Source organism: Cibotium barometz, chromosome 14 (assembly GCF_041138505.1).
Source record: "Cibotium barometz isolate CiBa-2024 chromosome 14, ASM4113850v1, whole genome shotgun sequence".
Classification (NCBI taxonomy): Eukaryota; Viridiplantae; Streptophyta; class Polypodiopsida; order Cyatheales; family Cibotiaceae; genus Cibotium; species Cibotium barometz.
In genome coordinates, this window is record NC_141059.1 from 13,463,292 (window position 1) to 13,535,380 (window position 72,089).

Below are 72,089 nucleotides of genomic sequence, written 5' to 3' on the forward strand. Positions count from 1 at the left end.
GGTAAGGCATGCTGGCCACATTGGCATCACGGACGGTACTACTGAAACCTTTTATCCGCGCCATGGCTCCACTTTAGCGTGCAACTTTGCCTGCACGATAGGATTCAACATGAGCTTGGCAAGGATCCACTCTGTATGGATGGCCATGGTATCTCTCGAACAATAGCTCGCACACATCCTCGACATACCTGTACGCCGCACATGGAGGAGAAGGCACAGGAAGTGATGGAGGCAGTGAAGGGGGTGGAGGAAGGAGGTGGTGAGCAAATGAAATGAACCGTTAGAGTAAACAAAACATACAAAGGGTCAATCGAAATGATTTTTTCCTCTTATTTTTAAGAAATCCAAGATTTCTTTTTTCTCTCCTCTCCTTGTGCCTTGGTTAATATGTAATAATAGATTCCCAAAATGAAGGGCATATCAAGGGTTACACACCGTCCATCCGCTCGCTTTCGCGGACAAGGTCTGAAGCGAGCGGGGCTAAAGTTATTTACAGTGGAGAAGACCGAAGTCTTTTATGTCTTGGTTCCCAAGTCACCACCGAGAATTGAATCTGTGCTGTTAGCAAAGCCATCCTTCAAACATGAGCAGAGGAGGAGGGGCTGGTTACGATCGCCACATCACTATCTTTTCTCCTGAAGGCAGACTCTACCAAGTCGGTAAGTTTTCTTTTCAAGAGAGAGAGAGAGAGAGAGAGAGAGAGAGAGAGAGAGAGGAGTTTAGGGTTTGCAGAGAACGTATTTTTTTTTCCGAACATGGTTCTCTCTCTCTCTCTCTCTCTCTATCACACACACACACACACACACACACACACACACACGAGTCTGTTTTAAGAAAATACTGAAGGTGCAGTCCTTCATTTTTCCCACGATGCTATTCTTTCACTGTTTTGCAGAGTATGCTTTCAAAGCTGTCAAAGCTTCTGGGATCACATCGATCGGTGTTCGTGGAAAGGATTCAGTTTGTGTGGTAACTCAACGGAAAGTACCGGTAAGTTGTATTCTGATCTCGTAGACGTGGCAAAACCGATCTTCAAAAGCGAGAAGAAGATGGGGACAGTCATGCACTTAATAAGACAATCTCTGCAAAATAATTGTTAGTTAGAAAATGTAAAAAAAAAGAAAGAAAGTAAAAGGAAGCATGGGTATTTTTAGGTTGGGTTTTCTCATAAGTTTTAGTTAGACAGCCAAGGCCATGTATGAAGTGTGGGCGCTGTTGGAATATAGAGTGGGGGAGTGAAGGATATTGTGAAGTGAGAAGAGGACTCTTACGCTCTTGTAGATCTAACTATGATAAGATGATCTTCACGACCTTGTGCAAGACAACCATCGAAGTATACATACAAGCTAGTCCTCATCTTGGACCTAGTTCTACGCTTTAGCTATGGAACCATATCATTGGGTGCATCCTTAGAGATTGACTCATGGTAGTGTTGCACCCAACCATTCAATTATGGTGCTACTTATTTACAGTAAAAGCAACGAAAAGCGCTCCCCCTTCCCCCCCTTCTCTCCTCCCTCTTCCTTTCTTCCAAGGAACTCAGCTTTGAGTACGCGCGTTAGACTGTGCCAAGCTTTTTTATGAGTTGAAGCCTTGTCATTAATCTGTTAGTATATGTAAAGCCCACATGACATTGAATGTGTGATTTTACTTCCTATCAAACGAGAGTTACCTTGACTTATAGTACAAAAAAATAGCCTCTTTTTTGTGTACGAGGGGCAATGGTTGTATGTAAAGTGTTGAATCACTTATCCATTGTAGATCTACAGTTACTGCTTACAAGTTGCCATCATGATTTGAGAAAAAAATTACCACAATATTCAATCAAAAGTTAGAATCAATGTATGTTTAAAATTAATGATTTGCCTCACATTTTTGGTGAGAGTTAATCCCTTTAAAAAAAGAAATTGGGCGGTAGATCCTTCTAGTAGGTAATCCCCATCTCCCCCCCCCCCCCCCTCGCACACGCGTGCTGAGGCGCATCATGTGAGTCTTGCCCAAAGGTGATGTTTCTATGGGTGTTCAAGCCACGTGGGGTGAGCAGTAGCTGGGACTTGAACCCAGGACCTCTCAATCTTGAGTGAGTGCACCTAACCGCCCGCTGGGCCACAACTCCCTTGGTGGCTAGAGTTAAATCTTATGTTTGCAAGGTTCCCTTTAGAGGAGAACCTGCATCTGACATCTCAATTTGGACATTGTCAATTGACTCGAGATGTATTGGGACTCCTTGGAAAGAAGAGTTGTCCAAAATGACTTACATCTTTTATGGAATGGGTGAGAAAGGGTTCTTTATATTGACTTGTATATGTGACGAGTCAATGTGTCAACAGAGTTCAGTGGAGTGGACACTACATCTCTATGTTACCTCAAAAGGTTCTTTGTACCCCTTTCAGAACCTTCTTTGTGTGCGAAGTGGAAAGTCTATTTGTCTTATGCTAAGCTGTCACTACTTTCTACTTCTTTTGCGTGCCATTGGTGTTGTGTTTGACTTGCCTGTCCATTTTTGGCCTACTGACACTACTCGCTTCTACATCCTTGTGTGAAGCACTTGATTTTGGGGATGCTTGTGAACTGTATACTTGCAAGTTGTCTGATCTAAATTATCTGATGGGGATTGCTTGTCAGTGCTAGGGGATCAAATGCCTGCAAATTGCTTGATCTGAGCTGTGTGAGGTGTGTACCACATTTTCCCTACTAAGATAGCACTCGGCTGCATAGCTTCTAGAGTAACACTCAGCAAAAGAAATGATAAAAAATACTCACCCAAGGCACTTGATGCCTTGAGAATTGTTGAGATTTGTTGACTTCTTAGATTATTCTCTTGTCTTTGTTACATGTGCTACATAAGATTTTTGATTAAGGCGGCGAGGTTAACTTTATGCTTTGGCGCAATTTACCTTAAATGAAGAGATGAGAGAATGATACATGGACAACCGATTGGGTACTAACCAACCTACTTACCTTGCAGTGTGTTTGTGTTATATTGATATTGAAAAGCTTACAATGGAGATTCGATCATGTCTTAGGAATACCTTCATTCTTACTCAGCTGAGTGATAGCTTGTGATTATGATGCTTGTTTTGCAAGGCTGAAGCAAAACGTTGCTTGTGTGTGCTCCCTTGCTGCTGAACATTTGTGATTTATCCTGAGTGGCCTTGGATGATTGCTTACATAGGACAATTTTGGGCTGGTCAACCAGCCCTTATGCAAGTTGTGGGCTGAAATTGGCCTCCAGTAGGCATTTATTAACGTTATTTGCAAAAATGTGTGGGTGCCCATACTTGGCTAGTCGAAATAAGGTTGCTTGGTCCCAAAAACATGGTGCCCAAACATGCAAACTGTTGACTCCTTGCATGGTGATCACGAAGGGTTAGAATCTCAAACGATAGCTGAGGGCGCTTCACTTGCCCACTTTTTGCAACCTTTGCTTCATTATCTTTAGATATACCTAGTTCCCTTGTGATAACTTGAAGTTTCATGTGTGCTCGTTGGCTTGTGTGTGGTAGAGGCCTATTGCGCTTTTGTGAATTTGGTCTTTATCGATTCACCCTAATAGCCTTTGGCATATGTGAAATTGCACATGTCATTAAAGGTTGAAACAGTCTTTGAAAAGCTGCTCATATGGTGTCTTGGCAATGGAAGAGAATTGTTAAGTATTGCTTGAACTAAAGGCAATAACGACTTGTTGGTCATTGACATAGTACTCTAGGATGTCGAATGCAATTTGGTTCCATGTCTGTCTGTGGGTGAAAGTAGCAAGTTATTAAACATGGCGCACCAAAAATGACTGGTGAACTTTGTATTTCTATGTCCTCGGCAAGTCACACACAAGGTACCATTATCTAATGAATAACCCGGCAACGTCTTCAACTGACACGTTTTATGCACAAGAGATGAGCATTACAAACCATTAAATTTATCTACAATAGTCAAGTGAGTTGTGTTTCTAGTTTTTGCACTTGGAGGTAGACAGACTGTTACTATTTTAGGCATCTTCAGAATTCATGTGTGAGGATGGGCTTTGGATGCCCAAAAGATCAAGAATGTAGGCCAGGCAGCCGATTGGCCCACTAGCCTAGCCAGGCGGCCACTTTCGGGTGCCACCCAACACCTTGTCGACCAGGCCCAAGCGTTGCCCAACAACATGCGTAGGGTGGCCAAGGCATTTCAGTGTGAAATCGATGACTTAAGTGTCGTTTTCTAGCATTTATGGCCAAGACCAGGTTGTGGAGGAAAACATGAGCAAGTCGACCCAGCAGGTTTTAGGGGTATATATCCTAGCCTAGAATTCCGTCATAGCATCTCTTTATTCGCAACGGTTGCTACGTTCCAAGGGCCATGACAACCAAGGGGAAGGTGCTTAACCACGGTGAAGAAGTGTAGGTCAAGAACCAGTCTTTATTTCATATTTACATCATTCTAATCAAGCAAAAACACCATTCGTGGAGGGGCCCCTACAAAGGCCTACAAAGGGTATTCAGGACCCAATAGTGTCCTCTTCTCTCTCTCTCTCTCTCTCTCTCTCTATATATATATATATATATATATATATATATATATATATATATATCTATATATATATATATATATATATTTGCACATCTTCTTCTATGTTGTGCATTATATATATATATATATATATATATTTGCACATCTTCTTTTATGTTGTGCATTATCTTCGTCGCGAATCATTGTTACTGAATTCTGAGCATTGAAGTTACCGATCATAAGGCAACCCATAAGGGGCTTTTGCCTTGGTTGATGCTTAAGACATCATAACCCCACATAAACAGCTAGTCGGCCAACATATAACAGTTGGCCAATATTGGATGTCAATCGGCCAACATAAAATGTCAATCGGCCAGCAATCATAACATTAAATTCTTAAAATAACAAGTCATGGGTTGTAAGAATTGGCCGACAACAACATGTTTGCATTGACCAACATCAGATCATTCATATATAAGCAACCCATCGTCAATTGCATAAATCACTTCATTCATCAAAAGTCAGCAAAGCAATTTCAAGAGAACATGTGTGCTTGATATCCCTTGGGTTCTCGGAGCATACAAACAATCTCAAGCACTCCGTGCTTCAGCCCAAGGCAACATAGAAGATCCTCTCATCTTCAGCCAGCATATGTGCATATCATCAACAGTTATGAATTTGCATAAGTGGCTAAGCCCTTTTGGACTGGTTGACAACCTGCCCAGCCCCTCCTGGGGCTGGTGGGCAAGTCTTGGGGCTTGCCTGGCCCCTCTTGGGTGGCCTAAGGCCTACCCAAGGGTCCAATCTAGAGATGACTCTCCTTTGTGGGGTAGCCCTAAGGGCTGGTCCCTTCTACATGCAACCTACATGCTTCTAGACAGATGCCTGGCATTTGGTTGCAAACCAAATACACAGGACGCTTGACATCATTCCAAAGAGAGACTCACAGTACGGATTGGCAGTGCTTGATGTGCAGGATAACGCACACCTGACCTCGAATGTGTAGAGTGGAACCTTGGTTGACTCGACATGGACGAGGCTCACAAGGGATCAATTTCCACTCCCAAGTCTTGCACCACCTTGTTCAGATATGTCTATGTGGCATCCAAATGCGAGATGCATGTGACAGGCCCATAAGCTATATGCTTATGCTAAAGTGCTTCTGATGCGAGACCTAATGCTAGGCTGACTTCTAAATGCTCGTACATGATGAATTCTCCAAGTGGGTTAGAGGACTGACATATGCCGACTCTCTAAGGTTTGGAAGATAGACCTATGTAGGTCGTGTTTGACCTGTCCTAGACAGAGGCTAACAATGGGGCCATATTATATGACAAATAATCCTATAAATTGTGTCACATAGCACCACAATGCAGGGTGCACGTGACACCTCTAAAGAAGTAATGATTCCGTGTAAGCATAGTTGTCACGGTACGAAAATATGATACCGTATAGGAATTTTTGGTACGATATAAAATTTTGGGATCCTGTATGATAAAATACGGTTTATTTAAATTTAATGCATACAGACTATGGAGCTTCAAGCTTGAATGTGAGAGAAGGGGAGGAGTTTACAATGCTTGAGGAACCAAAACATGGAGATGTGTCTCTCTCAGTTAGATCTCCCAATTGTCTCCAAAAAAGAGCTTACATGGATAATGCGATGCCCGTCCTTGCACAGATACGGGTAGTGCATCTAGAGTGATAGGTTGAGGGACTCCTCCGCAGATCAAAATGGCCTCGTCCAAATCTTCTCCCTCGTACATAACTTGAGGATCTAACTGTCTAGCCTACCTATACCAGGGATCTCCAAGTGATGTAGCAAGATTCTCTCCTCATCCTATCAATCAAGTGTACACTACCAGTCTACCTTGCCAGATTTTTTGGGTCTCTCAGCAACGCCATATGGAATGCCGAGTGGAGACGAAAGTTGCGAAGTATTGCGGGCATTTTGGCATCTTTAGTCTTTAATTGTTGAGCATTTGGGATCTATTTTTCAGAGGGGGGGGGGGGGGGGGCTCGTACCGTACGGTATTGTATTGTATGAACCATACGGTATGAATTGGTTCATAGCGGTATGAGAAACAACCATGCCTCTAAGGTAGGATTAGGATGTTCTTCAAGGTGATCACCAGGTGGTTGTACTCCTCAGGCATGCTTTTGAGAAGCATTGCCATGGCATCACTTCAGTTACTAAAGATTGAACTATAGCTAGTTGAGTCATGAGACTCCTCATTTTATTGACATGTGCAGTCTTTAGTTGCAACTCAAAGAAAGTGGTTTTCAAGGATAGCTTTGAGTTTTTAGCATTGGCATTGAAAAGCTTTGCCCAAGCTTCTACGGGTGATGCAAATAGTCATCAGCCAAGCGAAGAGCAATGATGGCATATGTCCTTGTTAGAAGTCATCTCCTGTCTAGTTTTATACACCAGGGCCTTTGTTGTGGGTGTGCCTGCCCTTATGAGGTGTTTTATCATTTTTCCCCACTCTTCGTATTTTTTCCCTATTTTTCCTATTTTTTCTGTGGCTTGGGAGGCAGCCCATTTGCTGGCCGACTGTCGAACTGGTCCACGACCCCATGTCTGAGGTGGCCGACTGCTGATGATCTGGCCGAGTGGATGGTGTGTTGGTCGTGGAGTTTTCAAGGCCAGTCGGCTGCCCTACAGCAGGCCGACTGCTGATGTGGGGGCATATAAATGATGGGGAGAAAACAGCAATTAGGGTTAGAGTTCACATACACAGAGAAGCAAGGGAGAGAGAGAGAGAGAGAGTTGTGGGGATAAGTCAACTCATGAGGCATGAGTGTGTGACTCCCCTATCACACATGTATATTGCACTAGTACACATGGTGCACTTGGTACATTAAAAGTACTAAGTGTACTATGTACTATAACTTATGGGCTTGTACACACTATAAGGGTGGGCATAATGCCTTTATCCCAACAACCTCCCACTTAAAGGCAAAGTGCCCTTAAGTAAAGGAAAAGAAAAAATCAGCATGTACATGATAATATACAAGGCCATATCAAGGCTGAAACTGGCCTCATCCAATGCCCATCAAGTGTCTGCAATGAGCAAACCGCTCCGGAGGCAAACTCTTTGTCAACAGATCAGCCGGGTTGTCATCCGTGTGAATCTTAACAAGCTGAATTTGCTTGTTCTCTATCACCTCTCTGATGAAGTGATACTTCACATCCACATGCTTCGTCTTTGCATGAAAGACAGGGTTCTTTGCCAACTGGATGGCACTCTGACTGTCACAATGCAACAATGGAATATCCCCTGTATAACCCAAATCAACCACTAACCGAGATAGCCATAATGCCTCCTTGCAAGCCTCTGTGGCTGCAATATACTCGGCCTCTGTAGTAGATAAGGCTGTGCACTTCTGCATCCTGGATATCCATGACACAGCACCTCCTGTGAATGTAAACACATAACCGGTAGTAGACTTCCGGTTATCTGGATGACCGGCATAATCAGAATCCGTGTAACCATGCACTAATGCATCCTGTTTGCCAAAGCAAATGCACAAATCCTGTGTGCCCTTCAGGTATCTCATGACACCTTTCACTGCTTCCCAATGCTTCTTGCCAGGGTTGGCCATGTATCTAGAAACCACTCCCACTGCAAATGCAATGTCCGGCCTAGTAGCAACCATGGCATACATGAGACTGCCACAAGCTGAAGCATACGGAATCTTGGCCATATCAGCCCTGTCTCTATCTGACTGTGGGCTGTCCATAGCACTGAGTTTCACATATGGAGGCAAAGGAGTACTAGCCTTCTTCCCCCCGTCCATATTGAACCTCTGCAAGACTTTGCCAATGTATTCCTTCTGAGACAAATACAACACATGCTGATTTCTGTCCCGAAGTATCCGCATACCCAAGATGTGATTTGCATCACCCAAATCCTTCATATCAAAGGTTTGATACTTCGGGACAGAAATCAGCATGTGTTGTATTTGTCTCAGAAGGAATACATTGGCAAAGTCTTGCAGAGGTTCAATATGGACGGGGGGAAGAAGGCTAGTACTCCTTTGCCTCCATATGTGAAACTCAGTGCCATATCAGCCCTGTCTCTATCTGACTGTGGGCTGTCCATAGCACTGAGTTTCACATATGGAGGCAAAGGAGTACTAGCCTTCTTCCCCCCGTCCATATTGAACCTCTGCAAGACTTTGCCAATGTATTCCTTCTGAGACAAATACAACACATGCTGATTTCTGTCCCGAAGTATCCGCATACCCAAGATGTGATTTGCATCACCCAAATCCTTCATATCAAAGGTTTGATGCAGCCTCTGCTTCAAGGCATCCATCTCTTTACGAAATTTCCCGGCAATCAACATATCATCAACATACAAAATGAGAATCAAGAGACTGCCATCCAAAGCTTTCTTGGTGTACAAGCAGTGATCTATGTCACTTCTCCTGAATTTCTGAGATTTCATGAATGTATCAAATTTATGATACCATTCTCTTGGTGCCTGTTTGAGCCCATAAAGACTCTTTTTCAGCTTGCATACAAGCTTCTCCTTTCCACTCACTGCATAACCCTCTGGCTGCTGCATATATATCTCCTCATGGAGATCACCGTGAAGAAAAGCAGTCTTCACATCCATCTGAATCAAGTCCAGATCATCATGCGCAACCAAAGCCAACACAGCTCTAAGTGTGGTCATTTACATAATCAGCATCATCAAGCTGTCCAGTAGAAAGCAGATTCTTCTTGATCTCAGGCACATGCCTGACATCATGGAGCATAAGCTGTGAGCCATCTGAAAACACAAGCCTCACATCACCTCTGCCAAGAATCTTGCATGCATGGTTATCACCCAAATAAACCACTCCTTCATTGCCAGCAGTATACCTGACAAACAAGTCTCTGCAACCTGTGACATGAAAGGAGGCACCTGAATCAATGATCCATGAGTGCATACCATGACCACCTGTAAGAAGTGAATGGGCATCAAGTGAAGACGTAAAGAGGACCTCATCCTCACTGCCACCTGCATGTGACACATTGATTTCTTCAATCTTGACTCCACTTTTGCCCTTTGGCTTTACATCTTTGGCTTCATCCTTCTCTTTGTCTTTGCCTTTTCCCTTTTCCTTTTGATCATTTTTCCATTTGTAGCATTGCTTTTTAATGTGTCCCTTTTTGCCACAATAATGGCATTCCAAATCCTTTTTGGAGCGAGACTTGCTCCTTCCCCTTTCTTGGCTTTTCCCCCTTTGTTGGGATCTCCCACGTGCATTCATTGCATTGGACTTTCCAACAGAGTTGTTTTTCGTGTTCATCTCTTCTTGAAGAAGAGCACCCTCAACATCTGCATATGATAGCATAGCATTCGAATTGCTAGTGGCTGTCCTAAATGTGTCCCAACTCTCTGGCAAAGTGCATAACAAAAAAGTGGCTTTGAACTCATCGTCCATTGCCAGCTTTTGATTGATAACTTGGCTGACAATACCATTAAACTCATTGAGATGGGCTGTCATAGATGCCCCTTCCTTCATCTGAAGACCTATGAGTTTCTTCAACCAATACACTTTGCTTGAGGCACTTTGTTGGGCATACAAGTCCTGCAATCTCTGCCACATTCCCCAAGCTGTCTTCTCTTCACGAATGCTGAAAAGTAATGAGTCTGACACAGACAACATGATAGTAGATCTTGCCAGCTCATCCATATCTTCCCACTCTTCAGCTGTAAGAGAAGCGGGCATCACACCCCTTTCTTTGATAGGCTTGTGCTGCATTTTCTGGAGCAACACACTGTAGCACTGGGTTTGCCAAATATCATAATTCTGCGAGCCTTCAAGCTTCTTGATGTGAAGCAATGAAGAGCTCTCACCTGTGGTTGCCATAGCAATATGCAACCTTTAATGCCCGACTCCCTGCAAATGTGCAAACACTGCACCCAAAAGCACACAAAGTGCTCACAGTTTTTCTCCCAAAGTTTATCTCCCACCGAGGAAGCAAGAATGCAACTTTTCTCCCACTTTTTGTGATGAAATCACCAAAATTTGGTTGCTGCAGATTTTGGACAGCACCTTAAATGTGCTCTTTTGCCCTTCCAAAGTACTGTACAACAGTACCAAGTGCTTACAAATGATGTACCAAACCTGTACCGGCAATTTCAGCAGCTGAAATTGAATCTTTTGGTCACTCAAAACAGTGTACAGCCATGCCAAAACATGCACAAAGCTGTGCCAAATCTGTACCAGCAGGTACAATAGCAATAAATGCTCTCCTGGCTGTCCAAATGAGTGAAAATCAGATTTTTACAGTCACGAACACTGCATAAAACAGTCCCGAACAGAAATTGGGCAAAAGCCCCTTGATTGCAAGCTGATTTCTGAGGATTCAAGGCATAAATGTCTTGCCTGCTGCTTTGCCAAGCTCAACAAGCATACAAACTTGAAAAGCCCCTTGATTTGAGATCAATTTCTGATCATGCATGGTACATTGACGCACATGAAGGCATCCAGAGTGTTCACGATGCTTCCCCCTGGCCACATATACATCAAATACATGAAAGCCCCTTGATTTACAGGCACATTGAGTGCTTGTAAGGCATCAGCACATTAACCACAGCATCAAATGCGATTGCCTGCATGCAAATCAACTCAATCGGCACAAAAGCCCCTTGATTTGCACTGCAATTTGCTGCAATTTGTTGCAATTTTGCCCAAATGTGCGATTTTTCACATCATACAGCATGTATGAGTGCTTAATTGCACAATTACATCAAAAGCCCCAAATTTCGACATCCAATTTCCTGCAAATTGATCCTGATTTGACCAATTTCCTGCAAATTTATTCTGATTGTGACCAATGTCACCCAATTTTGCCAATTTTGCTCAAAAAATTGAGCAATTGGGCACCTGTACCTGCTCAATTGTTGATTGTACTTGCTCAATTGCAAATCCCAAAAAAAAAAATTGAGGCAAATACCTTGTAATTTCTGATTTTCCTTCAATTTGCAGGCTGTTTTGCAGGAAGAGGGGGTGTCGATTTTTGCTGTTGATGAGGTGCTGCACACACTGACTGTGTGGATGTTGAAGGTACTGCTGATGCGAGGACGACGTGCTGCTGGTGACTAACTCCTGGTTTTCCCTCTTCTGAAGAGCCTCAAGAGATTCCAAAACCCCAGCTTCGCTACTTCTTCTCCTTGCGATCAGCCATCCATTCGAAAACACGGTCTAGCGAGGAAACGGCGAAGTAAGCAACCCCGACCATGGCAGCAAAAGTGTAGGTTCGCACCATCCTTGGAGCGCAGTGGAGAAACGTTGCCTCCTGATTTACGCCTTCGCTGTCTCCTTCGCCTAGCGCACACGTTCACACGCTGCTTTCGCCTAGCGCTGTGCGCTGGAACTCCACGTTCGCCAGCTTCACGCTGGTCGCTTGGGTTCGCTACGATGCGCCTTCGCTCGTGTTTGCCTGCGCCGTGTATTCGCCTAGCGCCTTCTATGCCCAGTTGGCCAGGCGTCTAGCGTTCAACGCTCAGCCAGACAGCACACGCCTCACCACGTTTAATTTCTCCACGTAACCAGTGATTACGTTGTGCTCGCTTTGTAGAGCTACCCGCTTAGCGCCAGTGGGCAGCCCGCCTGGCTGCTGGGCAGCCCTCGCTTGGCTGCTGGGCAGCTGGGGCAGTCCACACTGCTGGCTGCTCTCTCAACCCACCTGCCTGCGACTGGTCACACAGTCGACCAGTAGCCAGTGCTGCACAAAGGCGACTCACAGAATGAGCAAACGATTCTTGATGAGAGGGAGGGGAACCTGGTGACCAAGGCTCTGATACCAGTTGATGGGGAGAAAACAGCAATTAGGGTTAGAGTTCATTCATGGGAGACATACACAGAGAAGCAAGGGAGAGAGAGAGAGAGAGAGTTGTGGGGATAAGTCAACTCATGAGGCATGAGTGTGTGACTCCCCTATCACACATGTATATTGCACTAGTACACATAGTGCACTTAGTACATTAAAAGTACTAAGTGTACACATAGTGCACTTAGTACATTAAAAGTACTAAGTGTACTATGTACTATAACTTATGGGCTTGTACACACTATAAGGGTGGGCATAATGCCTTTACCCCAACAATAAATAGGCCCCCAGTCCCCTTGCCACTTGTGTATCACACTCCGGGATCTTCTTGTGTATATAGAGCAGAGTTACACGCCTATATCTCTCTCTCTCTTGTGCTGTATTTTTTCTGCATGCGTTTTTGCTCTCGTGTTCCCAGATCTGGTTATCATCTCCGCTGCGTATTTTGACATGGTATCAGAGCCCTAGGCTCTAGATAGGTCTTGGGATTTGTGTGAGCAAGAGGGGGACTGTTGTGTTGCTGATTGGTGGACTGTTTTGGGCTGATTGGGAAGAGAAGGTGCAAGAGGAAGGCGGGCTGATTTGCTGGACAGCCACTTGTAGGTTTTAGTTCTTCTTTGTTCCCACCCACCCACCCTATTCAGAGTACATCCCCGCAATGGCAGATCTGTTTGAGATGGCCGAGAGACACGTGAAGATCCTGACACTCCCCACGTTCCCAGTGGACCGTCAGTTGGACGGGAGCAACTACGGCATATGGAAGGTTATGATGGAATCTGTTCTGGAGTCTTACGACCTCGCTGATTTCATCGTTGTTGGTGTTCCACGGCCGGAAGTAGAGGAAGGGGAGTTACCGTCGACCCGAAAGGATCGGGAGGCTCAGACACAGATGTGGGATCGTGTCAACGCCAGGGTTCGTTCGTTTATCTTTCTCAACTGCACACCAAAGGTAATCAATCATGTAAAGCATATGACGCTGGCCAGAGGTATATGGCAGCATTTGGCTTCTCTTTACAACAGGGCATCGCCCATGAAGAGGATTTTCTTGGAAGTACAGATGCGGGTTATGAACCTTGCAAAGTCGTCGACGATGCGGGAGCATATTAAGAAGCTGCTTGCTCTTCAGCAAGAAGTTCTTCAGGCTGGGAAGGAGATACGTCAGAGGACATGGCCATAACGTTGCTGTCACATTTGCCCTCTTCGCACTCAGCATTTTACTCGTCTTTGATTACCAGTGGCAGGCTCAGCACCATCACGTGGGAGGAGCTTGTGCCCATGGTCTTGGACCAAGAGGAACGATTCACGAACCCTCCTCAGGGTGGAGATTCGGAGGCCTTAACTGGCCAACGGTCAAAAGGTCGTAACACGGGCAAAGGGAAGGCTTCGTCGGAGAAGTCTTCTGAGAAGAAGTCCGTTACTGACCGTGAGAAACTAAAGGCAGAGGGCCTGTAATGATTGTGGCGAGAAAGGCCACTATTGGAGACAGTGTCCCAAGCGGAAGACCGAGAAGGGTGAAGATTCTTTAGCAGTAATCATGAAGACTCCGGCTTTTGTGCACCTGGAGGTGGTGAACACCGATGTTGTAATATGCGGAAGCTTCGGAGAAGGATCGGTACTTCAAAACTCAGAAAACAGCACTCTTTTCGCGACGGAATTAACGCACAAAACTGAAAGACGATGTGCAGAAAATAGAGAGAGAAGGGGGAGATGGAGAGGACACAGTATTGGGTCCCAATTACCCTCTGTAGGGTCCCCACCACGGATGGTGTATTTGCTTTATTAGAATGATGTAAATCTGAAACAAATACAAAAGTACTTGACCTTTTCTTGGCTGGAAAACCTGCCCTTGACCTTCAGTCCTTCACCCCTTAGCTTTAGCAAACCCTTGGCTGTCCTGGCCCTTGAATGCTTGATGCTCTTGGTGAATTATGAGATAAATGATGGGATTATGGGCTGGGGTATTTATACCCCTCCCTTCATGCAGTCGGCTGGCTTCAGGACAGCCCACGACTGAGTATTTTTATTAAAATACCCACACACTTAATAAAGTGTTTTCACACTTGTTTGATGGCTGTCCAGCCTGCGCATGACTCTGGGCAGCACCCTGGCTGCTGGACATGCTGCGCAGAGGTGTGGGACTGCCCCCCACACCTGGCCGCCTGCTGTTCTAGGGTTTTACACTCTGTCGGCTGCCTGTCCAGAGGCTCTGGAGCTGGCCGACTGCCCCTCCAGCCCTTGCCTTGGCTGGTGGGCAATATCTTGGGCCCTCATGGCCCCTTGGGGGTGGTTCTATACCTCCCCCGTGCCCGTACTAAGTATGCAGATGCAAAACCTTGCCCTGGGGTAGCCCTATGGGCTGGCCCCATCCCTACATGCAAACTACATGCCTACAGAGGCCTGGCATCCAGTTGCAAACCAGATACTCACACATCTGACATCATTCCAGAGGGAGACTCACAGCGCGGACTGGCACTGCTTCATGTGCAGGACAATGCACACCTGACCTTGGACGACTGAGATGGATCCCTGGCTGACTCGTCCCGGACTGGGCTCACATGGGACCAGTTCACCATCCCAGGTCTTGCACCTTCTGTACAGAATGTCTACGTGGCATCCAAGTGCGGGATGTACGTGACATCCCCTTCTGCTTAACTTGACGGAAGCTGCATAGCCTCCAAATAATCCGTCAATAATGCCGGATAGTCTTCGAAAAATTCTTTGTCGAGCCATACCGCTTCATGAGTTCCTCGGTCCTGAAACTTCGTGAGGAACTGTCGTAGTCTTCGGCCTGAGCCATGCTTGAAACGGTGCAGAAGGATCTGTTCTGGAATCATTACTTCTGCTTCATCAATGATGTCTGGTTCCGCTTCGTCTTTGACCTCTGAAGGGGGTGGACCTGCATATGGCTTCAACCAACTGACATGAAATACATCGTGCATAGTCCAACTTGGAGGTAGCTTTAGCTGCATAGACACCTCATTAATCTTTTTCCGGATGGGGAATGGTCCGAAGCTCCTGAAAGACAACTTTGGGCATCGCTTGCCCACCTGCTTTAATCTTTGCTTCATAATCCGAAGATATACCCAATCTCCTTCCGAAAACTTCATGTCCCTTCGGTCTTTATTGGCCTGTCGAGTGTAGTCCTCTTGTTCTTTAGCCAATCTGTCTTTAACGGACTCTAGGATCTCCTGGTAAGACTCCGTCACTCTGTTCGCCTCCGGTACTGAAGACGACGTCCTGGTTAACAACGACTGGAAAGGCCTTCCAAACGCTGCCTCATATGGAGTCCTGCCAATAGCTGAAGAAAAAGAGTCATTCAAAACAGCTTGAACTAAAGGCAAAAACGATTCCCACTTACCTTGCTGATCGTGGACATAACACTTCAGCACATCAAAAGCCAACTGGTTGTATATCTCTGTCTGGCCACCTATCTGTGGGTGGAATGCACTGGAAAAATTCAACTTAGTACCAAAATTATCAAACAATGCCCTCCAAAAATGACTGGTAAACTTGGCATCTCGGTCTGACACTATGGTCCTAGGAATCCCACCAATCGGGTACCAATGCCGAATAAATAGCTGGGCAACATCCTCGGCGGTCACATTGGCCCTGCAAGGAATAAGCATCACAAATTTGCTGAACCTGTCAACAATAGTCAAACACTGTGTATTACGCTTACTCGGACTGGGAGGCAGATTTGTGACAAAGTCCATTGAAATGTCTTGGAAAGGACCCTCTGGAATTGGCAAAGGCTGTAACAACCCTATCTTCTTTCCACGAGGAGCTTTCACCTTTTGACAAATGTCACAGCGTTGTACATAAGTAAACACATCACGCCTCATCTTTGGCCAATAGTATTGCCGTTCTAACTTCTCCAGAGTCGAATTCATGCCCCTATGACCACCTGTAATGGCGTCATGGGCATCATGGAGAAGAGCTGCCCGGAATGATTTCATGACACACAGTCGGCCTTTGTAGTAAAGCCAACCATCGCGTATCAGAAAATGGCATGGTCCTGTGGCATCCAATGCCTGTTCCCACTGTGTACCGAATTCCTCGGAATCCGCGTACGTGTGCTTCATGTTTTCTAGTCCAGTACCAACGAGGTCCAGTCTAGTGGTCTGAATCGCAGATACTTGTCCCTTCCTGCTCAAAGCATCGGCCACTGGGTTGGCCTTTCCTGGAAGGTACTCAATCATGCCACCAAACTGCTGGAATATCTGACTCCAGCGGTGTTGTCGATCACTCCACTGTGCACTTGGCATCGTCTGAATCCAGCGCAATGCCTGATGGTCAGTGCGAACCTCAAAGTCACGGCCATACAGGAAATGTTTCCAATGTTTCAAGGCCTGTATAACTGCTAGGAGTTCACGATCATAGACTGAATAGTTCTTTTCGGCGGGCAGTAACTTACGAGACATGTAAGCTACTGGATGACCATTCTGTTGCAATACACCTCCAATTGCGATGTTACTCGCATCGGTGATCACCTGAAATGGTTCGTCCCACGAGGCAAGGGCTAAACAAGGCGCTTCAGACAAAGCCACCTTGAGGTTCTGGAATGCCTCCAACGTCATTCGAATCTTTTGCCTCCTTGTTTTCACTCCCTTTAGCAGATCGGTGAGGTCTGCCGAGAGATCAGAAAACTTGTCAATGTGGGTGGAATATGCCTGGCATATACCCACAAATGATCTAATGTCATAAGCAGTCTGAGGTACTTCCCAGTTAACAATCTCGGCCACTTTAGCCGGATCAAGTCGAATGCCTTCGGCACTGATTATATATCCCAAGTAATGTACCTGGAACAGATAAAATTCTGACTTCTTTTCATTGATATAGAGCTCGTTGCTTTCCAGCAACTTAAGGACTTTCTCCACATCAATGTCATGCTGCTCAACTGTAGCTGAAAATATGAGTATGTCGTCCAGAAATATGAACACACACACTCCAATCAACTCCCGGAAAATACGCATCATCATGCGGTTAAATGTAGCTGGGGCGTTCGTCAATCCAAATGGCATAACCACAAATTCATAGTGGGCCCGTTCTGTACGGAAAGCTGTCTTGGGGATGTCCCCCTCAACAATCCGAACCTGGTGGTACCCACTCTTTAAATCTAATTTAGAGAACACCTTAGCTCCATTCAGCCTCTCGAGAATATAGTCAATTCGAGGCATCGGGAATCTGCTCTTGATAGTCAGTTTGTTGAGTGCACGATAATCGACACACAACCGAGAAGACCCATCTTTCTTCTTGACAAATAAGATCGGTGCTGCAAATGGCGACACGCTGGGGCGGATGAAGCCAGCTTGCAACAATTCTTGGAGTTGGCGGTCCAACTCCGATTCCATTGCCTTAGAAAGGCGATACGGAAACTTGCTCGGGGGTTCCGAGCCTGGGAGGAGGTCAATCTTGTGATCCTCTGGTCTGGACGGGGGAAGCTGGGGAGGGAGACTGTCCCGAAGAAAAATCTTCTGGAACTTTTCATGGAGAACCGAGTACTTCTCGGAAGCACTGGCCACCGTCTGGGCTGTCTGGATGTAAATCATCGCACACTGTGCGCCTTTCCTGACTGCTCGCTTAGCCTGCAAGTGGCTTATGAGCGGAAAGTTTGGAATACCTGGCTCACACTTAATGGTCACCGGGGTGTTTGACACATTCCGATCAATCTGGAACGTGTGCTTGTCCCACTTGACATCAGGAAGGAACTTGTGAAACCACTGGATACCCAAAATTATGTCTGCTCCTACAAGAGGGGCAACCATAAAGTCACGCACAAACTCTTTGCCCTGAATCACTAATTTAGCACCTAGAGCTTCATACTTGACGCTCGTTGTCATACCTGTGCTAAATCCCTCAACTTGTTTGTCCACCGGAGTTAGCTCGAAGCGGGCACGCCTAGCGGCCTCTTCCGTGATCACATCCTCCGTGCTGCCGCTGTCAAACAAGACAACGACTCTCTGGCCACCTATGTAGCCAAAGGACTTGAGCAATTCGTTGCGCTCATACTCCTGGTCATGGGCGCCCTTCTGCTTATCTTCGAGCTCCCGGCTGATAATTGCTCCAACTGAAGCACCGGGGGTTGAAGAACTAGGGGTAGCCACTGGGGTCTGTGTGGGAGCTGTGCTCACCACGGAAGCTGTGGAGGCGGCGGCGGGCTTTGGAGGCTTCTTCGGACAATCCCGAGAAGTATGTCCTTTTGTGTGACAAAAGTAACATCTACCCTCCTTCCTGTACTGAGCAAGCTCCTCAGCACTCAACTTGCCACCTGTCTTGCCTGCCTCCGCTTTCTGGTCTGGAGTAAGCTTAGACGCATTGTTCGAGTTCTTGGAGCCAGAGGCTCCCGGGCTCTGTCCTGGGGAAGACCCCGTCTGGTTCTGGCTTTTGCCCCTCGAGGTGTTAGCCTTGGGAGAAGCCGGCTGGGAAGTCTTGGGCTTGCCACCATTGTGTTTCATTTCTGCACTCTGCGCAAGCGAGAGTGCGTCCTCAAAGGTGGCTGGTCTAAACATACGCACCTCCCATTGGATGTGCGTGTCCAGGCCATACAAAAACTGCCCTTTCTTGTCCGCATCAGATAAGCCTAATTGTAGACACAAGGTCGAAATTCTATTGGCAAACTGAAGGACTGGTTGCGCATTCTGACGCGCACCCCTGAACTCGTCTTCGAGTCGCTCAAGGTAGTGGGGCGGTAAAAACCGCTGCTTAAGGTCACGGACGAACTCGTCCCACCCATAAGCTGCCATACCTGATCTGGTGTGGGCATGAGCCCACTGAGTCCACCAAGGAATGGCCTCACCTTCCAAATACCAACTGGCTAAGATCACTTTGTCAATATCTGATTTCCTAACTGCGGCAAAGTAAGCTTCAAATTGATGTAACCATGAATACAGAGTAGTAGGATCGAGTTTACCATTATACTTACTGAAGTTCATTTTCTCGGGAAAATGATTCGAGGGCGCCGCCGGTGTCAATCTGGCGTCCAAAGCTCGGAGGTAATGCTCGTGTTCCACTCGTCGCATGGCTTCGTCTTCTCGTTGTCGAATCTCCAATGCGCGCAACTGCATCTCAAGCACGGAGCTTGGCTGCGGTTGTGACCCCTCGAGAGGGTCCCTGTGACGAGGATCTGGTATCTGGGGTACGGAAGGAGAGGGAGGAGGAGATGGAAAACGCGACGCTGGAGAGCGAGAACGCTCCTCCAGAGCCAAAATCCGCGCCTTCTGCTCATCCAACTTGGTTGTCTGGTCTGCGATTGCTCGCATCATCTGTTGGAACATGTCTTGTACACTCAAGCCGGGTGCCCTAGCTGGGCTGCCTGGTGCACTCTGGTCCCATGGTTCTGGTTCTCTCTCGTCGCCAAAGCTCGCCATAGCGGGAAAATGCAGTTCCTTTCCGGAACGCAATCTGACCATCCACTATCTGTGTGGGAGACTTCTGGAGGCTTCCGGAGGCTAAAAACCAACCGTCCTTCGAGGGACAGGAGTCACTCCGAAAAGGGTAGTCCACCGGCGTCTAAAAACCAACCACACGAGCGAAAAAATTTTCTGGTTTTCTTGCTGAATCTTTGTCCTTAAAGTAGGCTCTGATACCACTGTAATATGTGGAAGCTTCGGAGAAGGATCGGTACTTCAAAACTCAGAAAACAGCACTCTTTTCGCGACGGAATTAACGCACAAAACTGAAAGACGATGTGCAGAAAATAGAGAGAGAAGGGGGAGATGGAGAGGACACAGTATTGGGTCCCAATTACCCTCTGTAGGGCCCCCACCACGGATGGTGTATTTGCTTTATTAGAATGATGTAAATCTGAAACAAATACAAAAGTACTTGACCTTTTCTTGGCTGGAAAACCTGCCCTTGACCTTCAGTCCTTCACCCCTTAGCTTTAGCAAACCCTTGGCTGTCCTGGCCCTTGAATGCTTGATGCTCTTGGTGAATTATGAGATAAATGATGGGATTATGGGCTGGGGTATTTATACCCCTCCCTTCATGCAGTCGGCTGGCTTCAGGACAGCCCACGACTGAGTATTTTTATTAAAATACCCACACACTTAATAAAGTGTTTTCACACTTGTTTGATGGCTGTCCAGCCTGCGCATGACTCTGGGCAGCACCCTGGCTGCTGGACATGCTGCGCAGAGGTGTGGGACTGCCCCCCACACCTGGCCGCCTGCTGTTCTAGGGTTTTACACTCTGTCGGCTGCCTGTCCAGAGGCTCTGGAGCTGGCCGACTGCCCCTCCAGCCCTTGCCTTGGCTGGTGGGCAATATCTTGGGCCCTCATGGCCCCTTGGGGGTGGTTCTATACCTCCCCCATGCCCGTACTAAGTATGCAGATGCAAAACCTTGCCCTGGGGTAGCCCTATGGGCTGGCCCCATCCCTACATGCAAACTACATGCCTACAGAGGCCTGGCATCCAGTTGCAAACCAGATACTCAGCACATCTGACATCATTCCAGAGGGAGACTCACAGCGCGGACTGGCACTGCTTCTTGTGCAGGACAATGCACACCTGACCTTGGACGACTGAGATGGATCCCTGGCTGACTCGTCCCGGACTGGGCTCACATAGGACCAGTTCACCATCCCAGGTCTTGCACCTTCTGTACAGAATGTCTACGTGGCATCCAAGTGCGGGATGCACGTGACAGATGTTTCATTTTCTTCAGGCAGGGAGGAGATTGGAGGACTCTCCGCAACGGATACTCGGGAGTGGATTCTCGATAGTGGTGCTTCCAGGCACATGACTCCTTCCCGTTCCGGTTTATAGGATCTCTGCAGGTATTCTGGTCACATTCTTACTGGGGATACATCCACTATCCCAGTTCACAGTGAGGGCAAGATGGAGATAGTTCCCGATGGCATAGGAGGGAAGCATTCCTCCCAGGTGTTGTATGTTCTGGCACTTGGTTTTCATCTACTGTCAGTGCATCAGGTTTGCAAGACTGGCGTACGGGTGGAGTTTGATGAGCATGTTGCTCTCCGGGACAAAGCAACAGGCCAGGTGGTTTGGGAAGGCGGAGTGGAGAATGGAGTTTACAAGCTTTCAGCACTCTCTCTCCCAGGTCCTCAGGTTTGTGATGAGTGGCAGTCTGGTGATGGCCACTTAAGTGTGGATACGCTGCAGGTACAGGCTTTCCGGGACCAGATGGTGGATAGCTTACCAGTAGATGGCAGGAACTCTCTAGTACTGATGTTGGTGGTTCTTGTGTTCGTCAGTCAAAGGAAACTGAATAGGTAACTTATGCTCTGATGTCTCGTCGTATTCGGGACAAAGGACCTCCTGTAGATGAGGATGTTCTTTCCACGGGGACCTTTCGGAAAGCCAGGCAGGTGGCAGTTGATTACTTGCAGAAGGAGGTGGTTTCTCCAAGCTTTGTGGTTCCGGATTCAGAGGGGGTGGTTGACAGGTTTCAGAAGGCCTTGCGTGGTCTTCATAAGGTGTCCAGGACTTGTTTATGCACCGTCACAGGTGTTGATCCTTGTGAGCAGTGTGATGCCTTTTTGAATCAGAAGCAGTATGGTTCATTGATCTGGTTGATGGACACCAGATTGGACGGGAGCTTCCTGATGAGGTAGTTGAGCTCATGGTTGTGGATGACTCTTTGGGAGGCAGGATTGCGTTTCCTGTGGTTTCTGCGGCATGCAAAGGATCATGGACTCTTGTACACAGGAGGGGGATTGTTGGATGGAGTCCGACTCCACGGTTGGAGTGACTCGGTTTGGGGAGGAGATCCGGACACGAGGAGATCTACTTTAGGCCCAGGTGCAGTTTTCCGGAGCAGTAAGAGGCAGTCATCTTTTGCCTTGTCGCGGACAGAGGCAGAGTATCGGGCTGCTTGTGATGCTGCTTGTGAGGTGGTGAGGATGCAGAGGTTGCATTGCAGGTTTGGGCTTCCACTGGAGGAACCCATGGTCATCCAGAGGCACTTTGTTCGTGAACAGATTGTTGCTGATGACATCTTGCTAGAGTTCTGTTCGACGGAGGACAGTACGGTGGACCTCTTCACGAAGTCACTCTCTCAGGATTTGCTCAGGCGGCACCCCAGCTCCCAGTGGTTGGTTTCACAGCCAGGAGCTGAGAGGGGGTGTTAGAAGTCATCTCCTGTCTAGTTTTATACACCAGGGCCTTTATTGTGGGTGTGCCTGCCCTTATGAGGTGTTTTATCATTTTTCCCCACTCCGCATTTTTCCCCTATTTTTCCTATTTTTTATGTGGCTTGGGAGGCAGCCCATTTGCTGGCCGACTGCCGAACTGGTCCACGACCCCATGTCTGAGGTGGCCGACTGCTGATGATCTGGCCGATTGGATGGTGTGCTGGTCGTGGAGTTTTCAGGGCCAGTCGGCTGCCCTACAGCAGGCCGACTGCTGATGTGGGGGCATATAAATAGGCCCCCAGCCCCCTTGCCACTTGTGTATCACACTCCGGGATCTTCTTGTGTATATAGAGCAGAGTTACACGCCTATATCTCTCTCTCTCGTGTGCTGCATTTTTTTTGCATGCGTTTTTGCTCTCTTGTTCCCAGATCTCGTCATCATCTCCGCTGCGTATTCTGACAGCCCTCGTTGCTCTAAATAGATCATGTTGTGTTGGGGGCTCTTCATTGGTTGTATCAGCACCAGAGGAAGAGGTTGCATTGGTAACCCCATAGATTTTCTTTCATCAAGTAAAACTTTGTCTTCATTTGCCAGATGTGGAAACCTTGGCTATTAAACTTGTCTATGAACATGTGAGAGCTCATAGTTGCAGAAAGACTTTCACTAAAATTAGTGTTTTTTTGAAGTTAGGTTTTTTCAAAAATTAGGCAAAGAGGCAGGGTTATTTATGGCATGCCAGATTTGGGCATGTGAATAATCATGGCAATTTGTTGTTGCTCCAAAGCATTATCACCATGAAACTCGTTTCGGTGGCCTTGAAACTTGTTTCGTGTTTTGGTGTTGAAACGTTTCATGCGCATCATTGAAACCATTTTGTTTCATGCGGAACAAAAAATTGTGATTTTTCTATGCTTTAACCTCTCTCTATATTTTTAAGTCTTTCACTTCCCTTCTTTTCTGTTTGTCTCTTTTGTTCTCCTCTTTTATGTTTGAACCATCCTCCTTTCTTCAATGGTGACATTATGGCAATATCTTCTCAATTTTTATGCATATGATTGTTTCGATTGACCGTTTCATTGTGCGCCTATCCACAATTGAAATGTTTCATTCCAAAATAGATCTTTTGGACATTGAAACATTTCAGCAATTAAACGTTTCGTGGTGACCATGCTCCAAATGCATCAAATGGTGCAAGATATGCCCCGTATGGAGCTGCCACCTAGACATGTATGTAAAGGATGCATTTTAGGCAAAATGCACAGGACTGCCTTGATTTGTAAGGGTTGTCCTAAAATTACAGCTCATACATGGTGATGTGTCACGTGCATCCCGCACTTGGATGCCACGTAGACATTTTTGTACAGAAGGTGCAGGACTTGAGATGGTGAACTGGTCCCATGTGAGCCCAGTCCGGGGCGAGTCAGCTAGGGATCCATCTCAGTCGTCCGTCAGGTGTGCACTGTCTTGCACATGAAACAGGGCCAGTCCGCGCTGTGAGTCTCCCTCTGGAATGATGTCAGTGATTCTATGTATCTGGTATGGCACCGGATGCCAAATCACTGAGTAGTTAGCGTTTAGAACAAGGGGCCAGCCCATAGGGCTACCCTGAGACTTAGTGTGGGCATGGGGATAGTGTGGAACCACCCCCATGAGGGCTAGGAAGGTCCTCATGGGGAATAGACTCCGTTGGACACCCACGCGCGTAATAGCACAACTTAATATCACAATTTGAAATGGACAACTTAATAACAACTGGAATTTGAAATGGAATGAAATGAAATAGATGGACACCAGCACTGGGGCCAGAACGGGCCGACCCACCCCTCAATATATGATATATTTATTGGGAGTATTTAACAAATACAATGCTCCATGGGTTCAAAGAACCAAATGATGTCCATGTACAAATGAATACAGTACCAAATAAGAAGCACGAAGTAGATGTTCGAAGTAGAGTGACCACTTGAGTGGTCGAGTCTCTACGGTCCTGTGCCTTCACTGGACTCCGCGGAGAGCGCCCCACTGGTGTTCCAGGACCACGCACAAACAGGCGCTCCCGTACTAACGCCTGGCTCTCCCGATCTCAGCACCTTTGGACGGTGGTTCTCCAAGAGCTTGGACTACCCGGCACCGAACGGGTGTTGCCGTAGAGAGAATCCCTTATCAGATTTACCACAAAGTTCTTTACTTAAATCTGAAATTCACTTACTTGTAGATTGCAGATGGAAGACCAATACTCATGGTGTCTGTGTGCAGTTACTTGAGAGGGACACCAAAGTGCAGCAGCATGTCGAGAGGAGTAGCTGCCTGGGGAAAAGTATAGCCTCCTGAAGAAAGGAGATGCCGCCTATGTAAAGGAGGCACAACCACCTACCAAGGAGAACAGCCACCCGTTGTGCAGGACACTGCCACCCTTTGTGGAGGTGGAGGCGTAGTTGTCTGGCAGCAGCCGCCTAGTGATGTAGCCGCCTGGTGAAGAACACAAAAGCTTGTATGGGTGGAGAGGCATGTGCAGTCGCCAGCTGTGGACAGGCGCAGCCGCCTATGGCTGCAAGTGGATGAGTGATGAAGTCGCCTGAAAGAGATGGAGCAGGAGCTGCCTGTATGCAGGGCACAGCTGCCACCAGTATGCAGGGCACAGTTGCCTTGTTGGTGATGGAGCGCACAGCCGCTTTGCTGAGTAGGCAGCCGCCGGTAAGAGTGGGCAGCAGGCTGGTAAACAGGCGCAGACACCTGTTGAGAGCACAACCGCCTGAGAGGATGGGGAAACAGCCGCCTGATGGATAGGAGGCACCTGGCTGTAGCCTGCGCCGCGTGTAGTGCAGAGAGAACAGCCGCCAGCTGAAGGACTAGCGCAGCCACCTGCAGCAAGTACAGCCGCCAGCAGAGATGGTGGAGATGGCGCTGCTTGAGAGCATGCACAGTAGATGGTCACCGACTGTATGCAGAGTAGAAAGAAGCAGGTGGTTGCCATCTTTTTTTAAGGTGTTGGAGGGGAAGTTGCACGACTACAACTAGCCGGCTCCCCAAGGTTGCATGGAGGCGGCCAGTTCCATGGTGTGGTGTGGGTACGTGGCCATGCACCCACCCCCACACACACAAGAGTCAAGTGTGGCTCCCCACCTTGGCCCCTAAGTGGGTGCCCACTTTTAAGTGAATGTGAACATACAAGCTTATAAAATGAAAGGTTAGAAAATAAACTATTAAACCAACATGTGCAGTACACTTACCACCTGTTCACACGCAACAAAACTCGTCAGAAGACAGAGCAAACTTCACCACTCACTGGCAGGCATCCCCGCTCAGTGAGTGACACGTCAAACAAGCAAACACAAAAATACAAGTCATGCGAAAATAGTTTCAAACATGCAAAACATGAGTGCATGTGCAAATAGTATCATGGACATATCTCTCGTTCATGGAACAAGTACAAAATATCTGTCGGGCACAAAAATGGCACGACGTACCTATGGAGTGACAGTCCCATAGGTAAGACATAGTTCCAGGCACGAGCCTCCCTATGGAGTGACAGTCCCATAGGCAAGACACGGCATGAATACTGGCTTTTCCATGGCGTGACAATCCCATGGATAGAACACAGTCCAGGTCATACACGGGTGGCACCAGTGTGGCTCCCGTCCATACGACACCTTCCTGCTAACACACGGGTGGCACCCGTCTGGCTCTCGTCCATGTCAAGCAAAAATACTGGCCTCTTCACATGAGACACCGGCCTGGCCTCAAGTGAACGAGACACAAAAAACTGGAGATGGACCAAATGGTCGGCCAATTGGTGACATCCCCTCGGGCTTCTAAAGAGTTGTCCTCAACTGAAAAGTCTCAAGATATGCTTGCAACAATTGTGGGTGGTCAACAAAATAGTCCTCATTTACCCATTTTGCATCAATACGCAAATAATTTTTAAACTTCACAAGGTATCTCCTGGAAAGCTTCCCTGCAGGTAGCTTTCGCTCCTTGTGAAAAACAATCTGTTTTGGCTGGAGGATCTCCTCAAGCTCATCAATCTTTGGCGGATCTTCTGTGACAAGCTCGTCAGGATCTGGCCCCACATATTTTCAAATAGACTCACATGAAATGCATTGTGAATCTTCCAGTGACTAGGTAAAGCAAAGCCTGTATGACACTTCATTGATCTTCTGAATCACCTTGAAGGGTCCATAATAGCGAGGGAAAGCTCCTAGATATGGAGTATAGATTTGTGGAGGATCTTGAGGAGGTGCACATGTCATATTCAACCGCGCAAACATATGTACCAGCATTTGTCTCCAAGGACCTGTCACATGTACTGGATACCAAAATTGGTGGCAGCATTGGCAGGTACCAGAGTGAGTCATCAGTAGGGGTTTTGATTTAGCCCAAGACTGGGCGCACTCTTACATAGAAGAGCTTTCAAGGGTGGAGGTGCTTTTTAAGGGTTCTCTCATAGACGGTGATGCGGTCACCCAAGCCCAAACCAGTTTCCAAGATGTTGCTGTTTGAGCGGGAGCTCGATGATGACGTGCTAAGTTTCGAGGATACTCTCATGAGTCTCTCCATGTCTAGTGCATAGGAGGATGAGACTATGAGTGATGCAATGGTTCTCATGATAGTCACCTTAGTAGTGGTTTTATTGGTGATTTAGTGCATTGGGAGCCTATCATTGGATTGGACCCGAAGACGAGCAAAGGAGCACTGAGCATAGGTGCATCACGTATCCCAACGCTCCAAGTGTAGGAGGAGGGGATGTTAGGTGCATACCCCAAGCCGTATGCTCATGGACATGATTCTCTACTACAAAAGGCAAAATGAGAGAGAGAGAGAGAGAGAGAGAGAGAGAGAGAGAGAGAGAGATGGTACATGGTGAGATGTAGTGAATGATTCCCAACAGGTTCGAGTGGTGGCTTCATCTCTCCTTTCTCATTTGATGATCTCATGGAAGGAGGTGTTGGCACACACTAAATGGAATCCTTCAGATCAACAGTTGCAGTTAAATTCTATGGCAAGTGAGGTGTTAGCTACTTCACGACTTCTGGAGTGGCTTGACAAACTTGTTGAGCGGCCAAAATTCAATAGAATGGCTCAATTGGGACTAGTAGCTTTGTTGCTACACAGAGACCGCTTATTGTCTTTTCGGACAATTTGTCAATATTTTCGGGTTCCACGTGGATATGTACAATTATGGGAGAAGGTGAGGGCAGGCCTTACACTTAGTGATATTCCTCAGTTGGAGGATCATCAACCCTGGTTAGATTGGGTATTTAGAAAGCCTCAGGACATTGTCCAGCGTACAACAAATCAAGTGTACCATATGTTGGTGGAAGATAAGCGTTGGATCATTGAGAAGGCTATAATAGGGTATGGAACATTAGGAAAAGTAGGGCTTGGTGGAAGGAAGTAATCTTACAGGGCGGAAGATAAGCGTTGGATCATTGAGAAGGCTATAATAGGGTATGGAACATCAGGAAAAGTAGGGCTTGGTGGAAGGAAGTAATCTTACAGGGCTGGTGGTCTAACATTCCATATCAAGGGAAGGTGTTCCTATGGCGCATGCTAGTTGGAGGCCTACCATTGGGGGACTAGTTGCAAAAGCAGAGGATTGCTTTTGGTAATCTTGGAAACATGCCCGCATCTTTTCATTTCATGTGTGGTGGCAAAGAAGGTGTGGGATATCCTTTCTCGCGTATGGATTCCGTTGACAGATAGGCCCGTAAAGGTTAAAGGTTGGATTTTGGCTAGATTCCGAATGGGCCCGATAACCCAGAACATTCAGTTTTCTTTCATTTTTTTAGGTGGACAGGTTTGTGGCATATTCGGTTAACTAGGAATGCCTTCATATTTGATACAAAAGTGGGTATTATAGCTCACATAGGTCGTATAAAAGGGCTACTATTATGGCAAGTCTCTTCTTGCGGTTAGATCAATTGGTGGAGAATGACACGGCTATATATTGGATGAGGGTACTCCGAGCTACACCTTTAGTTCGGAGTAATTAGTGATCACATGGCGGCCATTTGTAAAGTAATTTTGGTAATATATCTTCCAGTACGGAAAGAGAGAGAGAGAGAGAGAGAGAGAGATGACATGAAGTTTTGTTTGGATTTGAAATGCAGTTAAATGCTTTGATTCAAAAAACATTTAAAAGTAGCCAAGATGCATCTACTTATTTGTACACGTATTAAAGGATGCCTTGTATTGGTGATGCTTGGTTGTAGGACAAACTATTGGATCAGACAAGTGTAAGCCACTTGTTTCCAATAACGAAATATATCGGTTTACTTGCAACAGGCATGACAGGTAAAGAATAAGCAGACACATGCCATGATTTAGTGTTCCATAAGCACGAGGTTGATGTGCTTTGCATGATGGCACATGTGGGTGCAATTTGAAGAATTCGAGCTGCATGGGATATTGTTTAATAGTTCCAATGCATGTGGATTGTACAGCTGATTCCAGATCTCTCGTACAACATGCCCGCAATGAAGCTGCAGAGTTCCGGTTCAAAATGGGTTATGAGATTCCTGTTGATTATCTAGCAAAGAGGTATGCATTTGTTGTACTTATGCATGGGGTGTATGGGATTAAAATACGCATGCTTCTGCATTCGTTCTATCAATTCTTATATGTGCCTTTTATCATGCGGTGACGTTTCAGGCTTGCAGACAAGTCTCAAGTATACACTCAGCATGCCTACATGAGACCTTTGGGAGTAGGTATAGCTTCAACTACTGTTTACTCATCGATGCCACCCCTATTTTACTCACCCTGTCCTACTGATTCCTTTTTGTTTGCATTGCAGCTGCGATGCTTCTTGGTATTGATGAGGAGTTGGGACCACAACTGTTTAAGTGTGACCCTGCAGGTCACTATGTTGGTTACAAGGTACACAAACTAGAGCATGACTGACAGTTTTATTTAAATTTTCCGCCTGCTCTTGTCAACCTGTATGATCTCTTGACTTAGGCTTAATGTTTCATCCTCTAAATGTTAGCTATATAAAAATGCCTCCCTTTGGATATGTAGGGCCTGGATTTAACTGTGACTATGCATGAACATACAACTAGGGATCACACAAACATGTTGAAATGGAGTGTGTTTGATTCTTTGTTCATAGACCAGCAGAAGTTTGATGTGGCTTGGGATCCTTCACTCTTTCGGCAACGCTCAATGTGAACTGTTTTGGCAAACTTAACCTTCTTCTTTGATCATTTTCCAGCCATCAAATAGGCTTCTTTATTTTTGGGTTTGACTATCCCATTTTGTTGAGTAAGAGCTGTGGAAGGCTGTTGCTTGATTTCCTTCATTGTGCATTTGGTGCTGCTGTTGAGTCTGACTTTCCTTCTGACTTGAGAGAGGAGTATCAGTCTATGACTTGCCCTATCCAAATGATGGCGCTGAAACCTCAATATAGATTGCTGGAGTATCAACAATGTCTTTATCAACCTCCTACAGATATTTCAGTGTGTAGAGTTTGGCTTCAAATAGAGCGATGGAAGTATGATTTTGGGGGAAGAAAGCATAACTACAGGTGCTCCACAGGCATGCACACACAACTGTGTGCAACTGTGTTTAAGCGTTACATGAGACATACTGGAAACTCTTTAATGATGATAAAGGTGTCAGAATGCACAGCGGAAATGAAGACTAACTGCTGTAGAGAGCAATACACACATGAAAGAGAGAGAGAGAAGCTGTGTAACTCTGCTATATACACCAATAAATATACAAGTGGGAGTGTGGGGGCAAGGGGCCATTTTATATGGCCCCTGGCTGCTGGTCAGCCAGCTCATAATCAGCCGACAGCTGCCCTGGCTGCCAACGACCAGCAAACTGACAGTCGGCCAGTGTAAACCCAGTCGGCCAGCACTCAGGAATGGGTCGGGCAGCAAGAAAATACAGTCGGCCAGCATCTGGGGGCAGCTGACAGCGCATACACACACACCTCCAGATAAATAGGAAAAAATATACGGAGAGTGAGGAAAAATGGGAAGACACGCACACCCACAACAGATGCCCTGACAGTGTGTACAGACAGGAGATGACTGCTAACAAAAGGCATGCATTTAATTACTGATTTGGAAGAGATCGAGAGAAAGGAAGATAGGCAGCTTTGCACATGGTACTTGTTTCCAATTACCCACTGAAGGGCCATGTATTTGCTTATGTTGCTGCAAGTGAAACGAGTACAAACTGATCATAAATCATCCCAAAAAGGATAGACGTGAATGTGCAGTAATCTCCAAGAGATCTCCACCTCGCTGTCCAGGGCTGCAGATCTGGCCGCCCCTTGTCTGGAAAGCATTGTTGACTTGCATTAATCTTCAGCACCAGTGAAGATGTGTGCTTTGGCTTGGACTGACCTGGCCGCCTTGTCTGCAGCAATTCAGCCCCGTGTTGACCTCTTGGATGCCTTGGGTTTTTCTTTACTCTGCCGCCGTTGGCCTAAGAGATGGGGTCTAAGGCGCCCCTATGGCCTCTTTTATAGGCAGCCTATGCTGGCCAATCCTTGATTTTTTGGCTAGGGTTGGCAAACTGGGTGCCCTTTTCAGCCTATCCCTTTCCCTCTTTGAGGCACTTGAGGTGGACCTTTTGAATAGGTTTCACACTCTTATTTTGGTCTCAATGTCCATTGCCGCCTTTATAATGGTTATTGCTAGTTGCAGTGGACTAACCGGGTTCAGACGTAACCGATTCTAGACCCTAGACCCACTATTGACTGGCTAGCTGTCTGGGCGCCCAATCATGGGTCTAATAAGTGTCCGGCAGGGCCTCTTTTTTTAGGAGCCTAAGCTGGCCAACTAGGGCAAGGGATTTTTTTTGACTGTAGGCTAGGCTAGGTTTGGCAAACTGGTTGTGCAAACTGGGTGCCCTTTTCAGCCTATCCCTTTCCCACTTTGGGGCACTTGAGGTGGACCTTTTGAATAGGTTTCACACACTTATTTTGGTCTCAATGTCCATTGCCCCCTTTAATGATGGTTATTGCTAGTTGCATTGGACTAACTGTCACACATAACCGATTCTAATCCCTAGACATATTATTGACTGGCTGGGTGTCCAGGCACCCAACCATGGGTCTAATAAGTGTCCAGCAGCCGTATCCATCATTTACAACTTGGAAATGGGTTACATCTTAGTGTGCAGGACTTGCACATGGACTCGACATTGAGTTGACTCTATGACCCAGATGGCGCTTGGCGACATGTCCTTGGACAAGGGCTCACAACATGTACAATGCTCATCAGAATAGGTGTCCTGAGTGTAGGAACACTTGTGCCTATGTGCTAGTTTTTAGAGATAGGAAGAAGAGTGTGGTAGAATCACACACCACCCACACGAGTCCTAAACTACTGTCTGTATTATGTACAAGCAAGAAGTAATATAACTGAATCTCTAGTACAATGGATATGGCTGAGTGAGTGCAGCCTTGTGACCTCTCGTCCTTGGAATCATCAAGCCCTTGTTGAGAAGCATGAGCATTGATGCCAAATCTGTAACGATAGGTGCTTGGGGTGCCGACTCTATCTGATCGAGACGGTTAGACATGGCTTCCATGCTTGCTTTGAGACCCTGAAATAAATCTGCAAGGATCCATAACAAGTCACCTGAAACCAAGGATAAAGAATGATGGCGAAGGATGAAAGCCTTTCACATTGAGAAAGGGTGGGTGGGATACTAGAAAGAACTCAAATAATTACTTGCTACCCTATTCAAGTAGTCAATGCACACGGTTGCCAGAAAGGAAAAAAAATGTAGGTTGACTAGGCTTGGATACCAACTGTAAAACACTAGCACTTTACCTACACACAAACATTATGTGAAGTCCAATGTTGAGGAAAGAAGATGATTATGACGATTACCTTGGTTTTACCAAGGTTACCAGGAAGGTCCCCTTGAGTGTGAAAATCATGTAAGGCATGCAAATGTCTATGCAGCCCCTCAGCTGAATCTGAAAGGAGGACGATGTTATCTGCAAAAAGTAGTAGGGGGATCAATATGCTTGCTAGTGTGGGACCAGACCCACCTGATCTGTCGATCTCATCAATAAGAGGCGGAAAAGAGTGGGTGATAGAGAGCAGCCCTGTTACACCCCAATTTTGCCATGTACAGCTTGGGGCTCACTCGTTCGATGATAGACTCATAGAGGGTGATGATGCTCCAAACGATGTCATATGGGACTCGCTCGGGGTTTAGTATCAAAGGCCTTGTGGAAGAAATCAACAAAACTACTAGCAGTAAATCCTTTGATGTTGTGCTCTACCCTCCTCGATGATGGCATGGAGGGTGAAGATATGGTCAAGGGTAGAGTAGTTCCTTAAAAAGCTTGCTTGTCCTGAGGCTATGCATCCATGTCTCTCTCTCTCTGCAAATGAACCGAGCTCTGCCTCTAGCACTGATCCACAGAGTTTGACCAATCATGATCATCTTGTAATTATTAGGATCAAGTAGAGCTTTTAGGATGGGGGTGACCCAATGATGGTGTTAGCAGACCAAGAGGGTGGAAATCCTTCACAAAGTGGTCCATTGAACATGTAGGCCGGATGTGTCTGTGTAGAAGGTGTAGCCACCTAGGAGGTGTAAAGTCCTCTTGTAGCTGCCAATGGAAAAGAAGTGCAACCTCTTGCAAAAAGGAGATGGAGCAGCCGCCTTAGGAGAAGTAACGCCTCGCTGCAGGAACACAGCCACCAGATGTATAGGAGAAGGTGGCTCAGCCTAAGGCGTGGAAGAGCAACCAATATAGTCGCCTGGCTGCAGTGGAGAAAAGGCAGCCTGGTGGAGGAGATGGAGGCGCACGGTCACTTGCAGCCTGCTGGACAGAAGGAGCAGCCACCTGTTGAGGTGGCAGTCATCTGTTGTGCAGCCGTCGGCTGTAGAGGTAGATGAGGCGCAGCCTGAAAAGGAGTAACCGCCTGGCTGCAACCTGCGCTGCTTGTAGTGCAAAGAGCAGCCCGCTGGAGAGTCAGCACAGCCACTTACATAGGCCTCAGCCGCCTGATTGTGTGCAGCCGTAAGCTGTAAAGGTAAAGTGGGCGCAGCCTGAGAGAAGCAGAAACGCAGCTGATGTGCAGTCGTCTGCTGGAGGAGGAATATGCGCAGCAAAACTGATGGGGAATAGTCGCCTGATGGGTAGGAAGAAGCACCCGCTTGCAAGGGGGGGAAGACGCGTGGCTGCAGCCTGAAGAGGTGTGGAGGAACTGAGTCGCCGGCCACTAAGATGGTGAAGATGGCGTCGCTTGAAAAATAAAACCAAGGAGATGATCGCCAAGGTTGCTACGATGGAGGTGGTGGCTCTATTATTATGACGGTTGGAGAGGGAGTTGCACGACTAGAGTTGGCTGGCTCCCCATGTTTGCATGTGGGCGGCCAGCTCTATGGTGGTGTGGGTAGGTGACCATGCACCCACCCCCACACGCACACAAGTCAAGTGTGGCTCCCCACCTTGGCCCCTAAGTGGGTGCCCACTTTTAAGTGTATGTGAACATACAACCTTATAAAACTAAAGGTTAGAAATAAGATATCAAACCAACATGTGCAATATACTTACCACCTGTGCACATGCACCAAAACTCGTCAGAAGACAGAGCAAACTTCACGACTCACTGGCAGGCGTCCCCACTCAGTAAGTAACACGTCAAGCAGTCAAACACAAAAATACAAGTCATGCGAAAACAGTTTCAAACATGCAAAACATGAGTGCATGTGCAAATAGTATCATGGACATATCTCCCGTTTGTGGAACAAGTACAAAATATCTGTCGGCACAAAAATGGCACGACATAAAACATAAATCCTGGTCTTCCTATGGGTGACAGTTCCATAGGTAAGACACAATTTCAGGCACGAGCCTCCCTATGGAGTGACAGTCCCATAGGCAAGACACGGCACGAATACTGGCTCTTCCATGGCGTGACAATCCCATGGATAGAACATACACGGGTGGCACCAGTGTGGCTCTCGTCCATACGACACCATCGTGCTAACACACGGGTGGCACCAGTCTGGCTCCCGTCCATGTCAACAAAATACTGGCCTCTTCACATGAGACACCGGCCTGGCCTCAAGTGAACGAGACACAAAAACTCGAGATGGACCAAATGGTCGGCCAATTGGTGACATCCCCTCGGGTTTCTAAAGAGTTGTCCTCAACTGAAAAGCCTCAAGATATGCTTGCAACAAGTGTGGGTAATCAATAAAATAATCCTCATTTACCCAATTTGCATCAATAGGCAAATAATTTTTAAACTTCACAAGGTATCTCCTGGAAAGCTTCCCTGTTGGTAGCTTTCGCTCCTTGTGAAAAACAATCTGTTCTGGCTGGAGGATCTCCTCAAGCTCATCAATCTCTGGCGGATCTTCTGTGAAAGGCTCGTCAGGATTTGGCCCCACATATTTCCGAAAAAGACTCACATGAAAGGCATTGTGAATCTTTCAATGACTAGGTAAAGCAAGCTTGTATGACACTTCTTTGATCTTTTAAATCACCTTGAAGGGTCCATATTAGCGAGGAGAAAGCTTAGGATATGATCCTTCTCGTCCTAGCCTCTTCCGAAGCCTAGCCATCTCAAATTTCAGCAAAACCCAATCACCTTCTTTAACTTGCATGTCCCTTCTATGTTTGTCACTAGCCATTTTATGCTTATCTTGAGATCTTGCAATGGCTGTCCGCACCTGACCAAAGGCTACATCCAAGTCACGAACATATTCATCAGCTGCAAAAATCTCATTCTTTGTACGAAGGATGGGTGGCAATATCACTCTGCTATAGATAATCTCAAACGGAGCCTTTCCCGTGGAGGCATGGATTGTATTGTTGTAGGCAAACTCAACAAGTGGAAGATACCTTTCCCATGCAGTCTTTTGATCTGCCACATAATACTTCTGTAAATCCAACACGGCTGAATTTGCAGCTTCACTTTGGCCATCCATTTGGGGATGATAAGCTGATGAAAACTCAAGTTTAGTACCCATATTATCAAATAAAGCCCTCCAAAAGAGGCTTGTAGTCCTGGGATCTCTATCCCCAACAATGGATTTATGCATACCATGATGCTTAAAGATATTAGCAAGAAAAAGCTTTACCATATGATCAGCTTTAATGGTTTTCTTGACGGGCAAGAAATGAGCTTGCTTGCTAAACCTGTCCACAATGGTCCAAATAGCATCATTCCCATGCTGGGATCTAGGCAAGTCCATAATAAAATCCAGAGTAATACTTTCCCAAGGTTGCGAGGGAATAGGCAATGGCTGAAGCAAACCTGGAGGTTTTTGCTGTCAAATTTCACCTTTTGGCAAGTAATACATGCATGCACATAAGCCTCAATGTCTTTACGCATGCTTGGCCAAAAGAAATATCTCTGAATCATGCGTGTAGTAGGCATAATACCTCTATGACCAGCATATGGTGGAGCGTGAAATTCGTCCATAACCTTTGGACGCAAATCCTTCACCACACAAAGGCAATTATCCTTCATAAGATAACCTTTGTTGATAGCATAAGAGGCATGTGAATGACCAGCCATCAAATCAGTCCATATATGGCAAAAATCAGTATCCAAATGATACAAATCTCGCATAGCAGATAAGTCTCCATGAGAGGTCACTGAGATTGCAACTACATAAGGCCTCCTGGATAATGCATCGGCCACCACATTTTTCTTTCCTGGAGTATGCACAATCTGAAAATGAAACATGGAAAGAAAGTTTGCCATTCTCATCTTCTTCTCTGAAAACTTTGTTTGAGATAGAAAATATCTCAAGCTTTGATGATCTGTCTTGACTACAAATTCAGCTCCAAGAAGATAATGTTTCCATATCTTTAAGGCATGAATTACAGCCAAGAGCTCTTTCTCATGAATATCCATATGAAGCTCAGCATCATGCAAACGACGGCTCTCGTATGCAACTGCATGCCCTTCTTGATTTAGGACAGCTCCTATACAATCACCACAAGCATCACATTCAACTACGAATGATTTGTGCAAGTCAGGAACAATCAATACTGGACCACATATGATAGCATGCTTGAGCTGCAAGAAAGCATCCTGTTCTTTTTAAGTCCATTTGAAAGTGGTTTTCTTCTTTGTGAGATCATGTAGAGGGGTGGCAATCATAGCAAAATGCCTTATGAAACGCCTATAATACGAACATAATCCCAGAAAACTACGTACTTGATGTACGTTTTGCAATTCAGGCCAATTCCGAATGGTCTCTATCTTCGGAGGATCCATTGTTACTCCATCTTTGGATACAATATGACCCAGATAATGTATCTCTGAAAGGAAGAACTCACTTTTCTTGGCATTAATGAAAAGTTTATGCTTCTGCAAGTCTTCGAACACTGCGACCAAATGAGTTCTGTGTTCCTGCTCATTCTTGGAGAAAACCAAGATATCATCAAAGAATACTCCTGTGAATTTGCGATGGGCCAATGCATGTGGATTCATGTTGGGATTGTGAGAGGACAATTCAATGAACACTCCACCATATGTCACCAATTGGCCGACCATTTGGTCCATCTCCAGTTTTTGTGTCTCGTTCACTTGAGGCCAGGCCAGTGTCTCATGTGAAGAGGCCAGAATTTTGTTGACATGGACGGGAGCCAGACAGGTGCCACCCGTGTGTTAGCAAGATGGTGTCGTATGGACGGGAGCCCGACTGGTGCCACCCATGTATGTTCTATCCATGGGATTGTCACGCCATGGAAGAGCCAGTATTCGTGCCGTGTCTTGTCTATGGGTCTGTCACTCCATAGGGAGGCTCGTGCTTGGAATTGTGTCTTACCTATGGGACTGTCACTCCATAGGAAGACCAGGATTTATGTTTTACGTCGTGCCATTTTTGTGCCGACAGATATTTTGTACTTGTTCCATGGGTATGTTGTGCTCGACACTACCCTCTGAAGTGCCCATGTTCCCTTCCATCTGCTCTCTATTGTTCCACCCACACATGGTAGAAACAATCTTCAAGAGAGCACGTAGGACAAGAGAACACTACACACGGTATGTTGTGCTCCACACTACTCTTTGAAGTGCCCATGTTCCCTTCCATCTGCTCTCTATTGTTTCTACCATGTGTTGGTAGAAACAATAGAGAGCAGATGGAAGGGAACATGGGCACTTCAAAGAGTAGTGTGGAGCACAACATACCGTGTGTAGTGTTCTCTTGTCCTACGTGCTCTCTTGAAGATTGTTTCTACCATGTGTGGGTGGAACAATAGAGAGCAGATGGAAGGGAACATGGGCACTTCAGAGGGTAGTGTCGAGCACAACATACCCTGTGTAGTGTTCTCTTGTCCTACGTGCTCTCTTGAAGATTGTTTCTACCATGTGTGGGTGGAACAATAGAGAGCAGATGGAAGGGAACATGGGCACTTGAGAGGGTAGTGTGAGCTGGTGGCCGAAATGCCTATAGACTGTGTGTAGCAGAAATGCTTATGGAACACCAGGTTATTAATGCCTGCGAGTGATTGTTTTATCTTGTTACTTGAGCCCACCTCTCAACCAAGGTGTGTGGTCAGAGTACCAACACGGAGTGCAAGTGGTAAAGTGGACATGATACCTGGTTGGCAAGGGACTTGTGTACGCCAAGGGTCATGTGGATTGGCACATGTTTGTGTGCTTTGAGCTTGGATTATGATATCTCGACTTATGGGACTGTTTTGTCTTGCCCATTTATTTGGGACATGGATTTATTTCTCTTTATGCCATATTAGAATCACTATCTCCCCATACAGAGGCCAAGAGGCTCATTGTTCATCTCACCTTGCATGTGGATTCATGTTGGGATTGTGAGAGGGCAATTCAATGAACACTCCACCATACACGTGGATTCGTGTTGCGATTGTGGAGTGTCACCAATTGGCCGACCATTTGGTCCATTCCTAGTTTTTGCGTCTGGTTCAGTTGAGGCCAGGCCGGTGTCTCATGTGAAGAGGCCAGTATTTTGCTGACATGGACGGGAGCCAGACTGGTGCCACCCGTGTGTTAGCAGGATGGTGTCGTATGGACGGGAGCCAGACCAGTGCCACCCGTGTATGACCTGGACTGTGTTCGATCCATGGGATTGTCACGCCATGGAAGAGCCAATATTCGTGCCGTGTTTTGCCTATGGGACTGTCACACCATAGGGAGACTCGTGCCTGGAACTGTGTCTTACCTATGGGACTGTCACTCCATAGGAAGACCAGGTTTTTATGTTTTTATGTCGTGCCAGTTTTGTGCCGACAGATATTTTGTACTTGTTCCATGAACGGGAGATATGTCCATGTTACTATTTGCACATGCACACATGATTTGTATGCTTGAAACTGTTTTCGCATGACATGTATTTGTGTGTTTGCCTACCTGACGTGTTACTTACTGAGCGGGGACGCCTGCCAGTGAGTCGTGAAGTCTGCTCTGTATTCTGACGAGTTTTAGTGCATGTGAACAGGTGGTAAGTATGTTACACATGTTGTTTTAATATTCTATTCTAACCCCTTTGTTTTATAAGGTTAAGTGTTCACACTAATTTAAAAGTGGGCACCCCCTTTGGGCACCCACTTAGGGGCCAAGGTGGGGAGCCCCACTTTTAAGTGAGTGTGGGGGTGGGCATGGTCACCTACTCCCACTAGTCCCCACATGCAAACGTGGGTATCATCAATAGTACAACTCCACTTTAATTTTATTAAAAAAAGGACTCTCTTCAAGCGTAGAATCCATCGCATCTATCTGGCGGGGATCCATCAACCGGCGGCCATCTCTTCCATCGTGGCTGGTGGCTGTACACGCCTCAAGTGACTGCACGTATCCTCCAGCCGGTTGCTCCTCCAATAGGCGGCTGCTTTCCCTGCACAGTGACTGCAGTACCCTCTGCTCTGCTGGCTGCGCTTACTACCCTACCAGGCGGCTGATGTATTGTTGCTCCTTCTGGCAGCTGCTACTGTTCTCAGACGTGGGCCATCTTCACAAGGCACTGCTGCGCATGTGCTACTACAGGCGGCTGTTTACTCCACGTTGCTCTCACCTCCCATACAGGCGATTACATCCTCCAGCCGGCTGCTTCTCCTTTCCCAGCCAGGCGCCCACCACATGCTTTGCCTACACAGAGTTGGCTGGCACCATCTGAAGGCCACGCCTCACTCTACTGCTCCTCTCCTGCAGGCAACTGTGCCATCTCAACAAAGTGGTTGCTCTTACTGTCCAGCAGGCTGCAAGTGATTCTCCAATCAAGCGGTTGTGTTCTTTGTGGTGGTACATCCTCTCCACTGGTGTTCTACAAGGAGACTTCGAATCACCTGGGTGGCTTCAGCATACCACAAGTTTTGGTCTTCTATCAACCATCTACAAGTAAGTGATTTTCAGATTTGAGTAAAGCATTTTCTGTTTAAATCTGATAAGGGATATATCCCTCTACGGCCACACCCGTTCGGTGCCGGGTTGTCCAAGCTATATTGGCAAACCTCGGTCCAAAGGTGCTGAGATCGGGAGAGCCAGGCGTTAGTACGAGAGCGCCTGTCTGTGCGTGGTCTCGGAACACCAGTGAGGCACTCTCCGCGGAGTCCAGTGAATGCACAGGACCGTAGCGATTGGACCACACTAGTGGTCGTTCTGCTTCGAGCTTCTACATCGAAATTCGAGCCTACTTGTTTGGTACTGTTTTCATATGTACATGGACATTATCTGGTTCTTGGAACCCATGGAGCATTGTATTTATTAAATACTCCCAATAAATATATCATATATTGAGGGGGGGGGTCGGCCCGTTCCGGCCCCAGTGTTGGTGTCCATCTTTCCATTTCATTTCATTTAAATTTCAAGTTGTTTTAAGTTGTCCATTTCATATTTGTGGTTTTAAAGTTGTGCTATTAAGCGTGTGGGTGTCCAACGGAGTCTTTCCCACTTGACGGGATCGGTTTCATGGAGTGAGTGTTTCATTTTTTTTTCGAGAAAAGATCCTTTCATTAGTTAAAAAAAGTACAAATAACAATACAAATAACTGAGAGGCTATATCATACAATGGGAGGGGGGAAAATCCAAACAGGTGGCCTGTAGTGCCAGCGGGGGGTACCCGCGTGTAGAGTATAGAAGGGGCCGCTGCGCCAAGTGGTGTGGAAGGCCTGGCGCTGCAAGATCGCTCGATCCGAGTCGCCCCGGATGCGGTCATACTGTCCTCGCAGGGTGTGAATCAACTCCTGCTAGATCCCCCGAACAGTCTCTGCTGGTGTCTCCAGTCTCTCCTCAAAGGCCCTGAAACAACGGGCTCTCGAGGTGAACCATATGGTGAGGTTGCTAAGGAGCTCCCATCGTAGATCCCTCTCCTGTGTCCAACCGGCGGACGAGAAATCCGGTGAAGAAACAAGGCGAGGCTGGCTCCTAATGAATCTGATGGCCTGGCTGTCCTGCTTCGTCTCGTATCTACCATGTGTGGGTGGAACAATAGAGAGCAGATGGAAGGGAACATGGGCACTTCAGAGGGTAGTGTCGAGCACAACATACATGCTTGGTCGACTTCGTCAGGGAACATGGGCCCTGACGAAGTCGACCAAGCAGCGGCTCCTCACGTATACATGCCCTCTGGAGAGAGGGGGGCCAAAATGCGCAGCATCCTCAGCCAAATCTGCTGTGCCTGTGGACAATCCCATAGGCAATGTCTCTGTGTCTCCAATGGGTGGCCGCATCGGACGCAGGCCGACGGAAGGCCACTGTAGACAAGCCAGGTGCCAACTGCAGAGCCCATGTGGGCAACCAGCCACTGGAAAGTCCAGATCCTGCGTGCCTGTCGGCTAGCCCAGAGCCTGGTCCATAAATCCTCCAAAAACTCCTGTGAGAGTCCCTTTAGCCGCCAATGCTCCGATGCAGCTGGAGAGACCATCCTCCTCGCAGTCAAAATATGCCTCCCCAACCAAACAGTGTACTGGAAAAAGGTGATCTCTGTGGCCTCGAGGGACGCATAAGGATCATGCCACTCGTACTCGCCAGGGTCCCACTGGAGCCGGGCCAAGGGGCGCATAGCATATGCCCATATGCGCCAATCAGAGTCCACATCTGTAGGGTCTGGATCAGTATGCCACTTCGAGAAGCGGCGGCCACTACGTGTATCCTCTGAAAGATGCACTCTGCAACCAAAGGCGACTCCGCCTCCACTCTCTGAAATTTGCCCTTGGAGGATTCCTATGCGAGAGGTTGGCAGCATGCAATCACAATAGCACACTCGTGGCGAAAGCACAACAAGGCATCCCCACGCGCAACTTTGGAAGCAGATTGTGGGATAATTTTCTTTTCCTATGCTGCCAGATAGCACATGAATGGCAATTGGAGGTTGGTTGGATCTCTGTTCTATATGTGGACACCCCCTCTAAACTCCACAATCTCGACCTTTGGTTGCAACTCTTGCACTTCTCCACCATAGTAACTAAGAGCTTGTATTACTGGGGCTAGCAATAAGCGGCCGAGGGGGGTGTGGGGGTAGGAGTGCGGTGACCACAGGCATGACGTGGCATTGAAATATTTACACATGCGTGAGCTATTGATTGGATTAGAACCCCCCTATATTTAGAAACTACAATTGCTTTTTCCACATCCTCCGCCATGTTCACACAACCCGCACGTTGATGAAGAAGCCGGTTTTATTAGGCATGCCTTCCACAGAGAGAAAAAAACCTATGTTTCCTACTCCAATCGTATTTTCATGGACCCATAAACACAAAACCCTCTCTTTCTAAGATGATAGAACTAGCCTCGTCAGTCTTTAAAAATGGCCTCTTAGGGGCAATGGGGACAATGTAAACTTGCTTCTGTAAAATGAATGTTGCACATTCCGGGGGGATTTAAAAATGGAGGGGGTTTAAATTTTTAGAGAGAAAGAGGGGGGGGGGATTGTGCTCTTGCATGTGTGGGCACAAGCGTGTGGGTGGTTATGCATGCCCAAGGCAGTGTGCATGTACACATGCATGCTGTGAAAATGTGTGACGAGTATGTGCATATGGATGTGCAATGTGTCAACGTGTGCACCTGTGCACGAGCATATGTGTGTGCACATGTAAGTGTGGTGTGCATGTGTACACATGTGTGGGTGTGTGCACGTGCATGTGCAACTGAGTGTGCATCTATGTGTCTATGAATGAGGTGCAAAAGTGTGTGCACGTGCATGAATGTGTGCACACATCCCTGTCTTATAAATTATATACCAGGTCTATTTCCTTGCGAGCAGCACTCATCAAAGATATAGTGCCTAGACCAGTAGAGATGGTCATAAAGCCTCTTGCTCTTAAGACCAATCATGAATCAATCTTAAAAGTAATAAATCATTTAGTCTTTTGCTGGTGTTGCATCTCATGTGAAGATACTTGGTTTTAGCAATGTAATCCAGCTTTGTTTCTCCCTCCTTCTACTTAAGGTTATGATCTGTGCAATGGAGATCTACCTGGCTCCACTAGGAGTAAGAATCCCATAATGAAAGTGTGTCTCAAGACCTCATAGCTAGACTTTTCAAGCGGGTTTAAACCATTGGCCTGCTTTGCCTTCATTCAGACTTTCTCCTTCAAGGCAAAGTATGAATAAACAGAACTTGGTGGGATTATCAATCCATTCCATTACCTTGCAAATTTGATTGAACTTCTCTAGGTTATGAATAGGATCTCTAGTTCCATCAAATGCAGTCATCATCCTTGAGATGTGGATTAGCTTGGTTTTACCCAACTTTGAGCCTCTAGGTGCTATGTTTGTTGCAACCTTCCTCCCTATTTCAAACGCCATCCTAACGTCCTCTACATAGTCACATGATGTATTTGTCAGAATACGCAGCGGAGATGATGACCAGATCTGGGAACACGAGCAAAAACGCAGGCAGAAAAACAGCACAAGAGAGAGAGAGAGATGTAGGCGTTTAACTCTGCTCTGATATACACAAGAAGATCCCGAATATGATACAAATAGTGGTATGGGGCTGGGGGCCTATATATATGCCCTTGGGAGAGCAGTCGGCCAGCATAGGAAGTGCCCACGACTGCTGAAAAATGTCCACGACTGCATAAATGCAGTCGGCCAGCAGAAAAGTGCCCACGACTGAGCAAGTACAGTCGGCCAGCAGTCCAGTAGCCCACGACTGAGAAACATGCAGTCGGCCAGCACTGGAGTGCTCGTGGCATCCTTTGGCAACCCTCCCAACCACTGGAAAAATGGGAAAAAATAGGGGAATAATACGGGGAGTGAGGAAAAATGATAAAACACCTGATAAGGGCGGGCACACCCACAACAAAGGCCCTGGTGTATAAATCTAGACAGGAGATGACTTCTAACACCCCCTCTCAGCTCCTGGCTGTGTAACCAACCACTGGGAGCTGGGGTGCCGCCTGAGCAAATCCTGAGAGAGCGACTTCGTGAAGAGGTCCACCGTACTGTCTTCCGTCGAACAGAACTCTAGCAAGATGTCATCAGCAACGATCTGTTCACGAACAATCGTTCCTCCTGGTCCAGGACCATGGGCACAAGCTCCTCCCACGTGATGGTGCTGAGCCTGCCACTGGTAATCAAAGAGGAGTAAAATGCTGAGTACGAAGAGGGCAAATGTGACAGCAACGTGATGGCCTCATTCCCAGCCTAAAGAACTTCCTGCTGAAGAGCCTGCAGCTTGTTAATATGCTCCCGCATCGTCGACGACTTTGCAGGGCTCATAACCCGCATCTGTACTTCCAAGGAAATCCTCTTCATGGGCGATACCCTGTTGTAAAGTGAGGCCAAATGCTGCCATATACCTCTGGCCAGCGTCATGTGCTTTACATGATTGGTTACCTGCGGTGTGCAGTTGAGGAAAATAAACGAACAGACCCTGGTGTTGACACGATCCCACATCTGTGTCTGGGCCTCCCGGTCCTTTCGGATCGACGGTAACTCCCCTTCCTCTACTTCCGGCCGTGGAACACAGACAACGACGAAATCGGCGAGGTCGTAAGACTCCAGAATGGATTCCATCATCACCTTCCACATGCCGTAGATGCTCCCGTCCAACTGACGGTCCACCGGGAACGTGGGGAGTGTCGGGATCTTCACATGTCTCTCGGCCATCTCAAACAGATCTGCCATAGCGGGGATGTACTCTGAAAAGGGTGGGTGGGTGGGAACAAAGAAGAACTAAAACCTGCAAGTGGCTGTCCAGCAAATCAGCCTGCCTTCCTCTTGCACCTTCTCTTCCCGATCAGCCCAAAACAGTCCACCAATCAGCCACAAAACAGTCCCCCTCTTGCTCACACAAATCCCAAGACCTATCTAGAGCCTAGGGCTCTGACCATGTCAGAATACGTAGCGGAGATGATGACCAGATCTGGGAACACAAAAGCAAAAACGCAGGCAGAAAAACAGCACAAGAGAGAGAGAGATGTAGGCGTGTAACTCTGCTCTGATATACACAAGAAGATTCCGAATATGATACAAATAGTGGTATGGGGCTGGGGGCCTATATATATGCCCCTGGGAGAGCAGTCGGCCAGCATAGGAAGTGCCCACGACTGCTGAAAAATGTCCATGACTGCATAAATGCAGTCGGCCAGCAGAGAAGTGCCCACGACTGAGCAAGTACAGTCGGCCAGCAGTCCAGTAGCCCACGATTGAGAAACATGGAGTCGGCCAGCACTGGAGTGCTCCTGGCATCCTCTGGCAACCCTCCCCACCACTGGAAAAATGGGAAAAAATAGGGGAATAATACGGGGAGTGAGGAAAAATGATAAAACACCTGATAAGGGCGGGCACACCCACAACAAAGGCCCTGGTGTATAAATCTAGACAGGAGATGACTTCTAACAGTATTCACATGGTGAGGGAATGTAAGAAGATGGTTGTGCAAGACCCTTTGCTTTAGGGCATCTTAGCCTATGGGGTTAGGCTATACAGTTTCCAATGGCACTTGTCCTCTGTCAACCTAGCTTTGAGGGTGCATGCTTCGCTGAGGATGAGAATATCTCATGGATTCCTTAGGTACTCCCAAATACTGGGATTTTGAGGGTGCAACTAAAGTCCAACAAAAGACGCGAACTTGAAGGGTCTGTGAGACCTCTCAATGTGAGAATTGGGATTATCATACTGACGCAAAGTAGTCACTGCTAGAAAAGGAAAAGCTAGCAATGCAGACAAAATATGGTGAGACCCAACAAAAGAAATGAACTCTAGGGTTAGCATGCCGAGGGAAACTAGACACTGTTAGAAAAGGAAAGGCTAGCAATGCAGGAAAAAATAAGAGAAGTGGTGAGAAGAGGTTAGGTTAGGCTGATATAAAATAGATTTTTAGTGCTTAGTCCCCTAGAGACCCTATGGTGTTTGCAGGAAGGGTTGCCTTCTTAATATTGCTGTGAGTCATGCTAGTGTGGAGGTACAGCAGCAAGTCGTCCTAAGGTCTTTCTATTTGGACACTATTCAAGCTTGTGGTGTGGTTCCAAACCTATTTTTGATGATGTGGCTTGCTTTGGTGTAGGCCACAAGTGCAGGACTGAAAGAACAAGAGGTGGTCAACTTCCTTGAAAAAAAAATCAAGAATAATGCACAGTTATCATACGAAGAAACCGTTCAGGTGTGGATTAATTTTTTTTATAATGCACTGTTTGGGGGATACGTTGATGTGTGGTTTTTGATTTTCAATGTGGCTTTTGCAGACAGCAATATCTGCATTGCAATCGATCTTACTGGAGGACTTTAAGCCCACAGAGATTGAGGTAATGTTTGAATTCATTTCATGGGTTGTCCACCTAAGTATGGGTAGGCAAGCACTGTATGGATGCTTTTTGGAGCCATTGTAAATGGAGGTATGGGTGTTTTTGATGCATACATTGTAAATAACGATGGAGGCAATGGTGCTTGGCAGGTGGGAGTGGTGAGAGCAACAGATCCTCTGTTCCGTATTCTGTCTACAGAGGAGATTGATGAACACTTGACAGCCATAAGTGAACGGGATTGATGTGTTGAGAACAACTCCTCCCCTGCTTTAGGAGAACTTCGTGAAATGGAAACCAACAACTCTTTGAGCTTTAATGATTCAGCCTTGGTAGGCTGGTAAATTACATTGCAATGGGCTAATTTTGGCTAGAATATACGTGTCATTAGTTTTTGTTTGTCTTATTTATTTCTGCTTTCATAAACTGCCTGAGGATGACCTGTCTGCTATATTCGTCTATCTCGTGAAGAGGTATATCTTATAAAGGAACTTAGCAAGCAAGTTACAGTTTCTTGATCCTCCATGTCTTTAGCTGCGTGGCCTAAGGGCAGAGTGTCATGATGATTATGATATTTTTCCCTCTATATCACTTATTGATTCAACATGAAGAAAATTTCCTAACCCCCATTGCATGTTAGGACTGTGTGCGCGCGTGTAAATATCCTTTTTGCAAATTGTAATTTTTTGATTGCCTTTGTATATCCTTTTTGTTTTGTCTCCTTGACCCTAGTTTACAGAGAAAACTGTAGCATGCATAGAATTTTATTAATAACTGTGATAGGCAAATGCACTACCATTGAATTCCATTATTTCTTGGAAGCGAATTCTATGGTTGAGCTTTTGCTTCAAAGTTCAGCTGGCCATAACTAATGCCAGATGGTGTAGGGAAAGGTTCCGCCAAAATGATGGCACGCAGGTTCTATGGTTCACACATGAGCATTCTCTTGGTGATGCCACCACTGACGAGCAAAGACGAGACAAAGCTGACAACTCTGCACGCTAGTGCAGGTTGACATGTCAGCATTCTCATGTAAGGTAGGCTGATTGGGTGGCTGTGATTTTGTCACTCTGATTGCTGTTCTAGAAAGTGATCAAGCAGTTGAGGCATTGATGGATGAGTGAATTCTATGGCTGAGATTTTGGTTCAGCCAACCGTGATTGTGGCGTTAATTGAATGAAATAGAAAGTGATCAAGTGGTTGTTATGAGATGGAGTGAGTTCTACTCCTCACCTCTGTGCTATAGATAATAGGTGGTTAGATTCTCATAAGAACACTTGAAAAAAATTAGTTGTGAACATAATTTTAAACACTCTCACGTGATCTTATGTTCAGCAAAACCATTTGTTTCTTGAAAGCAGCATACTGGACTGAATTGGAAAGAGAAAAAGGGGGATCACATGCAATCAACACTTGGTTCTGCCTCTTCAAAATCAAGGAGAGTGCCTAGTCTATAAAGATTTTGGAAGAATCCAGGAGTTTTGAGGTATTGGTGCAGAGCATTGGGTAAAGAAATGGATATGTTATCAGGGCAAAAATGAGCCTATGCCGTTGATAAGAGAAATGGATGGATATGTTATAGCATTAGTTTTGATCAGGTGGTTGCTATGACATGCAGACCAAAACTGTGCAGGAATAATGGAGCAAACTAATGCTGCTGTTTCAGCAGCAGTTCTCAATCATCTAGCTCAACCAAAGTGACACCATATGCAATGTCACCATGGAGGGAGGCTCTTTCATGATTGTAGGCCATATCCAATACTAGAGGTAGGGTGAATAGTAGAGGCGTTTCTTCGGATCTGACCAACTGCACAGCTCATAAAGATATCAATGATAAACTTGATTTCGAGAAGCTCATCACGCACATCAAACTGACTGAGGCTCAAATTTTTGAAGCAAATTGAGTCCGAACGGTTGCCTTAAGCAAATCTGCTAGTCAACACTGAGTTTTTGGCCAACAGGATTGTATTGTCACCAAGTTTAGCAACTCAACAGAGGGTAGGAGTGATGGAAAACCGTCAGTTTGTGGTGGAAGCCAAGCAAGAATCAGGCGAAGGCGGGTAGCTCGAAACATCGTAAGGATGTACCCGAAATTTTAGATCACCTGTGTCAAAAAATATCTATTTTTGCTATGAACAAAAATTTACCGTGCTAACCGAAAAAACAAAAAACAGTCTTTCCATGTCCACTTTGCCTATTGAAATTGGACCAACTCTCAAAGCTATAAAATTGAATGGTTTTCTATATCCAAGAAAGAAACCCCAATACTTGGAGTGAAAGAATGGCATAAAAAACGAAGAAAGCAACCACTGGCACACAGACGATCTCCAATGGCTTCTCCAAACCATAGCCTTCATTGAACACCCCCACAGCCTTGGGCATCTTTATAGTTGGCCAAGATATGGGGATATTAGGTAGAGTTTCGAGAGTCCCCAGAATTAAATGCCTCAGAGCTAACGAGACTTGTCACTCGGGGTTTGTCAACAATTGGGGTTTGTCAAGTTCAAAACGGCGCCTGGCCTTTGGGTGATTGCTTGGTTTGATAACTTCAAGGTAAGAATTATTGCCTGTTGTGGGAGACCTCAGACTCACCTTAGTCCGCACTTGCATATGTAGCTTGTATGTTAGTGTACCAAATCTATCAAAGCCATCTCTAGCCATCCAACCTTCAATGATTGCCATCTAGTATTTAAACCGGTTGGTGTTGGATATAGTTACCTAGTCTTGGTGCCTCCCCTCATAAAGGAGGCCATACACAATAGAGCTACACAACAGCGTTGTAGTTACAAGAAGAGGATAGAGCATTGATTTCTTATAGTCCATGTCGTGAACTACCTCTTTGGTTTGGCATTGAGTCGATGCAAAAGATCTCGTAAGTGCCTTTGTGAAGATGTTCATCCCAAGAAAGGTACCTAGGCTTTCAATTTGAAAAGAGCACAAGTTGTCTAGGAATTGGTGGCAAAAAAGGAAAATACTGTACTAGGAAAATAACACTTTAGCTATCTGTTAGATATAGTGCATCTTATATGTGTTAGTTCTCTTTCCATGAAAAATGAGACCTTTTTTAAAAATAATTTTCTTGGATTTTAGAAAAGCCATTTTCCCCTCTCCTGAGGATGATAATACATTTTGTTTCTTTCATTCTTTCTTCATCTATATGGAATTTTTCTCTGCATCTATGTGATTTAATGTCGCATGGTTAATCATCATTGATTATTCAAATAACTCATTGGCATAAAAAATTATGATGGGTGAGAAACAACATATCCCATTTCATCAAGAAATGTTTGAAGCTGAATCCCTAAACATGTACCATAAGTTAATGCTTTGGATTCCATCTCTATAAAGTGGGTTGCTACAAATAAATGATCCCATGAGAACATATACCTACTTATTAATTTCCTATTACTCTGACTTCTTGCATAATACAAATGCATGTTGACTCCTACTTAGCACTTTTTTGGTTACATCCAAAAACAATTACTTGGCCCTTTTTCATATATTGAGCAAGTTGGTTTGGACACAAAGTGAATTCGTTATCCGTAGACATCGATAGTTGGTTGAGCCCCGAAGGGCAGACGAGTCCCTCCCGGCACTACCCCGACAACATTCACAGCTAAAGTTCATCTACTCTAGTATTTGTCAAGTAAACTAAAAATCCCAACCATTTTGTTTTGGATAGTGTTATGTCAATACATGTACTTTTTATAGAGTTTACCATTTGCCTCCATGGGTGTTACAAACGATTTGCATGTACCCGTTTTAAATTTTTGAAGATTGATTCTACGTACTTGGATTAACACATGATGAGATCATCTTTAGAACTCATATTTCCCTTCAAATACAAAGTAAAACTATACATCCGACTTGTAATCAAGACTCCTATCCGTAAAGGGGTTCAAGAGGCACCCAAATAACCACACAAAACAAGGCCAAGACGTAGAATGTTTTATTTGCATCTTTGTAAGTAACTCAATACCTAAGATGTAATGAATTAGACCAAGGTTTTTCATCTCAAACTCTTTTAACAACTTTGTGTTTGCTTCCATCATCAATCAAGTCATTAGAGTTTCTAATCATGATTAAATCATAAACATGGACAAAAACCTTCTTGATATATAAAGAATGATCACCATGTGAACTCTTTGAATCTTAGTTAAATCACGAACTTATCGATTTGACCATTCGATGACTTTGGTGCTTGTTCAATTCATAGATTCTTCTCTTTAACCTACAAAAAAGTTTATCTTTTCCTTCTTCAAATCCTAGTGATTGCTACATATATGAATCAATGAAAGCTTTGAAGACATTTTATTGATACACATTTCAAATATTTGTAATTGCCAAAGATGATACTAGTGCAAAAGTTTCATCTTGATCAATTTTATATGCATATGCATAACCTATTGCAAAGAAACTCACTTTGCTTATTTCAACTAAATGCTCTTACTATATTTAATCATTTATATTGAATTGTATGTAATGGCATGTATCTCTTTATTTATTGCTTGTTTCCATTTCACATTTTGTACAATATCTTCATAGTAAGGATGCTTTTTTTCTTGCATCAAAGCTTAAAGTCAATACTTGGGATATTTTCTTTAATGTATGCTAACTTTTGGGACTACTTTTCTCTCTTTAATTTCCTTGTAGTTGTTTCTATAGCTTGGGGCATGCTCTATGATGAGAAAGCTCGATTTTGTCTTCATCATCAACTTTAGCTTCTTCTCTTAATTCTTACATTATGTACACGTTCCCATATTCGAGTGGGCTGATGTGCATTCCATGCTTCATCCTCTTTAATAAGAGAACTTGAAATGATAGTGAGCTCATATGTCCTATAAACTTTTCTTTGTTGAATTATAGCCTAAAACATGTGTTAAATTCTTATTTGTATGATACAAATCCTTCAAAGACAATGTTATTCGACACACACACAGACACACATTCTACTTAATATTAAAAAACCTTATACAATACATAACTTTCACCTTCACCAAATTCTTATTTGTATGATACAAATCCTTCAAAGACACTATTGAATGAGACACACACAGACACACATTCTACTTAATATTAAAAAACCTTAAGCAATGCCTAACCTTCACCTTCACACACACGTGCACGCACACATTTTTTTGGTTGCTAATGAACTTTAAGCAAAAAATTTAACCTTTATAAGAAGGCGATGCTGCTTGATTACGTTAGGAAACATGTAATCTTTGTTCTTAGGTTATAATAGGCAACAATGGATGACAAATGCTCACACTAGCTCTAATTGACTTCTCACCCACCACCCTTCCATTCATGCATATAGCCTCACCTTCTCATGTAGTCATCTTTGCCAACAATTGCTCTCAGAGACTTTTGTAACCTACCTATACACCCATGTTTATACCTATACACCCATGTTCAGTGCATGTGCTTAGCCACTAGGCACTAAACCCTAAACCCTGAATCATGAACCCAGAACCCTGTGAGAGCTTACAAAAGCCTGTAATCTCTCAACAGGCTTTTGTAAGCTACTTATACACCCATGTTTAGGCTTAGCACCCGGCAGAACCATCCCACACAACATAGCCTGCCACACAGCACAACCAGCCTCCTATTCTTATCAAATCAACTAAGGCATGCTTTATTTTATGTGGGTATAAACTAAGCCATGCTGTCAAAATGTAAACATGATTTTCTCTTGATTGAAAGAAAGGGATATGAATATGTACTTGGTTTACTCGTTTCACACTTGCTAATGGGTGGGGTATTAACACCTAATCATCTTAATCAGTGGACCATAAATTTTGGGTGTCATAAGCAAACAATTGTTTTCTTCATTAACATTGAAAACCCATGTACAATAAAATCTATAATAAATGAATTTAAAATAATGGTGGCAATGAAAAACCTCAGGTGTTTTTTTATAATTCTAGCCTATAAAATACACTAAGTTGCTTATTTTTTTGGGAGAAATAAATGCTGTAAATTAGATTGCAGATGGTACTGAATGGGTTGGTTGTTGCATTAATGAAAAGATAGTATTTGTATAGGAATCGTGACTACGACAATACATGGTCTCATGTCTTAGAAACTAACAAGGACCTAAACAATAAACCTCTCACAAACTTAAGCATCTACTGAGTATGCTGACCATATAAAGCTTTTATAGGACAACTATAACAAGCGCCATAGTGGCCTTTTGTGGCCTTCTTTTCTCCATGCTCACCTATTCAAAATATATATGTTTATGTATAAAATTTAGAGAGAATTTCAAAATAGTGGCCTTTTGTTTTCTAAGAGGCCTTCCCTAAAAGGTTTCGAAGGTCTTTGATGCCCTTTGAAGGCTTCAAATTTCAACACTATTTTGTAGGACAATTATAACAAATGTGATAGTGCAGAGACACTTGCCTTTCACTTATCTAACATTTGTGTTCCTCCATATGCGTTTTAGTGGATGGTGGCAGGTAACAACATTCTCCCCCTTGCTTGCAAAAATTGTCTGGTAGTAGGTGTGGGAGTAAACTCTTGATGTTCTTTGTCCTTCTATTTAGTTTGTACCACTCATGACTTCCCTAAGCATGTTGTGAATTCTTAGCTATTCACAGCTATTCAATAATGGCGTGTTAAGTTTTCAGTAGTGCTATAATCTATTGACCCATTCATAGCTTCAAACTAAATTTGATTTTTGATGGGTAACTTTGCCATCCAAAATTATCGAGTTTGGTGAAATATAGCAAGTTTTTTTTTGTATTTTAGTGTAATTTGTGACGGGCATTTTAAAATTTTGCAAGTATTTTACGGCCAAAATGCTCCAAAATGGGCATGATGCCTATCAAAAAGCAAACTATGCTTCTAACCTATTGGTGCTTAGTTTTTTAGTATCTTGCAAATAAAGTTGGTGAAACACCATATTAGTGAATTTGGGAATTTCCCAATTCTCATTTTTGAATACTTAAAAAAGGGGACATGGATAACATGTTTGTAAGTTTCTCAAAACCCTATCATATGACCTATCGTTGGAAAGCGCTTGAAAAATGGAATCTAAAGAGCTATAAAGCGCTCATTTTGGATTAGTTGTGTTCAAGTTATGGTTAATCCAAACTTTTGACCACGTGTCCCAAACTTGTGGAAAATTCTCATATTCCCCAATATGGTGTTGTGACCAGTTGTACGGTTGTCTTTACATTTATCAAATGTTAAACTTGACTAATTAGTATACTAAAATTTATAACGTGTCTTCTTATTTAAATAAATGATATCAACTTGTCTAAATCTATATTGGTCTAAAGTAAGTTAGTGTTAGAAATAAACTTTTATTCTCTATCCAGTGAAAAAAGGGCGACCTTCAAGCTGAACTGGTTTTTATTAAAAAAAGGTATATGTGAATCAGTTTTATGAGACTGAAATTTTAAAATTTTGAATCTTTAAAATCAAGTGAGGTAAAGTTACCAGTTTTTCTCAATTTGAGTTATGAAAATCACACTAAATGATGGATTTGGATTAAAAAAAACATTGAATGCGCATGTGTATGTCTGTAATATAAAAAGGCAACACAAAATTTTCCCATTGCATGTGATTATCTAATAACTACACTTACATCAAGAAATATTTTGACAGTAAATTTGGTCTTCAAGAAAATAAAACTTCCAAATCTCAAGGGAAGTGGTGGTGAAGGTCCAAAAATTATAAATTATTATGTTGTAATAGAAATGGTGTTGTAAGGTACTCACCAAAACGGGAACATTGTGTTTGCATGAGGGAGGAATGCAAGGGTTACCAATTTATACCCTTAGCCAATTACAAGGAAGAACTCGGACTTGTGGAAAAGCAAGGGTTCTCAACCTTGCATCCATTGGTGTCACCACAATGCAGATTAGCATTTGGGTAGGGGGAAAAGGGGGAGAGATCTATGGAAAAATCAACCGCCAATCATGAGTGCAAGAATGGAGGAGAGGGAGAGGGATATGGACATGGGCATGGAGAAGAGAAGATCAAGCAACAACACTCAATTAGCTCACTCACACAATCCAGTAGAAAACAAGAATACAATTAAGAGGGAGCAAACATATAAGCACGAATCACCACAAGAGCATAGGGCTAGTCTTAATTGTGATAACGGATTTAGGTGTTCTCAAAATGACTTATACAAGCCTTATGTTTACAATGTTAGTCCACCCAAGTAATGTTCGGGGGTACCAAAAAGCTAGAATTAGCTAATTTTCTAGGCTATGTATATTACTACCAACATTACACAAGTTGTTAGCTCAATATTTTGATTATCATCTGATATTACACAAATCGTTAAGTGTGGAGATGTCTTAAGTTGTTAGCTCAATATTTTGATTATCATCTGATATTACACAAATCGTTAAGTGTGGAGATGTCTTAATATCTATTACATGAGCGGTTTAGTGTAGATACAAAAAGATATGACTAAAAAAGGTAATGTTGCGAACGTCCAAAGTTATGTTAGCCATTGTGGTTAACATACCTACCTCTCTAATCATAGTTCTATCCTTGAAATTGGTCGTGTGCCTTAGGAACAACATAGTTGTGCTATGTGGTCATAGGCTTGTGATGGTTAGCAGCAGTCATAGTTCGTTGCATCCCATTCCAGAACAGCTTAGAGGTTGTGTAGAGGGAAGATCTTCCGTTGGGAAAAGGGAGATAGTGCTCAAAGAGGATCTCGCCCTGCCTTGGGAAAGGGAGGGGGGTGTTGCCTCCATGTGTACCATCGGAGTTGACCATGCTAGTCCTAGTGCCTCTTGTAGTTGGAGGACTCGATGGGTCGGAGATGTTAGAGGGCATCGGCGGTGATGGCAGTCGGAGCGGTTGGAGGGCACCGGTAGTGATGGCGGTCACAGAGATGTCGAAGGGCATTGACGGTGATGGCGGTCGGAGGACACCGGCGGTGACGACGGGCCGAGCGGTCGAAGGTGATAGTGGGAGGAGTTGCTCTTGGTGTAGTGTGGAGGACCTGGCTTCCTGTGTCCACAGGTTGCCCCACTACTACTCAATTCACCGTCTCGATGAATGCCATAGAAAAAAAAGGTGGATCTCTAGCAAGCTAGACCCCCGGGCAAAACATCCGATAGCCGAGCTCCTAGGCATACCTCATACAATGATCTTTCTAGGAAAACCTTCTGGAGAGATACACAAATAATAAAAATGATTCAACTCGGCTCCTAGGCAACTTCATCTAACAAGCTAGCTATGGAAAAAATGATTGAACCTAGCTCCTGGGCAACTTCATCCAGCAAGCCATCTCTATCAGTAGTATTACTGCAATTTCCTACATCCACCCAGCAAGCCATCTCTATCAGTAGTATTACTGCAATTTCCTACATCCACCCAGCAAGCCATCTCTACCTGTATTACAACTTCGCTCTGGCAAAGCATCTGGCACGAAGGTTACGCTTACAGTAATAGAAGCACAAGCCAACTAAACAATAGTCACTGGCCACTTCGTTCGGGCAAAACTTCTGGCATGAAGTCTAGGCATAAAAAAATACAAAATGAAACGTGGCCATGGCCATTATTACAGAAAAGATCCACTTCTCATTAACATAAAAGATCCACTTCTCATTAACATAAAATATCCACTTCTCATTAACATAAATAATCTACTTCTCATTAGCAAAAAAATATCCGCTTCTCCCAAGCATCATTAGCATGTGTGCCAAGGCAGTCTCCAATAGAACTTGCGCTTCATGGTTAGCTCATAACTTCCACGGAGATGGCCATACCAAGGGCTTTGTAGTTAAAGGGTTGAGAAGAGCTGCACAAGTTGTGTTATGGTACTTCATAGCGATGAACAAAGGAGTGTGCCCTTGAGAGTTTCTTTGCAACCTATCTGCACCCCATGCTAGAAGCTCTTTTACACATTCAGTTGACCCACCTGAGGGGCTATAAAATGCAAAGGTGTGCTCCCAAATCCAAGGTTGCGTCTGCCAGATTTTGTTGTTGTTGCACAAACAAGGGCCCCATTACTTAGTAGCAAGTGACTATAGTTGGAGGAAAAGACCTAGCCGTGGGGGTAGCTCCACTCCCATCTTGAACATTGATGAACCTGGCAAAGCCCCTAAGTTTGGGTGACAGTAGGCAATTGGGCATCATTCAAGATTATCTGAAGGCAGTGGAGGTGTCCACTTTTTGTAGTGTAGTGCATGTAAGTCCTCCCATGGGGGATGCATCAAATATGAGGACATTAGCTCCCCATTCCACCAATATCTCAATGCAAGTTGCTCTTCCATTCGTGCAAGCAAACCTCAATGGTGTCTGTTTGTGATAATGCCTTATATCCACCATAGCCCCATTCTCCAAAAGCAGCGAAAGCACATCAAGTTGGCCATGGGAAGCTGCATGGTGGAGAGGAGAGAGGGGGGTCAGGTGAGAGGGAGAGGGTGGGGTCAGGTGAAAAGTGGAGTGGGAGACGGTGAGGTTGTAAACGAGGGGGGTGGTTTTGAACTAGAGAGAGAAGGAGAGGAGGGCCCCTCTCCTTCTCTCTCTGGTGCAAACCCCTCCTGCCCCCTCATCGTTCGCCAACTCACCGACCCCCCACTTGGCCCTCTCACTCGACCCCACCCTCTCCCTCTCACCCTACCCCCCCTCTCCTTCTCTCTCTATAGCGCAAACCCCTCACCGACCGTTTGACTCCCTCTCTCACTCACCCGAACCCCATCTCCTTTCTCTATCTAGAGCAACCGCTCCCACCCTTGCTTCACACCCCACCGACCCCTTGGCTGCCTGCCGTGGCGAAAATGGATAAGGGGAGCATCGTTCTGGTCGTGCCTACCCCGAAGGTTCCACGGCTGCAGTCGGATTGTTGCCCAACTCCATAGGGTCGTCTAGGACATTGTCCAACATGAAGAGCCATGCCGTGAACTTAAAGCTGCGCCAACATGGCATTTTGGGTAGAACCCATTAGTCGCCTAGCCATCCACCACTCCACTCCCTCTCCCTCTCACCCAATCGGGCGGTTTGGTGAGAGGGGCGAATGACAAGGGGGAGGTTTGCACCAAAGAGAGGAGAAGGGGGTCGGGTTGGTCGGTGAGGTGAGGTGAGAGAGGGGAGGGATCGCGAGTGAGAGAGGGGGTGGTCAGTGAGGTGAGGGAGAGAGGGGGTGGTCAGTGATGAGAGAGAGAGAGAGAGAGGGGTTTTTTGTTTCTTTTTCAGAGAGGGATGTTTTTTTTCTTTGGATTTTTTTTTTCTTTTAGATTTGGAAAAAATACTAAGAGGGGGATGTTTTTTTTTGTTTGACCAGTGATGAGAAGGGGGGTTGTAGGTGAGAGGGGGGTGGAGAGAGAGAGAGAGAGAGAGAGAGGGGCTGGGTGAGAGAGAAAAAAAAGGGGGGTGAGGTGAGGTGAGGTGTGAGAGAGAAACGTTTTTTGTTTTTGTTTAAAAAAAAAGTGTAATGGAAAAAATTACTTAGAGGGGGATTAAAAAAAGAAGAGGCGGATACCCGATACCTGGCACTTCACGAATACCAAAGGGAGTTGAGGTAGGTATTCCTCTCAAACCACCACCCTTTGCATGCCCTTTTTCCCATTGAAGTTAGAGAAGTCATCCAAAAAGATGTGTAAGAAATCATTCAAATACTCCTAGAAAATCTTGGTGGTGGTCCTCTGGGAAGGAGGCTGGGGCATTGCAAAGACCAAAGGGCATCCTCTTGTAGGCATATGTTCCCCAATGTGTGACAAATGTTGTCTTGAGCTGACCTTCTCATCGATCACTACCTGGTTGTAGCCCCAGTGAAGCCATCCATAAAGGAATAGAGCACATGGATGACCACATCTTCCAAAACTTACTTTATGAAGGGCAAGGGAAAGCCATCTTTGATTGTGCACTGATTGAGGGGTTTGAAGTCTACACATATCTTGATCTTGTTGGTCTTCTTTTTGGGAATCACCACTATGGGTGACAACCACTCCGAGTGCTCAATGGGAACAATGATACCAGCCTCTTCCATCTTGTCCAGCTCTTTCTTCACCACTTCTGAATATTTTGGATTCATGTGGTAAATGCCCTTCCTGACTGGTCGACAGCCTTCTTTTAGGGAATTCTGTGAGTGCACATGACTGGGTCTACCCTTGGGAGATCCTTATAGGTCTATGCAAACACATCTTGGTGTTCTTTGGAAAAGTTGGCGATTCTGTGAATAGTGGAAGGGTCCTCCCAAACCCAAACTGCCACACTAAGATGGGGCATGGCTCGTTAGTTGTGCCCAGGTTCAGATCTCTCACCTCCTCGTGTGGTAAGTGGTGGGTGGAAGAGGAGCAGTGCCTAGTGCTACTTGATGGAGAGATAAGGGGTCATGGGTTGGGGTGATGTCTAAAGGAAATTCACCAATACGTTCCTCTGTCCAGCTAGCAGGTATCTCTTCTACTGGCAAGGCTTCCTCCCTAGTCTTGAGGTGCTCTACCCGCCTCTCCTTTCGAGTGTGTCAAGGAGGGGTTAGCGGTGCCTCTGATGAATCCTTTGGAGAGACCTTCTTTCTAGGTTGTCTAGAAAACACTGGTTCCCCTAGACCTATGACCTCTATTGCTTCCTGTCGAGACACAGGTGTAGGGGAGGAGGCCAGAGCGAGCAATAACTCTGTCCAATCTCGTACTATTGTGTCTTTTGAGAGCTCTTGTTCTTGGGACACCTCTTGAATGGGGTATGGGTCCAACTCCACTATGTCCACCATATTGCACTAGAACCCCTCATAGGAATTTAACCAATTCCATAAAGGTTCTGCACCTCTCCTTTCTGAGCCGAATGGATCCCAGGTCTCCTCAAATGGTAATCCTTGCCATTCCTCCTGCTCTTCCTCATCATTGGTTCCTCCCTTCCAAATGGGAATCATGTCATGTAGGGAAGTGCCCCTTGCACTCTCATCAGGGCATTTTTCCAAGGGCAAAGTCATCGTCCCCTCTGGGTTAGGGATATGCAAGTTGTCCCCAATTATGGATCACTCGAGTTGCCCTTAACCAAGGCCTTCCAATGAGCAAACTATAGGCCCCTCTAGCTGGTGGGAGATCTAACACCACATAATTCATTTCAAATAGTAATCCCTCAAAAATAATTGGAACTTGCTTGACTAGTCCCAAGGGCATCACTTCCCTCTGGTGTGCCACTCTGATGTGGTGAAGGGAGCTGGCTCGGTAATTCGGAGACCCAAGGCCTTCCTAGTAGCTTCTGGCATGATGTTAACACCAGAACCACCATCCCTGTAATTTGAGTTCCTCCCACAGAGATTGTCACCCTCAAGCTTTGGTGATCAGCCACTCTTGGGGTGGTGGGGCATACCCTTGCTTACTGCATGGGCCTTCGCCCACTACTACTAGACGTGTCTTCATCCCCAGTTGCCTTCGAATCCACCCAATGTTGGACCAAGCCTAACAGTTGCTCTCCTATTTCCTGTCTCAAACCACATAATTGAGGAAGAGTGATTTCCACCTTTGCCCCTGCCAACATTACCTCCCAATGTAAATTACTAACCTTGGGTTAGGTAGACCCCTCACTCACCTTTGAATTAGGACCAGGTGATGGCTGCTACTATTGGAGTGCCAGCCTTGGGAGATGTCACTATTGCCACTATTGGAGTGTTAGCCTTGGGAGATGGCACCACTGCTTCCACCATGTTAACAAGTGGGATTTTAGGGCATTCCTGGGTGTAGTGGTCTCGGCTCTCTGGACTATGGAGGCATGGGGCAAGCCCTTTGGTATAGTGTATTGAGCTTGCATGTGGCTGCTCCCCCCACAACGGAAGCATATAAGGGGCTGGGTGGGGTTGTTGGGAGGAAGATGATTAGGGAATTTTGGTTAGGCCGGGCCCTATACGTGTTGTTAGCGACTAGAGGTACTGGAGGAGCTACCACATAAGGGGCCGGGTGGGGTTGTTGGGAGGATGGCGATTGGGAAACCTTTGGTTAGTACGTGTTGTTAGCGGGGCTGAAGGTATTGAGGAGCTGCTGCATAGACCACCGGGGGTAGGTTTTGATAGGCTTGGGGTGTTTGTGGGATTGGCATGGGTGGGAGGTACGACTGATAGGTTGGGAGAGTGCCTACTTGATACGGGATTTGCATAGGTAGGGGGTTGTTTGTTAGGGTTACTCCCGAATGAGGGGTATTGGTGTATGCTACCATGGCATAGGTAGGGGGTTGTATGTTAGGGTTACTCCCGAATGAGGGGTATTGGTGTATGCTACCATGGCTACTTGAGCTCCCTACTAAGGCGGTGTGGCTTGGGATGGTTGAGGTGCTGATACATAAGTAGCCATGGGGGAGGGAAGGGTATGTGGGGAAGCTAAGTAGGAGGGGCTAGTGGTGACAAGGTTAATATAAGCTTGGAATTAGGGTGTAGTTATTCCTATCGATTGATGGTTCAAGAAGGGTGTTAGGTTTGGTTGGTGGCTAGGGACCTGTGTGGAAGTTGAAGCACTACTATTTGGGGTCACCATGTAGTCTTCGGTGAAGGGAGCAGGGTGGCACCTTGCTTAAGTTGTTTCATAAGGTGGAGTCTGGTGAGGTAGTAACACTCTTTGTCCTCATGGCCCGCCTTTGAGCAAAATGAGCAATATTTCTTGGTGGGACAATCACTTGGAAGATGGCCTTGGGAACTACATACCGGGCACCATGGACTCATCTTGGGATCTTTGGCCTTGAGTTGCTCAATGTCCTTCCTCAGTGCTACCATGGACACATCCTCTTGCTGTCCCTCAAGAAAAGGGAGATAGTACTCAAAGAGGATCTCGCCGTGCCTTGGGAAAGGGAGAGGGGTGTTTCCTCCATGAGTACCATCAGAGTTGGCCATGCATGTCAGAGCACCACTGGTAGTTAGAGGACCCAATGGGCTAGAGATGTTGGAGAGAACTGGCAGTGATGGCGGTTGGAGATTGCGGAGGGCACCGGCGGTGACAAAGGTTGGAGCGGTCAGAGAGGGCACTGGCGGTGACGGCGGTCAGAGGGGTCGAAGGGCACTCAAGGTGATGACAGTTGGAGATGTCGGAGGGCATTGGTGGTGATGGCGGTTGAAGATGTCGGAGAGCACCGACGGTGTGGTGGTTGGAGCGGTCGGAGGTGATACTGGGAGGAGTTGATCTTGGTGGAGTGTGGAGGACCTAGCTTCCTATCCACATTGATGTGTTGGGCTAGAAACTACAAAAAATAAGAGTAGTCAAAGATTTGCTGCAAAGTATGGTCCTTCATGTTGAAAGAAAACTTGTGGATACAAAAAGATGTGACTAAAAAAGGTGATGCCACATGCCCAAAGTTATGTTAACCAATGTGGTTAACAGACCTGCCTCTCTAATCATAGTTCTATCCTCAAAATTGGTGGCGTGTCTCAAGGATGCCATAGTTGTGTCATGTGGTCATAGGCTTGTGATGGTGGTCAGCCAGAGTTTGTTGCAAGGACATTGAAGAATAGCTTACCAAAAAAGTGTGTTGAACATATCCTCAAGGTTGATGTGTTGGGCTAGAAACTTCAAAAATTAGTAGTAGTCAAAGATTTGCTACAAAGTAGGATCCTTGATGTTGAAAGCAAACTTGTGGACATGATGGGAGTGGGTGATCCGATTAGGTAAGGCATCATTGATAAGATCTTTGAGAGAAACCTGATAGTCACAAAGATGGTAGGATTTTGGATTTGGATCATAAGTTTTGATGAAGTGGTTCATGGCTTGGACCATAAAACCTTTAGTGATTCGGAGTTCATCTCTTTGGGGGGAGGGAGAGGTGGAATGAATAGTAAGTTGTAGAGTTCCCCCCCTCCCCCGAAAAAAAAGTCTCCTTGGCTTTATAGAATCCATGACCAAAACGACATTTGATGGGGTAGGTAGAGTCCAAGTATTCATAGGTAGCTTGGTTCTTGACCCAATACTGTTGTTGGATAAGATAAGGGATGCACCATTTTGGTTGGCCATGAAATTCCATATGGGTCGTAGCACTGTGCGCTCTCTTTTGGTCACTCCCATCTTGCTCTCTTGGACATTCCTATTCTTGAATGTATGTCTTATGGTGGAGGCTGAGGAGGTCTTTGTGAATGATTCGCAATTTTAACTTATTAGAGAGTTAGTCTCATTCCAAAGGTTGGCCATAGAGAGGATGTGGCAAGTGGGGCTATTAGGGCATCTCCAAATGTGCAAACATCTTCAAGGTCTTGTAAGAGTGTTAGTCTCAATCTAGAGGTTGGCCATAGAGAGGATAGGCTATTAGATCATGTCGGAAGGTGTAGTTATTTCATCTTGTTAGAGTGTTAGTCTCATTCCAAAGGTTGGTCATAGAAAGGAAGTGGTAAGTGAGGTTGTTAGGGCATCTCTAAAGATGTAGACATCCAACAGACCCCAATCGATGAGAATGTTGGATGGATTAATCTCAACTCTATAGGGGATCCGTTTGTCTTTGAGCTTGCTTTCTTTTGTGTTTAGCATGGGAGCAGGGATGGGAAACACTTTCAACAAGTGAGACACATCTGGTTTTATGCATGTAAACTTCTATTTAGGCATCATACCATGAACAGCTATAGTGGGGATCCTGTTCATAATGTACACAGTAGTTGCTTCTACTTTAACCCAAAAATAATGTGGCATATTCTTTTCAGACATCAAGGCACGTGTCACTTCTGCAATGTGCCTATTTTTCTTTCAGCAACACCATTATGTTTTCACGGAGTGTACCTACATGTAAACTGTCTCTTGATTCCCTGCTTTCTCAAGAAATCATTGAACTCATTAGAGCAATACTCTCCCCCACGATTTGATCTTAAGAATTTTATTTATATGCCTTTCTTCTTCTCGACCAAGACATTAAATTTCTAAAAGTGAGAAAACACTTCACTTTCTCCTTCATAAAATAAACCCACACTTTCCCAATGTGATCAATATCTACAATCTGCAATTATTGTAGTCTTGATCGGTCCCCATACATCTGAATGTATAACATCTAATGACCTTACTGACTTGCTTTTTATGTAGGAAAATATGTTTGGTCCGCTTACTAAGCTAGCATGCTTCACATACTTTATGCACAATATCAACTTTAAACTTTGGCAAACCTAAATATTTTGGGCCTGCATAGATTTCAGCCAATATATATTCACATGACCAATGAGCTTGTGCCATATATCAATATTATCTGCAGTGACACCTGGTCCATGTGCAAACATGGCTGTCTTTACCTCAGGCATGCTCACATCCAAAGTAAACATCCTGCCAATTCTATTACCCTTTGCAACCAAGCGACACTGATTTTTGAAGTCTTCCACAAAACATCCTTGAGAATTAAACCTCACTTGTAGACCCTGCTCAACCATGTGTCCAATAGAAACCGGGTTCATTTTTCCATTCTGCATAAACAATGGCACTTTACCAACGTGCGTAATGGGATGCCAATATCATCACCTATTTCTACATTACCTAGTGTTTCCATTTTTTGCATGTCTCTAAACCACTCACCATGATTGGTCATGTGGTTAGAGTCACCATAATCCATATATGATATATCTTTAGATCCTATTACATCACAAATAGCTTCTTACTTCTGTCATCACACCACCCTGTTTACCAAATGATGCATAGTTGCATTGTTATAACTTTCCAGGCATTCTGGTTTTAAGGCAGTCCTTTGCCATGTGCCATGGTTCACCATAATAAAAGCACTCTATGCTATTTTCATTTTGATTTCTTTGCCAACCACCTTGACCCCTCTGGCTTTCCCTGCCTTTAGAATGGCCTCTTTCACCTATGTATGATTGTTGCTGTTGTACTGTGAATCATTAGACTGTTGTTGTCCATAGTTTTGGTTTCCATGTCAGCCACTTTGACCATGACCTCTATCTCTGCCTTTACCTAAATTGGAGTAGAAGGCCTGTTCTGATGTGTTTTGTTGCTTTGTGAAGAAGAGTCCTCACCCAGAGACTTTTCTTCTATGATAAGCATAGACACTAAGTCTTGAAACTTGGGAACATTCTCTCTAACTGTAATGGAGGTCTTGAATGGCTTATACTCTTTGCCAAGCCCATTCAGAGAAACACTCACTAAATCATCATCTTTCACCGATACATGAATAGACCCAAGGGATTTAACGACGCCCTTGATCTTTAAAGCATACTCATGGATATACATGATTTTCTTCTCCTCCATAGGATGCATCTCTTGTTTTAGCTATAGTCCCCTTGTCTTTGTGTTGGTTTGGAACATCTCATCAGGTGTTCTGCCATGCAACTTGTCCAGCTTCTCACCGACAATCTGATTGAGTATGTCATACATGTTTGCCTATAACTGCCATCAGGCATGCGAGAGGAGGGGGCGGGTGTGAGCTTTGGATGTAATTGGAGAAGAAGTGCACATACATGAGAGATGGCGTAACATCTATACACTTTCATACAAAGCATAAAAATTGAGTTAAAGCTAGCTTCAACTAAATAATATTTTTGTATCAAGTGTAACTGTTCCATGTGTTAACTATTTTTGTATCAAGTGTAACTGTTAACATGATGTTTTGTAATAGAGTGAATTATTTAGTCTCTCTTTTTTTTTTCTCCTTAAAGAATTACAAAATTTCTTTCTAAATGAATATACTTTCAAATGGAAAATGTTTTTCCTTTCAAGATTAAGTCTTATAAATGTACCTATTAGCATCACCTTGCTAACATGGGAGAACATACATGCTCCTACACACATTGCCATAGAGTACACATGTACACATGAGCATGGAGTAGGAGGCATGGATCAACAACAATATAAAAGATACAAGATAAACATACAAGCATAATAACATAACATCATAGTATATTCCATATCCATGTATCACATATTGTGTGTCCAAGAATCATGTACATACAATAGTCATCTCATATCATATATGACCAATTTGCATACAAGAGGGGATTTATATAGTCATCCAACCATGTGACTCTTGGGATACCCATGTGGCTATTGGGCTACCCATGTGACTATTGGGCTCCCATGTGACTATTGGGCTCCCATAGCCTCCACAAGATCCTAAGTCCCTACTAGCCCTCTTGTAACCACTTCTTGATATGAAATCTTGTAATAACCAAATCCCACAACTCATTAGCCCAAGCTAATGCTACTAATGCTAGGGGGTGCTCACACCCGTCAACACCTCTCCCTTCCCCTTTGTTGAGTTGTTGGGAGCGTACTAGCTCCTATCAATGCCAAGTACATCATGAAAATCTGTGAATAAGTGGCTGCCAGAAGGTACAATGCAAGCCATTTCAAGTTATACAATATATCATGTAGAACCCAAAAACTGATGGGGTAGACCAACGAGATGGTGGGAAGATGATTCCCACCAATCTGATGAATAGTCCACAAGTATATGCTGATGAAGAATCTCATCCATGGACACTCAAGTGTGCTACCATTTGTGTCGATGTAGCCACCTGCTTCTGCTCCATGTGTCTAGGAAGTTAGCTTTATCTCTGGAAGTTCACAAGGTGAGTCCTTCCTTGGATCCTGAAATTACAACATCCAACAAGTAATTATATTCTAGAAATCATTACATCATTTTCTTATGTTTTTTAATATTTCCATTTTGTTTTTTGTTTGTTCCTTTTCCTTATAGGAAACTCGGTAGGGACCTCAGTGAACCTTTTATTTAGACATCATGCCTTCTGACTGGGTCTTACGGGCGTCTCGGTAGGTATCTCACTGAGCTTTCCCCTTTGGCTTTTATGCTTCTTTATTTGGGACTCATAGGTGACTCAATAGGAATCTTTAACTGGGCTTCCTCCGGTCCTCAATCCTTCTCACTGGGTCTTATATGTGACTTGGTAGAATCCTTAGGGCAATACTCTTTCTCTGGCCCTCATGCCTTATTTTTTCAATATTAATATCAGTCATCGGGACCTCGCTGGGCTTCCTTTGGTCCTCAAGCCTTTTCATTGGGTCTTATAGGCGACTTGGTAGTATCCTAGCTAAGCGTCTCCTCGACCCTCGATTGGGACCTTGCTAGGCTTCCTCTGGACCTCATGCCTTCTCACTAGGTCTTACAGGCGTCTTCGTAGTATCCCAACTAATCGTCTCCTTGACTCGGTCAGGACCTCGTTGGGCTTCCTCTCTAGACCTCATGCCTTCTCATCATTGTTGGGACTTACAGGTGTCGGTAGTATCCTAGCTAAGCGTCTCCTCGACCCTCTCATGCTTCATTCTTTCAATATTATTATCATTTTTCTATTGACATCATATTTAATGACAATACTTCAAGAATTGGCCAGTTTACTTACCATTCAAGTTCATCAAGTCGTCCACCTCGAGTTTCCCATGTGTTCCATGTACTCCATGCAGTAGGCATAGATGAGCTGGATCATCACAAAGCCAACATGTCGTATGCCATATGTGTGTGCTTCTTTTTCTTCCCATTTTTATTGTTGATTTGATCTAATCTCCCACAACTAGTGCACCACACTAGCGCAAGACCAAGTGTGCTCCCAACAAGTCTTTGGTGCAATACCAAGGTTCACATGCAAGGCTGCTTGATCTTAACTTTTAGGATTTTCCATAAAATTTTTCTTGGGTAAAAACTTCTTCTACATGCAAATCCCTCTCAGACACTTAACTAGGGTGTTACTCCTTGATAATCTCATAAGGATAGAGTTTAAAAACTCTTTTCCTAATTACTTGCAGACTTACTAGACGAGTGGTCTTGTGTCAATCGTAGAGTTTAAAAACTCTTCTTTAAACCTCCAAATTTTCCAAGAAAGTGATCACACATCCATTGTAGAGTTTATAATCCTTTTTAAAAAAAGTTAATTAAAATTTATTTTATAGCTTTTGGATTTCCGAGACAAAGGAACTTTAATGCTGGCCCACTATGATGTTGATTATTACTAGCTTCATGTACGATAATTAATTTATTGAGTGATCCAATAAGTAAAAAGAATATCTTGAGTGATCCAAGTGTGATTAATTTGGTTAGGAGTGAATCCAGCCAAGTGTGACATGTGGTAATAGGTCAAGCTTTAATTTGTGGTCCACACTACTAAAATTTTTTTAACCCCCTCTTTGCAATGTGTGTGTGTGTGTGAAGAAGGCCCATTAAAATTACTATATGAATGAGTATGTGGTAGGATCCTCCTCTTCCTGTCTGTTACCTTGCCTTCTCACATCCTCGAGTGCTGCTTGCATGATGACAAGAAGCTCTCTTACCTGAGCAAGCGTGCACTGGGGTGGACTCTCCGCTCCTCGGCTGCTGGCAGCAGATGGGGCTCCATCTGGGCGACAAGGGTCTAGCGCCGCGCTGCTACTGCCGCCTCACCTTTTCTCTGCACCGGCCTAGGAAGTATAATAGTGTTTGGCTCTTGATGCTTGGATTACTGCTCTGCTGAATGGTTTGTTAACCTGCTGCAAAAATAACAAGGCCAATGGTCCTCTTGTTCAAGAACACACACACACACTCTCATACGCGCTCAACTTTCTTCTTCCGGGGCAATTCTTGTTTAGAGGTGCGAGAGAAGCCCATGGGTTGTGCTTTTCTCTCTCTCTTCCACATTTCCCCTATTTCATCACTTTTCTACAGAGCCATATTCAGAAACTATGCAATTAAGAAGCTTATCCTCTCTCTCAAGACAACACATAGGAGTTCTCCCTTTCTCTCTAAAAAAAGCTTATTCTCTCTAATATTCCATAACGAAAAATAGTATTACTTAAGCCATAAAATCGAGAATAGTCTTTCTCTCTCTCACCAAGCTTATACTTTCTCCTTTTCTCTCTCGCACACACTCTGTGATCAAAATAATGCCGATATCTTTTTCTTCCTCATGATTCTTGTACTCAAGATGATTTAGAAATCTAAAAAGAATCATGCATGCATGCTACTAATCTCTCTTCTTGCAAGAAATGTGTATGGATTAGGCCTTACACTTCTAATCAAGAGCTTGTGGGGGCAAGGAGAAGATTGAAGCTTCTCCTCTTCTTTCATGATGGCCAAGTGTTAGCATCACCTTGTGGGGGCGGAAGATTGAAGCTTCTCGTCTCGTCTCATGATGGCCAAGTGTTAGCATCACCTTGCTAACATGGGGGAACACACATGCTCCTACACACATAGCCATGGAGTACACATGTACACTACACATGCACACATGAGCATGGAGTAGGAGGCATGGATCAACAACAATATAAAAAATAAAGAATGGACCCCAATGCCTATCTTCAAGAGTGTAGCTCCATCTTGTACTCTTAGATGGGATCTCCAAATCCCATTTCGTGCACTTATCTCTATCTTGTGCTCTTGGATGGGATATCCAAATCTTAACTCTATGCTCTTGACTTCAATTGTCTCTACTAACAAGGAATACATAAGAAAACCACCCACTTCATGCTATTGACCACTCAAACTCATGCACCCATGCTACTTAGTCTAACATTGACACACCCATTTGAAGGGTAATGTTGTCTATTCTCATATAAAAGTGCACTCATGACCTAGAAATGTGCAGAGAACTGTAACAGACTATGATGTACCTTCATTCATATTATAGGCTTCTTGGGAGAGACCCTCATAAATGCTTTTAAAGATTACAAAATTTCACATCAAATAGCATGGACTCTTGGTATTACATGAATCAATTTTGAAAAACATGGACTTCTTTGGATATCCTTCAAAAGTCATTTAAAATTTATAACATAACCATAACAAACATATTGATTTTTGATAACTTGAAAACACACGCACGCACACATGCATGCACATATGCATGCACACATGCACATATGCACATGCATGCATGCACATATGCATGTGCGCACGCGCGCGCGCCCGCACACACACACACACACACATGTATATATGTATGCATGGAAGCATAATTCTCAAAATTTTTTTTATAGTGGATTTATTTTCAATAGAAGCAACCTAGAAAATGTATTTAATCATTAACCCAAAAAAATATTTAATCATTATTGATGTCTTGAGGTTTAATGTATGTGACCTTATTATATAAGGATAATATATGTCAAGGATAGTAATACATGGATACTTTCAATAACCACACTCTCTTCCAAGAGAAGGATTAAATCAATAAACTATGAACAAGATAGTCATATAACTCAAGATAAGCATAGACATGGACAAAACATAAGTTAAAGTGGTAGACACAAGACACAAAAGAACATAAGCATTGGGTTCAATCTCTCTCTCTCTCTCTCTCTCTCTCTCTCCCCCCCCAACATGAGCGACTCTGCTTTCTCATGTGGGTATTTAAAGATGTATTGATAAAAATTAGCCCTTGGAGTTATAATTAATTGTTACTTCCAAAAATTGGACTTTTACAAAAATTAACCATAGTCCACAGTTCAAAAGTGTAAATAAATACTTAGCCCAAATGTATATACAAATGGGCCTATCATGTAAAACCAAAATGTAGCTAGCATGCACGTAGCTAGAAGTAACAATATGGTAAACACCTAAGTTGGTGTTCTTGCTCAATACATGCCTCCATCATCTTCCATTTCATAGCCTATACTCATAAATTCCAAAATGTCAAATATAATTAATTGGACTCACTTAACAATTAATTCTCCATGTGCTAACAAATTGGACTCACTCACAATTGCATTTGCCATAGAATTAATTGAACTCTCTCAACAATTAATTCTAGAATCAATTGGACTCACTCATAATCAATTCTCACATATAGCATGGTATAAGCACAAACACATGAACACAAATACACACATGATGGAAAATATTAAATGGATTCACCCATGTTACTTTGTTAGAGTCAGAAGGTGTGCAAGCATATACTCAACCATTAGTATTAAATTGGTGTCACCCAAGATACCCTTGCTAAGTATAAGGACACATCAAGCATCGTCAATGAATTATATAGGGACTACATGTAACATTCCCTCTTGATTGAGTTGCAATTGACCTTAGTTGTATATTTCTTTGTATGAACAAAAAAGGTCAGGATATTTGGCAGAAACATTACTCAGGCATCCAGCGAGCATCTTCAACAATAGGATGATGCTTGAAAGTTATTAGATACTTGGTGTAAGTATTCCATGTTCTTATATGAGTGTGTTGATAATGATCAATAATAGAATCTCGTAAATGAACCTCTTCTTGATTAACAAGTAAAGGTGGTAGATGCGAAGGTAAAGGTCCATTAAATGGTATGAGAAGGCTAATATGAAAAGTGTTGTCAATTTTCCAGTGGGATAATAGTTGTAATCTATAGGTTAGGTTGTTGATTTTTTAAATTATCTCGAATGGTCCATAAAACCTAAGTACAAGTTTCACCACTAGATGTTTTTCCACACTTTTATATGTCTCTTTTCAATTTGTAAAAGTACATAGTCATTTTCTTTGAAAGATATATTTTTTGTTTCTTGTTTGCTTGAGTCACATAGCACTCTTATGCAGAAAGTATGGTTGCACGTACCTCATGAAGTATGGTGTTAAAATCTCAAATGGAGCACGGCTAGTTGCTTAATGAGGTGTATTGTTGTAAGCAAACTATAGAAGATGAATGTATTGATCCTAGAGCTTTGGTTAAGAAGATGTATAAGCTCTAAGTAAGTCAGGAATTGTGCTATTCATGACTTTGATTTAACCATTAGCTTTTGGATGGAAAGCTGTGGTGAAATACAATTTAGTACCCAAATTGTCAAATAAAGTGGTCCAAAAGTGACTACAGAATTTTGAGTCTCGATTAGAAACTATGATTGAGGGTAAGCCGTGATGTATGAAAATTTGCTTGATAAATAGTTTCACTCCTTGTTGAGATGTTAGAGTCTTCTTTTACATGAATGAAGTAAGCGTGTTTATTAAGACAGTCCACTATAGTCCAAATCATATTATTACGACTAGTTGTAGTATAATGAAGTCCATGGATTTTTTCTCCTAAGACTCAGTAGGAATGGGTAAAGGCATCAATAGTCCTTGCATTTTTCCTTTGTAGCTTTAATCTTTTGACGAACAATGCATTCAACTACAAATTGAGCAATGTATTTCTTCATAGAATCCCAATAAAATTCTCTTGCCACAACTTGGAGAGTTGATGATACACCTCTATGTCCCATAGATGGAGGCTTCCACGACCATGTGTCGAAATGGTTGTGTTATGCATAATTTCTTCTTAAAAAACCTTCATTATAAGAATAATTACCATTAGGATTCCAATCTTGATTGCACATGTCAATCCAAATTGGAGAAAAATTTGGGTCGCTCTGGTAAGTTTCCTTCATGGCTTTAAGTGGTTCACTATCAATGGGCAGAAATATGGTGAATACTAGGCCTTCTACTAAGAGCATTAGCTACAACATTTTCTTTAACCGGTTGGTATTAGATCATATCCTGAAGGCTTTGGATGCCCATTTGATATCAGAAATCAGGTATTGCTTGAAGTTATATAGTAAGGTTTACCAAAATCTATTAATATATACAGACACATTCTCTTTCTCCAATTGCCTAAGGATAGCACATTGCTGTCTAGCTGTAGATTTAAATTCTAGCAGTAGAAAATCCTTTTTGATCAATTTTTGAAACTCCTTCCATGATTGGGATCTACGTTTGGTTTTGCAAGTCATGTTCCACCATAATGCTGCACTTTCTACTAAATGATTACTAGCACACTTGTTTTTATCCTTCTCAGAGAATTTCTCCCTCGAAAAGTAATCATTAAGTTGACTAAGCCATGCAAGTATTGTGCAAGTATCTTTCTTGCCATCAAAAATTTGAAAAGTAAAAGCTTCACAGCTAATCTTGCTCCCTTTCTTTGATTCCTGATTTTGAAAAATAGCTTGGACCGTTTTGTGAATACGGTAATAATCAAAATCTCTTGTGTCAGAAAAACCGAGGATCCCCTTTTTTGTTCCCATCTTTCTAAAGCTTCCTGTTATCTCCTCTCACTGAGAAGTTGTGCTTATAGAGCATCTAATTGCTCTTGAATAGTGGGGGGTTATGGATTATGCCTCATATTAATGAGAAAGATAAAGGAAAGAAATATTAACAAATGTAAAATGTAGTAAATGAAGTAAGTAATAAAAGTTTCTTTTA

At 44.6% G+C, this 72,089-nt stretch overlaps 1 protein-coding gene and 1 pseudogene across 1 annotated transcript; one reads left to right on the forward strand and one right to left on the reverse strand.

Moving 5' to 3' along the window:
- Positions 1-487: 487 nt before the first annotated feature.
- Positions 488-46,483, forward strand: LOC147631680 (proteasome subunit alpha type-6). The gene is made up of 9 exons (XM_086808193.1): positions 488-659; positions 896-990; positions 28,630-28,711; positions 28,861-28,957; positions 29,069-29,127; positions 29,214-29,296; positions 45,854-45,949; positions 46,032-46,091; positions 46,241-46,483. Exons 1-9 carry the CDS (start codon positions 584-586, stop codon positions 46,331-46,333), a joined length of 741 nt encoding a protein of 246 aa, XP_086664319.1. The 5' UTR covers positions 488-583; the 3' UTR covers positions 46,334-46,483.
- Positions 46,484-55,715: 9,232 nt separating this feature from the next.
- LOC147631681 (E3 ubiquitin-protein ligase XB3 pseudogene) lies at positions 55,716-56,958 on the reverse strand (annotated as a pseudogene).
- Positions 56,959-72,089: the final 15,131 nt, after the last annotated feature.

Coding starts and splice junctions, on each gene's coding strand:
- LOC147631680 (XM_086808193.1), top strand. CDS start 584: ATGAGCAGAGGAGGAGGGGCTGGTTACGATCGCCACATCACTATCTTT. Junction 991..28,629: donor TAACTCAACGGAAAGTACCG/GTAAGTTGTATT, acceptor GCTTGGTTGTAG/GACAAACTATTGGATCAGAC. Junction 29,297..45,853: donor GTCACTATGTTGGTTACAAG/GTACACAAACTA, acceptor GCTTTGGTGTAG/GCCACAAGTGCAGGACTGAA.